At 42.1% G+C, this 66,680-nt stretch overlaps 2 protein-coding genes across 4 annotated transcripts; one reads left to right on the top strand and one right to left on the bottom strand.

Annotated features, from left to right (window-relative positions):
* Nucleotides 1-8,547: 8,547 nt before the first annotated feature.
* Nucleotides 8,548-20,757, bottom strand: METTL6 (methyltransferase like 6). Of its 3 annotated transcripts, XM_019536606.1 has the most exons (6): nt 20,586-20,757; nt 19,579-19,960; nt 18,618-18,752; nt 15,887-16,057; nt 14,268-14,409; nt 8,548-9,455 (listed from the first exon to the last, which is right to left on the bottom strand). In XM_019536606.1, exons 2-6 carry the CDS (start codon nt 19,873-19,875, stop codon nt 9,295-9,297), a joined length of 906 nt encoding a protein of 301 aa, XP_019392151.1. In that variant the 5' UTR covers nt 19,876-19,960; nt 20,586-20,757; the 3' UTR covers nt 8,548-9,294. The 3 variants fall into 3 exon arrangements, with proteins under 3 accessions (XP_019392151.1, XP_019392171.1, XP_019392160.1); XM_019536626.1 differs by lacking the exon at nt 15,887-16,057; XM_019536615.1 differs by lacking the exon at nt 18,618-18,752.
* A 324-nt stretch (nt 20,758-21,081) lies between these two features.
* Nucleotides 21,082-45,392, top strand: EAF1 (ELL associated factor 1). The gene is made up of 6 exons (XM_019536638.1): nt 21,082-21,229; nt 26,366-26,460; nt 32,115-32,251; nt 34,142-34,308; nt 39,916-40,146; nt 44,514-45,392. Exons 1-6 carry the CDS (start codon nt 21,127-21,129, stop codon nt 44,558-44,560), a joined length of 780 nt encoding a protein of 259 aa, XP_019392183.1. The 5' UTR covers nt 21,082-21,126; the 3' UTR covers nt 44,561-45,392.
* The last annotated feature ends 21,288 nt before the right edge of the window (nt 45,393-66,680 follow it).

Raw genomic sequence — 66,680 nt, 5'->3', positions numbered from 1 at the left:
GATTAGGTCATCCCCTGTAGCCAGTACCAGGTCGAGCAGTGCTTTGCCTCTCGTTGGCCCATAGACTTCTTGAGTCAGGTAGAGGTCATCCATGCATGAGAGGAAGCTTTGCAACTGTTCGGATTTTGATGAGTGATCCTCCCACGAGATATCCGGGTAATTGAAGTCACCCATGACAACCATGGTCCTGGAGCATGCGGCCTCAGCCAGCTCACGGTCAAGCACAGGAATTTGAGTGGGAGGTCTGTAGTGGACTCCCACTGTTGTATCCCCTGTGCCATGTTCCCCATGGATTTTAACCCAGAGGGTCTCTAGCTGTCCACCCTAGTCACTGATATCAGCCTGCAGGGTCATGTAGCTTTCCTTCACATAGAGAGCCCCTTTTATCTACATGATCCCTCCTGTACAGGGCATAGCCATCTATACCCGTGGTCCAGTCATGGGTAGAGTCCCACCAGGTCTCCGTTATCCCAGCAACATCATAATTATTTGCGTTGAGCAGGAGGACGAGCTCCTCCTGCTTGTTGCCCAGGCTCCTGACATTAGTGTACAGGCAGGCAAGTGTCCCCTTGGGGGCTCTTGCCTTGCCCACAGATTGTACCAGGGTTGGGGCAAGGGTGGGCTCCCTTAAGTGCCTTGGCCTGCTGGTTTTGCAAGGGTTGCTCAGTGGGCCAGCAGTGGCAGTAGTCCCCCCATCCCCCAGCGGGCTTAGTTTACAGCCTGGTAGAGCAGGTCAGCCAGTCTGGCTGAGAAAAGCCTCCTCCCCAGGAGGCACTGCCTCTCAGAGCCCATCCCTCACTAATTATTAATTGTAGAGACTCACTTTGGCATACAGACTATCTTCACAAATGACTGAAATCAAGTGCCTTAGTGATTTTTAGTTTTCAGGTAAGACCACTTACATCCATGTGCTAGCTCACTGTGTACCTGCACAGCTAGAAAGTCCCTCTCAACACAATGCTGTTATTACTTTGAAAAGCCACATTAAAAATATGGTCAGCTACATGAAGAAGCATACCGTGGTATACCATTACAAACATAACAATCTTTTCATTAAAATCTTACCAGATAGATTATTTACCAACAACGTAACTAGGGCAGGGCAAATGGTGCAACTGCCTTGGGTGCTGACTTAAGTGGTGGCATGGAGGCAGTGGGGAAGAGGAGCGAGAGGGTGAAACAAAGCAGCCACTGCTGGTAGCTGTGCAACTCCAATAGTGTTCACAGCAACTGGAAGTCACTAGGCACCCAGCTGCATCCCTATGCTGCTGCTATTTACAATATCAACAATAGGTATACCAATTTTTTTAGTGAATGAAGTATTAGTTGACCAGACCCAAATAATGAATAGATCAGTAAGTGATACATCTATCATGCATTTCACTTGCTGTTTTTCTGATGCTACTAAAGTACTGGCAACACAAGAAGAAGTTACAACTATTGCAATAAGGAGCTTATTTATCTCAGTTTCCACATTCTAAAGACAGACAGCTGATAGTGTAAAATGTGTTGAACTGCTACAACATCCCAAATGAAAAACTTGAGTTTAAAGTGAGGATACCAGCAACTAATGATTGTTTTTTTCAATATCCAGAAATCCATTTATAAACAGATGGAGCTTGCAATCTGCTCCCTCTTCCCTCTATACATTTTATTTCAGATTCAAATTCATCCTTCTTTGTTGTTAGGTTTTGCTAGCTTTAATAACAAAAGCTAAAAAAGAAAAAGCCAAAGATTTACTGAGTTTGGCTGTCCCTTGGAATTTTCCCTCCACAGACAGGACCTCTCCATTTTTGCCTACACTTCCTTCTGCCTCAGAAGCTCTGTCTTCTATATGCCTGGGTTGGGTTGAATGGGATCCACCTGGCTTCCTAAACTGGGGCAACTCAGACAAAATGTTCTGTAGAAAAATATTTCATGCTAACTCATAGTTTCATAGTTAGTAGGGTTGGAAGAGACCTGAGCAGATCATAAAGTCCGACCCCCTGCCATGGCAGGAAAGAGTACTGGGGTCAAATGACCCCAGCAAGGTGACTGTCAAGCCTTGTCTTAAAGACCCCTAGGGTAGGAGCCAGCACCACTTCGCTTGGAAGTTGGTTCCAGATCCTAGCCGCCCTGACAGTGAAGTAGTGCCTCCTGATGTCTAATCTGAATTTACCCTCTGCCAGCTTGTGACTTATTTCTAGTCATTCCAGGTAGCGCTTGGGGAAACAGGGACCCCCCCCAATGCCTGCTGGGTCACATAGGTCCTTCACAAAGTCCCAAACAACATCTTTTTTAACCAAGTATCCTATTATGTTTGTATCTTTGGCCTATATTTTCTGGATGACCAAAAGGTTTGGGCATGTACTCAGATTAAGACACTATCACGTTTTTCAGTTTTCTGAAGACAAAAGTCCAGTGCTACCTGGGAATCAAAGAAGAGGATACTTTTAGGTTGGTGAATTCTTGGTGTTGATGTTCCCAGTTACTTGAAAAATCTTGCCAATTCTACTTCTGTCTTTGACTTTGCTCAGTTTCAGACTGACAGTGCTCAGGGATTCTCACTGCTGCATTCATAACTACTAGTATTAGTATGAAATATTTTGTTGAAAGCCACTAAATTATGTACTTTGCCTCTGAAAATAATGCTTTTGTGTCCCTAAACAGTAAAGGCTCACTGCCTACCTTTGTTTTAACAAGTGCACTAATTTTAGAAAGGGAGAGTGAAAATATATTTGTCAAGGGGTGGGGCGCAGGGGCGGCTGTGATCCCTCTGGCACCCCTATCGTGCCAAGTAGGGCGACTCAGCACCCTCCGTCTCGCCCGCCATGTCTTTGATGGTATCTGGTTCTCTATGGGAGGCTGCCTAATTGTCCCCTTGGACACGGTGCCCAAGTATATCCCGTCCCCTATTCTGGGTATACTGACCTGGTGCACCCCAGCCTTCTGGGCCGCGCATGCCTCCAACCTCCCCTTTAGCACGCCCCAAGCCTCGCAGCTGTACCAGACGTTCTTGTGTTGTATACTCACCCCTCCCAGGCTTCTGTTCACCCTCTCGCCCTTTTCTGGGCTTTTAATCGCACGCTCGGTCCTTCCTGACTTCTAAGCACATGCCCGGCTCTGTCGAGCTCCCATTGGTCCGGCCCCTATCCGCACGTCCGCCCCTCTCCAGGCTTATTCTCGCGCACCTGCCCCTTTCTGGGACTTCCACCACGTGCCTGACCTTCTCCAGGGCTGAGTGTCAATAGGGTGCCAGTTGCTCATCCTGGAGCCTCTTATTTTAACCTGCCGTCTGGGCTTGTCCTCGCATGCCAGCCTCTCTCCAGGACTTTTACCGCACGCTCCCCCTGGCGTCCTGTTCCCGTGTGTCTGCCCTCTCTGGGGCCTATGCTGTGCTGCCCGCACTCTTTGCCCGCACTTGGGCTTCCCGTGGTTGGGGCTCAGGCAGCCTTAGCCTTACCTGGCCCCCAGGCCCACCTTCTTGGGCCTAGCTCACGCGCTTCCCATGCTTGGGGCTCAGGTGGCCCGTAGCCGTGCCTGGCCCCTGACCCTTCTTCTGGGTCGTATACCCCGCTGGGCAGAGTACCGTCCGTCACGGGGCTGGGGTTACACCCCCACAACGTCGCTCCACTCTCTGGCACTCACTCGGAGTGCCAGCTCAGGCACCAATCACTGTGCCGCCCTGGCACTGCTTGCTGTGCCCTTACTGGGCACCAGGAACCCCCAGATTATTTCTCCCGTGAGGCCTCCTCGCACCCCTACAGCCTCACCCGGTCCTCTGGTATTCACACAAACAGCTCTACTGCAAAGCAAACTACTAGCCAACCGGCTCTAACTCAAAATAAGCCTACTGGCTATAACATAAGGGTCCAGGCCCAAACTGGCCCTCTTGCAGAAGCAGCTCCGTCAGGAATCTCTCTGCCCTCACCATGCTGCGGCCCCTTGGGTGCTCAGGCTGTACTACTCGTCTCTGCTCTACTGGGCTCTTCTGCAGAGCTCCTGCACCTCCGGCTGCTAGAAGAGAACTAGCTCTGGCCTCAGCCTGGTTGCTTATAAAGGCCAGGCCCTGCCCCCTTCTAGCCAGCTGACCAACATTAGTTGCCCCGGCAACCCTCACCTGTGCTGCCCTTATTACTATTCCTAGTAGCAAGCACCCTAGTGCCCTGCTACAATAGTCATGCCTTGAACCAACTGTACCTTTGAGAGGCCAAGATCTTTTTGCAGAATGCAAACTGTGATGCTGTTGCACTCGAGTGCTTGAAATGGCTCATAGTTCTTCATAATGACAAGCAAAATCAGACAGCTCATTTACTGGAAAACCTATCATGCAAGTGTAGCTGTACCAGAAGAGAAAGAAAAGGGTCCATGTAAAATTCTGCTTTCTAGAATGCTTTGCACATATTAGCAATAATATCATTTGTATTTAAGACTGTGTCATCCTCCATGCCTGCAGCATTTTTAAGTCAGTCCAATTTTAGAACCTGGACAGATTTCTTCAAAATGTTCACCATGAAGGATAATTTATTCATGTATGTTTTCTAGTGGTTTGTAAGAACTCAGAATAGATTCAGTGGGTTTTTTTCTTGAACTCCACAGCTGTCAAAATGGTCAGGAATAACTCTTCCAGTAAACTATTTCCTAGCTGGTATCTTGCCACTTTTATATGCTCAAATGGATGAATTTCACATCCAAACAACAGAAAAAGGCTGTCAGATCTAAAGAAAACATATCCTTAATCCATGGTGAACATGTGTAGTTTGGTTATTGTAAGACCAAGCCTGTTTCTTGCCCCCACACTGCTGCAGGGGTTGCTGACATTTGTAAAGGTACACAACTTTGAGTCAATGACATTTTCAGGGCTGACTTTCATAGCTTTAGGTCATTTCTGTTCAAGATGTGTTTATTCAGTAGGGAATTTAACATAAAGATAATAGCTTAACATTGAAGAACTGCTGTGCCTGGAACTCTAGGGCCTCAGACACAGGAACCCAATTCAAAATTGATTAGTACAAGGCTGTTTAATGCTCAAAGCCAAAAAGCAAACCTCCTTTCTCCTATACATTTAGGCTTTTTTTCTAATGGTTTTCTTTCTAAATCTTCCTTGAATAGCTTAGTATGGAGCACCTTATTGGCTAAATGTAAGCAAACTAGATAAAACAGTCAGTAGCACTAAATGGGGCAAAGAGGAAGTTATCTACAGATAATTAACTCAGCTAAACAGGATTCCTGACTGATTGACAAGGACTTAAGTAATAGAACATTTAAAATATTCATTACAATGACCGTATAGTGTGAAAGTGGAATAGATGACTGCATATATTTTAAAGTCCTGTTATACTAGCTATTATTTGTTCCCAGGGACCATTCTTAAAATAAGATAGGATTCTTGGGGCCATGGTCTCCTCAGCATCCAAAGGGCTGTGTAAGAGCTCTGGTGAATTTAAGTTACTATTGTTATAATTATAAAGACATCTAACAGCCTGAGCTTCAGAGAAGCATTCCACTAGCAAGGTCCCCTGATGAACTTTCCTTAAGTGGCCTCTTCCCTACAAAAAGGAACTCTTCCCCTGCACATTTTCTGAAGGGAGAGTGGGTGGAGAGGGGGGCATTGGTTTATTATCCATCTCCATCATCTAAGCATGGAAAGCTGGTCTGTCTGCAGGTGTGGCATGTAGAAGGAACTTCTCCTTTTTCTTCCTTTTGGGGAGAATTGGGTATAGGATTTTCTCCTCTATTTTCACCAATGGAACCACTCATTTTTTCCTCGTCTCTCACCTGTACACAGAAGGATTTCCTCCATCTTCCCTTGCACCTCACTGCAGTACTGGTCAAAGTAAGAGTTGACAATGATTTCTTCTTACCTTAACTCTGCTGAAGGCAGATGTATCATGCTACACAAAGAAGCAAAGACTAAACTAGGTAAAAACCTCCTTCCTGTTTTGGAACAAACAGAACAGGCATGTCTCCATGTGCAATTTGCAGCGATAAACTCTGGTACATCTTGTGCTAGAGTTTATTGCTCTCAGGTGCTGCATTTGAACTTGCTCCCTAAACCACAGCATGTTGAACCAGGTCAGGGCATCCTTGGCTGGCAGGGTCCCAGGGTTAGCCTTTCAGCCTGGGGCTGCTCCAACCCAGCTCAATGTGCTGCAGAGGAGCTGGCTAGCCAGCACACAGCCCCAAACTGAAGCACCCTCATGACATTGCACGTATCCATGCTGATGGGGCTGGCTTTGCTATGCACAAAAAAATTCTGCAGCAGGATACTACTTGCATTTACAAGTACACCTGCTCCAGAGTTTATAAGTTTCCTTTGACCTAATAGGACTACATGTGTAGATGCCAAGGTGTTTACTGCAGAGCTAATTAGGCAACTGCAGTGTAATTAGGCAACATCTTGTATAGATGCACCCAGCCACAATGCTACTGGCATTCAGAGCTGAGCCAAGAGCCTTATGTATCAATCTCTCCTTCCCAAGTCCATCAGCACAACTCTATGGAAAAAGGTGTACCACAAGGTAGGGGTGGAGCCAGGGCTAAAAGTAACCCTTTCTTCCCTTCCTTCATCTGAAAGACATAAAACTGCTGTGATACTTTACCCAGGAACTAAACCCATAATACTGAACAGGCATCTCAAATAGTAAAGTAAAATTTCAGAAGAGTCCTAACTCCAAATAGAGATTATAAACTTATGTAAACCTCAAAATATGCAGAATTAGTTAACTATGTACCTCCTTTAACAAGGTGGCTTATTCAGGCACTTATCAAATAAGACCCAGGAAACTATTCAAAAGATTCATACGGTACCTTTGTGTTTTAAGTGAATTCCAACCCATCACACTAAACAAGGTATAGAAAAAGGTAAGGAGTTGATAAGCAAATACTGAATTTTTAGATGGGGGAGGTTCAAAAACGTTTAATCAGGAAAATGTACCTGATCCCCTTTCAAAAATCATAGGGACTCTGAAACATTCCAAAGGCCTTTTAGAGTAGTTGAGGCATGTGACTCTTGCCTCCTTCACTCACAAAGAGCAATGAAAACTTATTCAGAGAAAAGCACAGAGGCCTCTGTCACCTAGTTCCTTCTCCAGTCTTAAGTAGTGGCCAAATATTTGTCTGCAAAAGACTTGAACTGCTTTGATCCACTGCAGGACTAAGAGAGAAGCTGAGGTTAAGGGCATCTGAAGAAACAAAAAATGTGTTTTGTCATGTCAGTCACTCTTGAAACATTCTGTGAAGTGGTCACAAGTGTTCACACTCTACACATATGCCAACGTAATATTAAATAGCCTAACTTAACTGCCCTGCCAGGCTGTCAAGAGCATCAATAAGGAAGTCTTCAGGCTCAAATGTTAACTAGCCTAACTTTTGTGTTCAGTTGGGTTGGCAAGTATATCACCAACATGGCTATCGAAGTTATCAGTTACTCACATGAGGCAGTACTTTTTATCATCTGTAATGACTTTTAAAATCCTTGAGCTTAAGGCGACTGGACTGCATGCCTACCAAAAGTCAGTGAGGCTGAGCCTATATGCGATAGGTTTCAGGAATGAAGCCATGGACATTTAAATTAGCCAATGGTAACCATCACAACCTGGAAGGTCACTCAGGTCATAATGATGCTATTGTACCCAATTTTAATAAGTTACTTTGTAGTAAATTTCTTTTAAATGCTTATTATTCTTATGACAAGAAGTGCTATGTTAGGGATTAATGACAGTTAAACCCCCAGGATAAAATTCTTCATAAAAAAGGAAGATGTCACTCAATAAATTACCTTTAGGAAAATTGTACAGCTTAATCTCTTCTCCATCTGAGCCAGAGTAGAGTTTCCCTAACGATAGGCTGTGGCAGTTACAAGACAGTCATGAGCCATACAGAGCCTCCAATTCCCACTATGGGCAAACAATTAGCAAAGGGTACGAACTGACTGTGGCTTTGTAGTAACTGTCCTTGTTTTGTGCCCATCATTACCCCATGGTAAATAAAGCCTAAATTGGGGTAGCATACCTTGTTTCATGTGGAGGAAAACTGCGCCAATTTAACTCTCTCTGTGAGGTAACAGCAGGGCACCAGGAGTGTCTGTGACATAAGGTAACAAAAAAATATCCATCTGTAAGAGGAATTGTGACAACAAAAAATTTGGGACAAGACTTTTCTGAACTTCTTGTGTTGAATCTTTACCCAAACCATAACACTGTAGGGAAAACTTGATCTAAGAGTTTACCAGGTATAAAGAGCAGAGACTGATGAAGGAAATGGCCAGGAGTGAATTTAAGCAATTACATCAGTTTGATATTTAAGAAAATCCAGGTAGGGATAAAGGCAGCTACTTCTTGGGACTGGGCATCAGTGTCTTACCTGAGATTAATGTAAAACAGCATTATTACTCCTTCTGTTTGAGGAAGAGGATTTAGGCACATTCTGCAATTAAATGCATCACACAAATAAAATATCTGACTCCTGGTTACTGATTTTGGCTCCAAATGGGAAAACTGGCTTGGCCCCAAAATCCCTGCTCAGCAAGCAGCAATGTATGAATAAAATGACAGGTAAAAATAGCTGGATTATTTAAGTAATTTGGGTTTATTTTTAGAATCTTAAGATGTATGAGCATATCCTAATGCTGACAATCTTAGGCATAAGAAAAAAAAAAAAAGTCACAGCATTTATTGCTAAAAGGTTGCTAGAACTTTGAGAATTCCTCAAACACTGACAGAGCTCACTTCTCTTCTTGAATCTTAACATTTATGGGTAGAAGGCCTATATCCATTCACAGAAGAATAAACCAAAATTTCAATGTCTTATCATAAAAATAAATATTAAAAAGACACTTATAGAATAGTTTTAATGTGAAAAAGGGACATAAAACTAATCCATTCTTGTGACTAGTAAAAACAGCTGTTTAACAAGACAGTCCATCAATGCTCAATAGTTAAACTTCTCTTAAAGGAAATTTAAAATCTTACGTAGCATAACTGCAGAACGCCTTTTAAAAGAATAAAGGTGTTAAACCACTTTCATTTTAAAAACAATGTGTGATCCTACAACAATGTTGAACAGGATTCATTTTGGAAACAGAAATGCAGGAAGCCTGGCAAGTTGCCTGTATTCATAAACACATTTATACACCATCTTCAAATTGTATTCTCATAGTCACTTTCATATGCAAGGAACAAAGCCAGCAAAAGGTTCAAGAAAACATGATTCCATCTTTCTGGTTTACCAAACTCCTGGACAGTCCAGCCAAATCCTATAATTTTATAAGAACTCACTCAAACTGCTTGTTTACAGAAGCAGTCCTGCTGCTGATTAGCAAAAACTCATGGCTTGCTTAAGAGGTTTTCGAAATTTACTTTGAAGAAAAATTCTTGGTACACACAGGCCTTCTTTCCTATTCACTGTTTCCCGCAGCACATACTCATTGACCACTTGCTCATATCCTTCAGCCATAAAAAGCTGGGACAAGAACTCTGCAAGATAAGAAAGATCAATAAATTCAGGATGTTTTAAAACACCAATTAGCATGCAGCTGTTATTTAATACTGTATTTGCTTGCTTACAACATTCACCTTTTTCAAAAGAAGGAAAAAAGGAAAACAACTCCTAGAAACTGGGGAGCACATTATAAATGAAGAAATACAGTAACAGCAGTTTCTGCCACTTAGGTTTCTTTTGGGCAAAAGCAAAAGTAACTCTGCACACAATCTGCAGGGAACAAAACAGTGAGCCCAGCTGCTGCTACTCTGTTACTTAATATGTGTAAAGATATTTTTAAAATTTTTTCTGCCTTTCAGAAACAAGCTGTTGAAGTTTGATTAAAACAAAAGGCCTCAAAGTCAGTTCCAGAGCGACTCCAGACTGAACCTCTGCAGATGTGACAACCAACTTGGTAGCAAAGTAAAGGAAGGAATCAATGGGCATTTTATACAGGTGCTCCGGGAGTGTAAGTTGGGGGGAGCTGCTCTAATTAAAGCGCCTGGAGTGTCTCGAGTATCAGTGTCCCCCCTACTGAAAAATGGCAGTGAAGGCATTTTAACTAAAGCTCATTGAACAAACTTTAGTGAAAGCGCCCCTGCCGCCATTTTTCAGCACAGGGATGCAAATAAATGAGATGCTGGAGTCTGCTGGAGCACGGTAATTACCATGCTCTAGCAGACTCCATTAACTGAGTCTGTTCCAACACGCTGTAATTATAGTGTGTCAGAGCAGCCTTGCTGCATGTGTATAGGCACCCAATATGTCCAGCTAAACCCATAACGAGATCCAATTAAACCAAGCACAAGGCTTGAAAGGAGATCCTATAAAGTAAGACCTTAAATTAAATAAGCCAAGTATATTATATCATAACTTTATCTTAAAATGTAGCAGCAGTGATTGATGTAACCAAATGTATTAGATGCTTTTTCACTATAATAGATATATTTTTGTTAAGATCCTTGAATAAACTGTAAAAACAAAGCAGCTTTGTCAGTGAAGACAGTATACTAAGGAGAAGAGAAAACATGATGGTGGCAAGCAGCAGCATTCCATAGTGGTGAAGGAAGGGGATGCAAGACATTCCCTTTTCCTTTCCCAAGGACATAAATCCAAACTCACTGATACCTTCCAAGTGAAAGAGAGATCAGTCCCCAAAGTTTCAGTTAAATAAGCACTGGTTCCATGGGCAGGGACATGCAGGTTGCAGATCACAGATCAGCTCTTCCTTGGGCCCCAGCCCCATGCTGTTGTTGTCGTCCAGCATACTGGAGTCTCCATGGAGACCAATTGGGACCCAGGTAGGCAGGCCACGTGGCAGGATAGATGGGATGGGGCCATGGGCAGGCAGGGAGCTGCATCCAAAAGTGGGATAGACAGGCAGAGCCAGATTCAGGATCTTGTAGTGGTGACAGCGCACGGCCAGAGTTGCGATCTGCTCCCTGCATGCCCCATCCATAGAAATGGCAGCCTTTGCAGGGATATGCAGGCAAAGGATTGTGACTCTACCCTCGGCCCTGGCCCCATGCTGCCACCTCCCTGTGTTCCTGGCCCAGGGCCAGTGGCCCTGCCTGCCCATCCTGTTCCCGGATGCTGCTACCCACCTGGCCATGCACCCTGCCTGTTTGAGTCCTGACCCTGGCAACAGGTTCAGGCAGATGGGCTGGGTTCAGTGGCAGCTGGAAGGACCTGCTGCCAATAAGTGAGTTCAACCATGGCGCCGCGCCGCACCGCACCATACCACCCCACCTCTGCTGTGTGCCTGGGGGCAGTGGGACCAGCCGTATGCACCACAGCCTGGGCTGTGCCCCACACCTGGGTCAGGTAGAACTAAGGGAGGCCAGACAAAATCCCTTGGTGGGCTCGATCTGGCCCATGGGCCATACTTTGCTCAATCATGGGGTATAAGCTACACGGAAATTTGGAGAGCCGAGCAAATTCAAGAAGACCTGCTGCCAATCTGCATGCCAACCTCCTCTTCCCTCTCCAGTTTCCCCTGCCAGTATAGGTGAGAATCTATGTTGTGCTGTCACAGGTAGCCATTGGAATAAATGCCTGTTTTAGTGTTTTGGAAGGTAAACAATAGAAGTTTGGGCTGAATACCCGTCTCTTGCCTCTTTTATGAGAAGCCAACCTGTGAGTTTGTGTGTAAACCACGTAAGATGACACAGGCCTCAGGCTGGCTCTATCAACCTAAGTTTTCAAGTCTGAATGCATGCTAGATAAACAAAAAGGGAACGATGTGGCAAATGAGACACACGTCTCCACAGACTGAACTTATACCTAGTAACAAGCATAGGAACCCTCAGCAGTCTCTCTCCCCCCAGAAGAGACAGAAACACCCAACAGACAGGGCACCAGACAGGGAGTCGACAGAGGCTCTGTTATTAGCTCTGCAATTGATCTGTTGTGCGATCCTAAACAAAGTCATATGCTCACTCTGTGTCTCTGCTTTTCCTTTTAGATCCTTATTTAGGAAGTAGATTTAGGAACTGATGAGTAATGTGTTTTTACAGAAAAAGAAATACAAATAAATGCTACAGCAATCGAACAATTTCAACTGAAATTGAATCTCCTTGTGAGTGCTACCCAAGCAATGTTCAGTACATAAAGATATACATTCCTTTGCCAGTTAAGGGAGGAAAAAAAAAAAAAAATCAATTAAGAAAAAACAAACAAAACCTGATTCCTTAAGTCAGTGAAATGGACAAGACCCAGTTGATTCCCAGCACTGTCCAAAAAGTATCACTCAGCTTTCCCACATAGCAACTACTTGTTCTCCTCCCCGCCCCGCCTGTCACGGGAAATCATCTCATAAGCCAAAGTATTGCTTGTATCAAACACTGCAATCATTATATGATGGGGAAAAGCTCCCAAACTTTTTAAAAAATATATTTAAGTGGATTGTGTCTTAACAGACTGATTATATAAGTCCATAAGACAGTCACATAATGCCCTCTTGTGCCCAAGTCAGCTGAATGTATAATGCAAGTGTTCATGTATTTTTAGCAGACTGTTTTGCCTTTTTTCATAAGTGATATTCACTCTGTCTACATTTGCTTTTCCTTTTATCCCTCTCCCTGATCTGTTTTGTTTCTTTCAGCTGGAAAGGAGGAAGAAAGCCAGCTTCATGTGACCAGCCAGCTTCATGGACTACTACCAAGTAGCTCATAAAGCACATTTCAGAAACCTCTGAACTAGACATATGTTAAAACCATCAGAATTTTGGAAAACAGACTTACTAAACCACACCTAAACCCAAAAGGAACATACATGGATAAATACTGTATAGATACTTGCTATAACAGAAGAGTTTATAGGTTGTTTTCACATAACTATAAAAAACAGGCAGCAGATAGTAGCACATCTTCAACATTCAAAAACTACACTTGGCAAGAACCAAAATATTTGATTATGATATCTTAAGTTTCAAAAAGCCAAAAGGGGACTCGATTCAAAATTCCTTCAAAAAAACCGAGACTGGTTCTTTGTTCCCATTTTCCAACAGCAGAGTTCAGCTTGTTCAAGTTAATAGTTTAAGTAGAACAAAAACTATTAACAGTAAAAGGACCCTAAATGTACTTAAGTGAAATTACATTATTAAATTTCACCAGAAACTTATGAAGAATGGAAATGGCTTGGGAATTATTAGTTAATATAGTTTTGTTTTAAAAGGGAATGTGATTTGGTAGTATACTACGTCATCAAATATCAAGATTTAGTTGACTACTAATTGACCTCTTGAGTGGCTGAATATTTCTTCCAAGGGAAAAAATATTTATTCCACAAAGTCCTAAACTCGCCTTTGTGGAAGTATTTTTGCAGTAACCAACTAGAACAGCAGTTCTCAACCTCGGTAGACTCAAAGCATCTTTTGGAAAATGTCAGCTTAGTTTTCACTTACTTTTTTTTTTTTTTGACCACAGAAAAACAATGGAGCAGTTTTTTTTCTTTTGCAAAGAACTCAGAAAGACCACAACAGATTGGAATATTTTTGACACTATGGATTCCTGTTTGAAAATTCATCTTGTGAATCATGTTTTAGCCTAACACCTAACCATGCTATCACTGCGTGGCACTCTGTGGCACCCCTGAAAGGATCTCAAGGCACTCCAGAGTGCTGCAACACCCTGGCTGAAAAATCACTGCACTAGGAAATATGAAAACAGAGTTATAGTACAAATGCTGTACCAGACTGTGGGCAATCTGCTTAACTGTGGGAGGCTTCACGTTCTTCATTTGCAAAATGCAGACAATGTTCTTTTTCAGAAAGACCTTTAAGCACTGAAAGAAAATCTATATAAATATTGTGAATATCATAATAAAATGTTTTACTAAAATCTTTAACTAACACATAGAAGTACATTGGCTTTGGATCACGCCTCATATATATTATATGAAAGAAAGTTGCAGAAAGATGGTCATAGGATAACTGCATCCCTTGCGTGATGAAACAGGAGACCAAGCCTTTTCTTAAATGCTCAAAATGAAAGAGAGGAATATGCTTATCTGAATGAGGCCCCTGTAACTAAAAAGTTCAAACTTACGCTGCTCTTGTGTTACAATGGCACAATCTATGAAACAAATCAAATTGCTGCCTAGCTTGGTTTCAAAGCTAGGGGTTGGAAAAGCTCTCCTCACAGGATTTAAATGCTTACTGTACCACCCACGTCAGTCCTGCCAGTTGAAAAATGATGGCAAAGGAATTACAGTAAAATTTTATAAATAAACCCTATAGGCACAATAGGAATTTAAACATTTAATGAAAAAAAGACTTAGAGAGAGGAAAGAACTTGTAAATGTCTTACCATGAGTAAAAAAATATGATCGTGTTCCATCTTGTCTAACATAAAAGTTGTCTCCAAGCTTGCTGCCAGATTTAAACCTGAGCATTGAATGATCATAAAGCCCATAGTCTCTAAACAAGATGCATTTGCCTGGTTTTAATACCTGTTAGATAAAATATGCACACATCATTAAAGTATGTGGACTTAGCAAAAAAAATATTCACATACAGAAACACACATTTATCATTCCATGCCATCTTAAAACATTATTACAGTTAAATAAAGAAATCATGTCATTTAGTTTGATTTTGCTGAAAACAAGGTTGAGCAAGACATTCTGCCTCCACACCACTTCTGTGAAAACAGAAAACTACAACAATGACTGCTGGAAATGGCATGATTTTTCAGTAACCATTTTCCCAAAAAAATCCAAACTACCGGTAAAACTAACTATTGATTTTATGTTACTAAATATAATAAATAATCATGTTGCTTTCAAATAATTCATGTATGTAACTTTCACAGTTCCACAAATGGTAGTTGCACCTTTAAAACAGAGGAGGGGGAGCAACCTTGTTTGGCAAGAATGTCACAAATTAGCCTTGTACCCTCTTCATGTGCTTCTCCAGTCCTCTGCCTACTCTGCTCCCTGCCCAATCTCTTCTGTTTTCTGCTTCCTTCCCTGTGCCCCATGCCTAATCTCCCCTCCATGGTCTACCATATGCCATACACAGAGGCTGCCCATGCCATGTGTGGCACTCATGTAGCAGGCTGGGCACTCCTGCCTGAAAAGAGATTTGTGGCTTGTACATTTCTGCAGAAATTTACAAACAGGTTAAAGGAGTCAACCACCTTCACAAGCAAAACGGTGATTGGGTTTTCAGCCTTGTTCAAACTTAAGAACTATTCCCTTTATAGAAAGCAACCCTAAAAGTATGCCAAAACCCAAGGTTCCTTTTTCAAACTGTAACTGATATGCTACACAGAATATCCTGTAATATACAAGGATAATGAATTCTGTAAAATGCATTATACTATTTTTTCCTGGAAAATGTTGCAAACAAGAAAAAAAATGTTATCAGCACAACATTTGAATCTCTTTCCAACAACTGGCTGAAATTTTTGGATTACAGTACTACCTACAGTGCACTAACTGCTTTGCATTTATCAGCTCTTCGTTACAGGAACACTCCTGCAGGATACTGAGCACTTTTAACTAGAGTCAGAAAAACTTATCACTTTGTTGAATGATGTTCTATTGATCCTCCTTTATTTCTCATATAAGATCTAAGGATATGATCCATCCAAAGGCTTACATACATACTTAACACACTGTCGGGTGTGAGCAATCCCATTGTTTTACATTACATTTCAGTGGGAGTACTCAGTCTACAACATTAAGTTCATAAATTATTGCAGGATCAGACCCTCAGTCATTGTCAACACACACAGCCACTCTCTCAGATTTATTAAGTGAAAAATGTAGTGCAAAATTATTTTAGTCCCTACAGAAAGCAAATATAATTACATTCAAAGAGTGTTACATAAAGGATGCCATCATCTCACAGGACCTTTTCAGAATAGAACAGCTCTTTCAAACCAGAAACAAAAAGAAAATGTTAAAATCATACTTAATTTACCTTGTAAATATTTTGCAAGACCAGATGCATTTTGTCAGGGTGAATGGCAGAAAGCACAAATATTAATAAGACAACATCCACAGAATCTTCTGGTATATTTTCTAGAAGGTCATCTTTGGTAAGATCACACTGGAAGACTTTACACCTCTCAATATTATATGAAGGGTTTTTCTAGGAAGTGAAAATATTCTGCTGTAACCATAATTGAAAAGAGCAGCATTTATTATAAAGATAGAAAAAAATTTAAATTGATTTTTTTCTTTTAAAGGAGAACAACAAAAGGAATGTGACTGCAAAAGTAAATTAAAATTTTCTGGTAGGAAAACTTTCTGGTTGAGATGAGGTACACACAGATCTTTTGCCTAAAACTGGCAATACAATCCATTCTCAGTGATTTGGGAAGTAAAAGAAATAAGAAAGAAGAGATGGACAACAGGACAATTTATGGGTCTTACAGGTACCTCTAACCTACCAACCTTATTCTAAATTAAAATGGAATTCAGAGTATTTGGAACAATTTTGCAAACTATAGTCCTGTAAGTCAGATAGCATACAACCAAATTCAATTTTTAATTTCTTTACTGACTGGTCCTTTGAAGATATATAAAAGTATATATAAATCAATTTATAGATGTAAATATATATTTTCACATTTGAAATTTATAGAAAAATCAAGAGAATCTTAAAGGCCCAATGTCTCTTTAAATCTTTACAAAAAAATTATTATAATGTATCGTCACAGAGTGGGGCCTAGGAGCGGTTCTGATCCCTCTAGCACCCCCTACCGTGTCAAGTAGGCGATCCAGCACCCTCTTTTCTTGCCCACCATGTCTTGTTGGTATATATAGGTTTCTATGGGATGCTGCCTTTGATCCCTTTGTACACGGTGTTATGCTGATACTATCCCCTGTTCCGTATGGAGCAACCCGGTGCACCACAGCCTTATGGGTTATGCATGCCTCCTACCTCCCCTTTAGCACGCCCCAAGCCTCACAGCTCTTCCGGATGTTATCAGGTCCTTTTTCTTTCCGCGCCCTGCCTAGCGCCCCTGGGCTCGTCACGCAACCGGCGCCCCTGGGCTCGTCACGCAACCGGCGCCCCTCTTTTCATTAGCCCTCTCAGGCTTACTAGCAGTACTCTTCCCAGTTGGGCTCAGGCGGCCTGAGCCTTACCTGGCCCCTTTTGACCCTTCGGGGTCCCCAACACTGGGAGCCCCTCTGAGACTCTTCCCAGTTGGGCTCAGGCAGCCTGAGCCTCACCTGGCCCCTTTGACCCTTTGGGGTCCCCACCACTGGGGAGCCCCTCTGGGATCCTTCTCAGTCCGCACCCCTCCTGGGGCTTCTATCAATAGTATACACCCACTCCTGGGGCTTCGCTCAATACCTGCCCTCACCGGGGTTTCTCTCTGTACACGCCCTCTCGTGGGGCTTCCCTCAAGTATGTGCCCGCTCCTGGGGCTTCTCTCTGCCCTCTCCAGGCTCTCTGTAATCATGGACTCGCCCTCTCCAGGCTCATCTCTCTCGTAGCACCCACCCTGGGCTTCTCTTCATGTGGTTCTCCCCTTGGAGCCTAACACAAGCCCCTGCAGGCTTCTCACTGGTGCTCCTTGCCAGTGGGGCTCAGGCGGCCTCAGCCATGCCTGGCCCCAAATCCTCTTTGCCTCTCTCAGGGCTGGGGTCTTGCACCCCAACTACGGTGCCCTCACTGGCACTGTGCCCCTCCCCAGGGCTGGGGTAGTACACCCCGCAATGTAGCACCACACTCCAGCACTAGGAGCACCCCCACTCTACTGGGGCACTCTTAAATGAGGCCTCCTCCCTCCCTTTATAGCCTTACCCGGTCCTCCGGTGTAACAGTAACGAAACAGAGCCATAAGCCAAACAGCTGTAACACAACAAGCCTCCTGGCTATAACATGGGATTTAAGCTCACTTGACTCTCTTGCAATGACCTCCCCATCAGGGTTCTTTCCACCCTTACCATGCTGTAGCCGCTTGGGTGGTCAGGCTGCAACAATTGGTTCTGCTCTACTGCAGAGCTCCCACACCTCAGGCTACCAGAAGGGAACTGCTAACTAGGCTCCGGCCTGGGCTGTTTATAAAGGCCGGGCCCAGCCCCTTTCTGCTCACGTGACCAGCCTAGTTGCCCTGGCAACTAACACCTGTGCTGTTTTCAGGAGTTTCAGCTACCCTCATTCCTTCATAGGCACAGGGCACCTGCGTGACCCTGTGACATGTATATAATTAATAATGAATAAATATAAATAGTATTGCTCTTTCTAGTTGATCTTCAGATTTCTTTGAAAATAACCTCCATGTCACTGCTTCCACAATCACCTTCATCCACTACCTCACAAAAAAATTAAAGTATCATTTATGAACATATATCCTAAAACAAATTTCGCTTGTACTTTGAAATGTGTGGTATGCATTGAAACAGTACTAGTCCCAATGTAACTTTTAAGAACTACCTAAGCAGAACAGCTACTCACACTTACTACTACAGAAACGCAGCTTATTGCTAGATAAAATAGGTTCTAGGTAATGATTCAATTTCTTGTATACAGTATTAAGCTCCAGTGTGTCCATTTCAAATTTCCATACCTTACAATTTACCATCTCTATAGAAGAAAAGGAACCAAGCAATGCAATTCTATCATTCCTGTAATGTGGAGTTTTACAGAGCCCAACTTTTTGAAGCAGCACTAAAAAAAACAGACATAGCACACCAACCTTCACATATTCAACAGCTCTTGGTGAGAAGTCACAGGCGTAAGCAAAGATACTGAAGTCCTCTTCTAAAAGTGGAAACAAGCAGTTCCCAACCCCACAGCCTGCTTCAAGAATAGTCAGTTTCTGATTTTTAAACTAGAGGTGAAAAAGAAGTCAATGACATACCGTATCACTTTTGTTTCATTCTCAAAATGTAAAGATATTGATTATCACATTTTATAGTTACTATCAGTTTCACTTATCATCAGTTCAAAATCTGAAAAATCCTTCCACTCGCAATTTGACATAGGAAATACAGTCTTTATTTTGTGCTATATTATGCATCTTTACAGAACCATTAATATGCCGTTATTCATCTATCCATTTTGGTAATAAGCAAGCTACTGTATCTACTTTACCTCATCTCTGATTTAATAAGGTGAACAAAGGATACACCTCAATGCTTTTTTTTACATTCATATTTTAATATACCAACAGCTCTAGGCTTCATAAAGTGAAGTAACTTTTTTAAATTTCTGAAGCCTTCGAGTAGGCAATAGTCATGGAGGTACTGAAAGTGCAACTGAATGCATGATGCAGCATGAAAGACTTGAAGTATAACAGTAGAAGTCACTGTCACCGCTTATCTGGTCTGTAAGGGGGACTTGAAATCATCTGAAGATGACTGGAAGGCAAGGATTTTTTTAGGGCAGTATCTTTTATTGGACCAACTGCATAGTTAGGATGAGTTAGATAAGCCTTTGAATGCAAGGCATTTTTCATTAGATGTCTTACACTGGAAAATTTATCCAACTCCATCCCAACTATGCAGCTGATCCAATAAAAGATATCGCCCAAAAATATATCTTTGCCACCCATCTGGACCATCATAGCCACAACATCACTCTAGCACTACCATAACACTTGAAAATAATTAGTAACATCTGCTTTTTTATTTGTAGAACTAGTGCACATAGCTCACCTCACGGCATGCTTTTAATTCTTCAAACTCTCTGGTTGTCCAATGTCTGTCTTTGAAGAAGTTGGTGCTATTCCTTTTGTAAAACAGATCCCAGTTCTTCTGGGCCTCTTTCTCCAGTTTTGATTGTTTGAAGTCAGATATTAAAGTTTGATCTCTTGCAAGTTTCTCAGCTTCTTCAGCACTAAGAGTCCTTATGCTGTGCACTTTCTTCTGGAAAGCGCTGCCTTCACAAGTTGGGGCTATTACATTTGGGTGATTGGCAAACACGTCTTCCTGGGACATTACGGATTCATCCATATGAATGTCAACACGGCAGATTTAGAGTGGTTTTCTTCCTTAGCTGTGTATTTCTGTTTCAGATAAGGCAGCCTAGGCCCTACAACTGTCAGAAGGAATGAAAAAGAGATTATTATTGTCTTCACATCTTGGGAGGGGTTCTGCTCTAAATGCCAAGCTGAGAGAGTACCAAGCCTGCAACGCTGACACTTCCACAAAAGTTCAGAAATATCCAACGTGAAAAAACCAAACCACATTCCAATCTTTTCTGCGCCTCACTTAGAAGCTATTAAAAAGCAAAGGGGCCATAATCCCAATTTTATTTTCCTTTATGCTTTTGGTCAAAATGTGTCAAATGGGGCTCTCTTTCTTGGTAGTGCCAATTAGCATCACACAAGGAAATTCAGGACAGGAAACAGGGGGAGGGTTTAAACTGAAAGTTTAACTGCATCCACGTCAACCTTTTCATCCCTGGTTTCCCCTGCTCAGAGCTCCATGCGTGGTAGCAACAACGGAGGCACTAGCGCTTAATGAAAACGGTCTCAAATTCGCTCACAACTTCATTTTCCTAAGAAAATGAAGCAGCGTGTATGCTGAGACCAGAAGAGAATGTTTGTAAAAATGGTACTATCCTCCACATCAAAGTCACAATCTCAGTTTATTGCCTGTATGACAAAACAGCTGAAACACCAGCAGGCAGTCCACACTAGTGCTCCTTTTGTGACCCCTACCTGTGAGGTAGCGACCTGTTTGGGAAGAAAACGGTGACCTGTTTGGGAAGAAAAGGCTGGTGTGAAAGGCTGTGGAAAATATGAGAATAATCTGGGGAGTGGGAATCCCACTTCCAGAATCGGGGAAAGAGCAGAGGTCCCAATGCCCCAACCTTTGCTGGCCCAGCCTGATCTGTCACCCCTGGCTTCACGAGTTACTAGGCCCCTTCACATCGCAGAACCGAGGAACGAGCCGTCGGCAGCCAGAATTCCTCCCGCCACGCGACAAGGGCGTCTTCGCTTCCCCCCAGTCAGTTACGGCGGCAGGCAAAGGAGAGGGACCACAGCTGAGAAACTAGGGGCGTCGCGGTAGGAGCCAGCTGGGCAGCCAAGGCCCAGCGCCGCTGCTCGAGACCTGCCCAGGCTGCAGAGAGCCACTTCCTGACTCCAGGCCTACACCGCCGCGCCGGTCCGGACCGCTTTACCAGCTGCACTCGCCGCCCGGAAGGAAGGAGGGAGGGGAGCGACGAGGCGAGGCGGGGCTGGGCCGAGGGATCAGGGCATGAACGGCGCTGCCAACCCGCTGCTGGACCGGGAGGAACACGGGCTGCAGCTGGGCGAGAGCTTCGAGCGGCGGCCCAAGGCCTCCTTCCACACCATCCGCTGTGAGTGCGGCCGCCCCGGCCTCGCGCGGCCCCGCAGCTCCGAGGGGCCCCCGCGCTGCGTGGGGGAGGCGGCCCGTGCCCATCTCCCCCCAGCCCGAGGCCGTCCGGGGCAGGCTGGTGCCCCGTGAGCTGCCTCAGCTGCAGGGCCTGGCTGCTTGGGCATCGGTGGAGGGGCTGAGGGCTGGGTGCTGTTAATGGGGTTGCCCTAGGGCAGGGTTGAGCCTGGGGTAGGGATGAGCCCGCCTCAGACAGGTGGTTGGACTTGTCCGGCGGTTCTCAACCTTGTTTTTGTACCAGGGCCCCTTTGTAAAGCTTGGTGCCCTGTCCTGACCCAGTGCATTCACTCCTGTGTGGGGCAGGGGGTGGGCTCATGGAGGTATTTTGTGGGGCGGGGAGGGCAAGCAGCCCTTGGCAGCGTGCGAAGAAAAAGACATGGTTTCCCACACATTAAAGTTCGTTTGCAGCTGTTTCATATATCCTTGACACCGAATTTTGGGTCGTGACCCACGGGTTGAGAAGCACTGGACTAGATGACCTCTGGAGGCCCCTTCCAGCCTGACTTGTCCAGGATGCTGTCATCATCCTGCCCTTAAAACCTGCTGGAGGCACAGGTGGGAAGGGGGGTGTGACTGGAAGAGGCTTTTCAACCTTAGCAAATCCTTAAGGGGTTTCATGAGAAGTAGAAGAAAAAATGCTGAACGTGTTCTGGGCAAATTGAATTGAATGGAAGTGTATGAACCAGTAATTCAGATTTCCTTTCCGAGTGAAAAAATTAGAGGCTTCTGAAATGATCACTGTAAAGAAACAGGGAAATCAAGAAAACTAAGATGGGGATCGTTGGAAAATTAGGAATAGGTGAGTTGAGTACTTGCATGAGATGGTTTGGAAAAGCAGAATCCTGCCTAGCAGGACTAGGTGATCTCTGGAGGTCTGGTCCAACCCAACTTCAGTGTGATTCTAGGACTGAGCACGTGTGTTTGGGTTCTCACCACTACTTAATACTATCGGTTATCAGAAAGAAAACACAAAAGTTGTTACTGACCAGATTTGCAGATAAAATGGGAATAGATCACTAAACTGCTTCTTCATTTGTATCTCTCTAGCGTAACCAGCTAATTTCCTGTCCTTACAGCAGCACGACATTGACAGTGCCCTTGTCCTCCTGCTTTACCTGTGGGAATTTAAGGAGTTTGTTATTTTGGGGCATTCTGCCTAGTAGTTGCGTGAGAGGGCTGTTCATGCATTTTTACAAATAGGTTAGACAAACACTTGTATAGGATGGTTTAGGTAGAGGTGACCCTGCCTGGAACAGGGAGCTGGACTAGATGACCTCCTGAGGTCCCTTCCAGGTCTACTTTTCTATGATTGTATGTATACTTTCCCTGAAGGGCACCTCATCTGGGTGCTTCCAGGAAAACCAGGGGAGTTTCTAGCTCCACCTGTGGAAAGCTGGATAAAAAATAGAAAACACTCTGGAGTTCAGTGGGAAAAGACCCATGATTTTATCTACGTGGACGTAAAGCTAGTGTGTTCATAGCTAAACTGACAAGGGGCATAAAGACCAATAAACTCTCCAAGTGAGAAGTGCTTGTGAGACAAATACTTGCTCTACCAGGCATCGCTAGGAAAGAAGCCTGGTAGTGAAATCTTTTGTCAGTCACCCTTGCTCCTACCATTTCCCCCCGTAAGAGCAGGGAGCTTCATAGATTTCATAGATTTTGGGGCTGGAAAGGACCTCGGAAGATCATCGAGTCCAGTCCCCTGCCCAAAGGGCAGGAAGTCAGCTGGGGTCATAGGATCCCAGCAAGATAAGCATCCAGTGTGCTCTTGGAGGTGTTCAATGTAGGTGCTTGAACCACCTCCAATGGCAGGCTGTTCCACACATTGGGGGCTTGGACAGTAAAGAAATTCTTCCTTATGTCCAGCCTGAAACGGTCTCACAGTAGTTTATGACTGTTCGACCTCATCATCCTTTGGGGGGCTCTGGTGAACAAACGTTCCCCCAGATCCTGATGAGAACCCCTGATAAACTTATAGGTGGCCATCAGATTGCCCCTGAGCCTGTGCTTTTCCAGGCTAAAGAGTCCCGTGGCTCTCAGCCTGTCATCGTAAGATCTGTTTTCCTGACCTCTGATCATGCGCATGGCTCTCCTCTGCACTCTCTCAAGCTTCTCCACATCCTTTTTGAATTGTGGAGCCCAAAACTGGACGCAGTACTCCAGCTGCGGCCTCACCAAGGCCGAGTACAAGGGGAGAATGACGTCCCGGGATTTGCTTGAGAAGCATCTATGGATGCAAGCCAGCATTTTGGTTGCTTTACTAGCCGCAGCATCTCATTGCAGGCTCATGTTCATCTTGTGGTCAATGATGACCCCCAAGTGTCTTTCTTCCATAGTGCTAGCCAGCATAGCAGTGCCAAGCCTATAAGGATGCTACAGGGTTTTTTTCCTCAAGGTGGAGAACCTTGCATTTTTTGGTGTTAAACACCATCAGGTTCTCATCTGCCCTTTCGCTGAGCCTATCCACGTCAGCCTGGATTGCCCTCCTGTCTTCTGGCATGGATGCTTTGCCCCAAAGTTTGATGTAATCAGCGAACTTGTCCAGTCTGCTTCTGACTCCAATGTCCACATCATTCATGAAGATGTTGAAACAATATGGGTCCAAGGACAGAGCCTTGGGTGACCCCACTGGTCACAGGACACCATGATGAGTGACTTCCATCAATTACTACCCTCTGGGTCTGACCATGGAGCCAGTTTTCCAGCCAGTGGATCGTGGTGGACCCAAGGCCACAATTGGCCAGTTTTGCCAAGACGTGATCATGGGATACCAGATTGATGTCATATATCTTGACTTCAAAAAAGCCTTCCATTTCTTTTCCCTTGTCCAGGTGATAGGTCACCTGTTCATAGAAGGAAATGAGATTGGTCAAGCAAGACCTACCCACAACAAACCCATGCTGGCTATCCCTTAGGATGTTGGCATTGGCCAGTCCATTAAGGATGGCCTCTTTAATAAACTTTTCTAAGATCTTCCCTGGGATAGCTGATGGGCCTATAGTTATCCAGATCCAAAGTCAGAGAACTCCAATAAAGGATCAGAAATGCACTTCTCACTCAAAGATAAGTTTCGTTAGACTGCCCATGCTGAACGGCTATCTTCTTTCTTTTGGCACACAGACCATATTGGGAGTTGGGGGGAAGAGGCTGGTTGATTTTCTGTGGCTACTTTTGTGTTCCACACAGTAAATCTGTAAAGCTACATTAGGGGAAAACAGCCACTAGTTTTAGACTACAAGGTTCCTTGGATAAACCTGACGACATAATTTGGTCTTTGGATGAAAAGAGTAGGAACACAAGTTAAATCTAGTTGCCGTTTCAACTTGTTGGGAGTGCTGAAAAGGTATAGAACAATTAAGCTTTTTGTCATTAAAGTCAACAGCTTTTATTCAAAGTGAGTATCTCTTTAGAAGAAGCTTGTTTGTTTTGGGTTTTTTGCAAGCCTACCTTTTGTGTAAAGTTGCATTTTACATATCTCCATGAAATTGATGTTTTAACGGCACATGCAATAATTAGAGACTTCTTGGCTGCACAGTTTTGTATGCTGAGACCAAAAGTAAAAATATGCTTGTAAAAATGGTAGTATCCTCCACATCTAGGTCATGATCTAATTGTTCTATAGGAGCTTAAACCATTTTTCAAAATTTTAAATGTTGTGGTTATCTGTTTATTCTTTATCTTCATATCTCAGTAGCGTGGTTGAATAACTAACTGAAAATCTCTTTTGAGATTACGTTTATTTGAATTAAATGTTTTGCATTAGCAAAAGTTCCTAGGGTCTTACACTAGTTCAGAACAACAAAGTATGCTCTGTTCAGTCAAACTAAAACCCTTTTTGAGCTAAGGCCACTTTTAGGCAACTGGGGACTCTAATATGTCATGACACAAAACCTGTGGTGCCATCAGCCCCACTTTGGTATCTTGCTTGTTCCCCACCCCCAACCTGGACCTGCCTTTCTGCTCTCCCCACAAGTGTCCATCCTCCTGCCTGAGGCGGGGAAGGGGAGCACAGAAGGGTGCTAGGCAATACTAACCACAGCAATCACGGAGTATCTTCATAATAATCTGAACTGACTGAAGTTGTCTTTTGTCACACTCAAGAGTCCTCTGGGGTGTTGTTGACAGGGCCCCTAAATTTACTGTGTTTTGGAGTTAACACCCTGCTAAGAGATGTAGAGCAGTTCTGTGCTTGATTCAGACCACCTGCAAACTCAGATGTCACTGTGCCTATTTAAGCTTCTCATAGTTACCTTTTCATATGTACCTATTTAAGCAGCCACAGGGTCTAGACACTAAGTTTGTGTCATCTTAAATATATGCGCATGCTTCCAAACCAGGGGCTAGTTAGCCTGGGCACAGTACTGCATGAACACAACTATTGTCTCTTATTCTACAGCTGTCTTGGGTATCTCTGTCTAGCCCCACAGGTTGATATTCACAAAGGAATTTAGGTACCTAAATTCTCTGTACTATTAACAGGGAGAGTTAAGCATCCAGGATTATGATTCACAACAGCTAGCAGAGTGAGGATGATTGCACTTATCATTAGGAAACACTGAAGAGGGGAATATAGCCAAAATTCTGCCTGGACCTACACTGTAATTAGAGGCCTATGCATTGCTAGGATTCACAGGGTAAGACTGCTGCTTAGACTTATAGTCTACCATCCCTTTGGTGCTTGGCTCACTTTTTTTTTTAAGGCATGGTCAGAGGAAAGGTAATGTTTTTGGCACCTGTAGCAACCTTTTATGTAATAGACTGGCACTCACCCAGGAAGTGGGTGGTCTGGCTTTTAAGCCTGGCTCTGGAGGAGAGCCTCTCTCCACATCTCTCATGTCTCAGGAGAATTCCCTAACCAGAGCACAGGTGGGCTGGGGGCACTCTCTGTTGTTGTGCCTATGTGTTAATCTTTTCCTGTTTCTAATAGCTGTCTTAGCCCACCTTTTTACTTTCCATGTAATAAAGATAAATTAGGGGATATTTTTTTCTGGAGAGAGAGAAATCATGAAGAGCCCAGATATGGTTTAGAAACAGAGTGCCTTTGTTACCAGTTATTTTTATTTTCTTTTTTCTTTAGATGATTTTAAGCCAGCATCCATAGACACATCTTGTGAAGGGGAGCTCCAAGTTGGTAAAGGAGATGAAGTAACAATAACATTGCCGCATATTCCAGTAAGTTTATTGTATGTTACAGTGCAGTTTTACTTTTCAGCTTTGTAGCAAATTCATTGTTTTTTTTTTCTTGCTGACTGCTGTTCAGGTTTATATTGCTTTAGATGTATTTAATGTGTTGTTTTTACCTTTGATCACAAAACTAAAGCAAAACATTTCAATGTTTGACTATATCAACATATCGTTGTAAAATGGAGTCTGTAAAAGTCTAGTTTTTGCTTACAGTTAATCTTTCTTGGGGTTTCTTGGGGGTCCTAGCTGGAGTTCCAATCCACTTTTTATTAGAGGTGCACAGATAGATCAGTCCATATCGTATCAGCACCAGTAAAAGGAAAACAGACATTATCAGCACTCTGCTTTTTTTGTCTGATGTGGCTGATAACGCCACAGATAAATGCCGCATGCATGCACGCAGCTGCAATGCAGCATGCAAACAGACAGCCTGGCAGCTTGGAGAGCAGTGTCCAGCTGAAAAGTTTGTTGGGCTGGGGAGAGGGAAGGAGCATGGGAGGGGTGCAGACTGAGGCCCCTGCGGTGAGGGAAGGAGTGGGGCTGGGGTAGGGGCAGGAGCTGCCCAGCTGGGGTAGAGCATGGGACAGAGCCACTGGGTGGGAGGGGGCAGATTCAACTGTAGCACACACCCCTGGGGGAGGCATGGGGGGCATGTGCCCCCTGGATCCGTGCATGGGGAGAAGGTGGACTGCTGCTGCGGACTGGGGTCGGAGGCTGTGCTGGGCTCTTCCCGGTGGGGGGCTGGGTCAGGGCTGTGCTTGATGTGACAGCAGCACTGGGAGGAGGGGCTATGGTGAATTTTGGGGTGGTTGTAGTCCCCATGCACCCTCCCCAACCCCAGGGCCACCACTGTCTGGCCCGAGCACAGCCTCCAGCCCCAGCCCACAGTGGCAGCCCACGCTCACCCTGTTCACAAATCTGGGGGGCATACACCCCCCCATGACTTCCCTGGGGGTGTGCACAGTGGCAGGATCCACCCCCCACCCCCCAAATCCCCTGGACAGGCCACTCCTTGCTCCATCCTTTACCCCACCTTGGCTGGGCAGTGCCTGCCCTTGCCCGAGCCCCACTCTCTCCCTCACTGCCTCAATCTGCCTCCCACCCACCCCTTCCCTCTCCCTACCCCTTCCCCCACAACAGACTTACCAGCCAGACGCATGCTCTCCAAGCTGCCAGGCTGAATATTGGCAATTGGATCAGAATTGGCGGATATGGCTGGTTAATCATTGGCTGTCGGTATCAGCCCAAAAAATCTTTATTGGTGCACCCTTACTTTTTATTATATTTAGTTCTCTAACTAGGATAAGTAGTTGTTTAGGGGGTCTTTGCTTTATTTTGATGTTCTGATTCCCTTTTAAGTTGTTTTGGTCTTCTTTTCACTTTCCTGTTCTTAAGTTATTCTGTTTTCTTACTGTAAGCCACCCTGAATCTTTGTTGGGAAGCGTGGCATATACATTGAATAAATAAATACATAAATAGTTTAAGTATGGATCAAGGTACAACTTTAAGAAGGCTAAACATAGACCTTTTAATGTGGTTTTTGGTTACTGAAGGTTATGCAAACAACATGTACTGTGTACCCCATCCTCCCCATCCTGTACCTCAACTTCATAGGAGGTTGGAAGGTACTTCTGGTCAGATGCAATGAACTTAAGTCCCAGTTCTTTCACAAGTTATACAATAAAGATCTGTTATGCCAAGATGATAGTCAAGTGACAATAAAGAATATGGCCAAACCTTTGTAAATGGTTATGTTTTGTAATAAAGAGCTTGGGAATTCCTCAGTGAAACAAATCCTGCACCTGTGTTGTATAAGTGGATTTGTGTGTTGGCTCAGGCTAATATTATCAGTCTAAAATACTTGAACAACATGAATAGGTTTAAAATGGCTGGGTAACATTCCTTTCCTTTTCCTTTGATCAACAATCATATTGTTCCCTTATTTTATATTCGTGAATCAAAATTGGTTGCCCTACACTCTTCCAGATGCCTGTTCTGATTAAAAAATATTTTAATTTCACTCTGGTAAGAACAGAAAATTTTGTTTTGATTTGATTCATCCTCTGATTTAAAAAAAAAATCCCCAATTTTTGGATGAAAAAAGTAACCCAAAATCCACATTGTTCCTTGATTAAAATGAAATGCCACTGTAGATAGGTAGATATTAATGGAAATGCAAAACTATAACTCTTGGTTCAGAGATGATACCAGAAATATCTTTTTTTGCAAGCTTTCAAGCATACATGCCCTTCCTCAGGCTCAGGGAAAATTAAAGATGGTGAAAAGTCCCTGTAGGTAGAAAATGGACTTCATTTTGTAGAGAGGAAGCTGGAGGTAGAAGTCTGTTCCTCTGGGTCCATGAAAGTGTCTTTGTGAGTTGCTTTTTGATGTGCTGATAAGGCAGGATTACTTTCCTGGTAGTGTCAGATGGCAAGCAGGGAGGTGTAGAAATCTTTCTTGTTGTTCAGCAACGAAGTTTAAATCCTAAATTGGCTAAAATTCGGCATCTTCCATGTTTTAGAGATGTATTTGGTAGCCATGTTCGTCTAACACGGCTACCAGGTACATCTCTATATATTAATGATATTTCATTTTAATCATGAAAAAAATGTGGATTTGGGGCTACATTTTTTAATGCAAAAATTGGGAATTTTTTTTATCAGAGGAAACTAGGATACCTGCTGATAAAGAATGTGATGATACCAAGACTTCCCACACTCACATGCTGATAAAAAAACCAAGGGGGTTTCCTGATCTCCTAGATCCTGTTCTTCTATTGTAACAAACAGTTTTTACCAGATCCCTGGGAATTGGATGGGTTACCAATTCTAGTTTCACGTTTACATTTGCCCTATCCCTGCGCTTTATCACTTTGGTAGTTCAAAGTTGTATTTAAAGAGCTATGGTTCCCTTTAAAAGCAGGGAAGCCCAAAGAGACTGTGTTTTTGCATACTGTTCTTGATTAAGAGGCTTCCCAAGAATATTGATTGGCGAAGGTGCTCTCAGATCTCTGAAGCACAGCCTTCTGCTTGTTCAGTTGTAAATAAACCTCATTATTCTTTCTCCTTTGCTCTACAGCTATTGCATGTATACAATATGACTGGGTTTCATAGTGGAGGATATACATTTACATACCCCTCAGACAAACTGTCAGGTTTTTGATTAACACTTTTGTTCTTCTATATGCGTCTCAGTGCGGTATAAAATCCCAGCATTGAAGGGACCTCAGAGATCATCTAGTTCAATTCCCTGCACAGATACAGAATTTACTGTTCCTAAACCATCCCTGGCAGAGGCCTGTTGCAGCCTCTTAATTGAAAACCTCTAGAGAAGGAGATTCCACAACTTTCCGTCTAGGCAGCTTGTCTCATTGTCCTGCTGTTCTTACAGCTAGGAGGCTTTTCCTGAGACTTAATCTAAATATGCTCTTTTGCAGTTTAAACCCATTTCCTCTTGCCCTTCCTTCTGTGGCAGGGTACAATAATTTGTATCCCTTTTTACTGAAGCCATTCAAATATTTGAAGACTAATACTATGTACTCCCCTACCCCCCACACTTTCCTTTTCTCCAAACCTAGCATACTTAGTTCCTTCAACATTTCCTCATACAGCCTTCATTCCCAACCCCTTTAACATCCTTGTTGTTTATCTCTGGTTCTTCTGTGGCTTTTCTGCATCCTTCTTAAACTGCGGTGCTTGGAACATTACTCCAGCTGAAACCTAACCAGCACTGAGAGTTGTGCTATCATCTCTTGGGTCTTACATACTGTGTCTAATGCCACTCAAAACTGCATGTTCTCCACCATAAGCCCCAAATCCTTCTTAGTAATCCTATTTTGTATTTATATTTTTTCTTCCCTTTGGGTAGAACCTTTTGGTAGTCTTTGTTGAACTTCACTGATGTCCAAAGATGACTGCTTCAATTACTGAGGTTCCCTCTAAGTTTTAATCCTATCCTCTGAAGTATTTGTCAACTGCAGATTTGATCAATATATTATCTATCCTTGCATCCAGGTCATTAATAAAAACGTTAAAGTACCATTGGCTCCAGAAGAGCCTGTCAACCCCCTAAAACCGCTGTTAACCTGAAATTGATCCATTGATATTTACTCTTTGCTTGTTACACAAGTGATTTATAATGGTCACAGTATCATTGTAATTCTGTCGAGTCCACATATCTCTGGCTTCCCTATGAGAGTGGCACGTTAGACTCTGTTTAACTCCAGGTATATTATGTCCACTTTATACTGCTTATGGACCAAACCTGCTTTCCTGTCAGAGAAGGAGATCAAGTTGGTTTGGCATGATTTGTTCTTAATAAATCCATGTTGGCAACAAGCAATCACACCGTCATCATCTAGATGTTTACAAACTGAATGTTTTATAATTTGCTCTAATAACTTCCCAGATATCAAAATCAAGCTGCCTATTCTGTAATTTCCAGAGCCCTCCTTTTTAAATATGGGCACATTTTCCAGTCCTCTGGAACTTCACTTGTCCTTCATGAATTTCAAATGTTATTTTTGCCAGTTCTTTGAGGTTTCTTCAGCCACTTCTTTCCATATCTCAGGGCGATTTTCCATCAGGTCATGCTAACTTTAATTTTTACTATTATAAGGTGGGTTGTTTTTTTTTTTTTGATTCCGTTCCTTTGCTTATCAGGAACTACATTTTTTTTTTTTCTTTTTCATTCTTTCTTTAAATAAATTTTGCTACTTGTCTAACTGAAGTTCTGATTTGTGAAGACTGGAGCAAAGTAGGTGTTCAGCTTTGCCTTCTTTGTGTCTACTGCTAATAGTTCACCTTCTCTGAGCAACAGACCCACAGTTTCCTTGATCTTTTTTTTTTTTTTTGACCTGCTTATAGAACCCTCTTGCTGTTGCCCTTAACATCTCTTGTCATTTATTTGCCATTTAGGTACTTCTCTTTAGCTTTCCTTATTGTCCCTAAATATTTTTGTTGTTCCTTTGTAAACTTTTTAGTGACATGCCTGCCCTTCTGTTTCCTGCATGTATCGTTTCATTTTTCAGATACCTAAAAACCTCCTTGATGCAGATGTGACTCAATTCTGCTTATTTGATCTACATTTAAATATAATATCTGATATTTGCATTCATAACATAGTACAGAGGTACTGTTTTTTATTTAGATTAAATACCAAGGCAGTTTAAATGATGTATCGACTACACACAGACAGACACACACACTCTCTCTCTCTTCCTTAAATGGCTGTTCTACTGCATGCATAATTGGAACTGTATTTTGTATGCAAACCTAAGGTTTTCTGAGCTCATAAAAATTTAGGGAGGTTCCTAACAGTTGTCAGTGTGTACTATGAAAATTCAGTAACCATATTTGAAAGGAGAATTATAAATAATAGTTGCCAAAGAATGGACACGTTTGTCACTACAAAGCTACTTAAAAGGATTACAGGTATGATACTGCTGTGGTGTTGAAGAAAAGTCTGATCTAATCCATATCAATGTATTCATCCCCTTTAAAATTAACAAGTGTTTTGAATAAAAATTAAATAATTTCTTGGTCTTAAGTCAGAGAAATCCCTATATTTGTTAGAGTTACATTTTATGAGTGGTTTATATGCTGTGGGCATAGTCAAATGAATGTGTACGTCTTAAATACTAGGGCTCAACTCCTCCAATGACCGTTTTCAAAGGAAATAAAAGGCCATACCAGAAGGACTGTGTACTTATTATCAATCATGACACTGGAGAATATGTGCTTGAAAAACTTAGTAGCAGCATTCAAGTCAAGAAAACAAGGTAAAACTGGGGACACATATGAATCTATATAATTAATTTTTGCCAGAGCTTAATGTTAATAGTGTTCTTTTGGGAGATGGCTTTGATTTCTTGTGGCTTTTTGTATAACATTAAATCATATGGACCTAGTGTGACCAATCATGCCTTAACAAGTAAATCTCTATTGTATTTGTATATCTAGGCGTAAGTAGTGGAATGCCCATTACTGAAAAGAGATCATTATAATTAATTATTGGCCGGTAATATCTGATATTTTAAAAGTTTGCAAGCTTACCAAAAGGTTGAGTGACTTTCAGGCATCTCTAGTAAAGCTGTAAGTGCCAACCCAGCAAATGGCCAGTTAGATTTGTAAGTAACAGACCTGAAGACTTTCTGTAGAAGTCATAAGCCTCTAGCTGTTTATACTAATTAAACTGGGAGAAACACATGCCTGCATAGAGTAGATAAATATACAAAACAGAGCAAAAGGCCAAAACTTAAAGATGCAAGGCTTGAAAAATAATGGATGTATAATTATTTGTTGTAGGTTCTTGCCTAAAAGAATTGCTGAGGTCAGAACTTCTGCCAAATCTGAAATTCATACCTCAGTGCACAGATTACACTCCACAAAGTATACAGATGAAATATATTTCAAAGTAGTCATGCTGATAGCTAGGCACCTGAAGTCTGTGAATTGAGTTCTTTAGGCACCGCTGAACACAGTTCCGTTGAATTCTAAGGAGCGTGCGGTTATTTAAATATCTCATGCATAAGTAATTTTTAAGTAGCTTAAAATGTGAAATGTTAAAAATGCATCACTGCAATCATTGAACCATTGGCTGAGGGCCTCCCAAAACTTTTTAGAGATGCAAATTGGGACCAGGATGGTTGTTGGCTGGGAGACCCCCTAGAAACACTCATGATTCTCTCTGAGTCAGTGTATCAGCATGCTGCTTCAGGACCCTGGACTTTGGGAGTCATTCATGTTTTTTTTTTAAATGAGATGTAAAACTGTGGTCATGACCACTTACATCTTTAAAGATCACTTGGCATTCTTTACAATGGAGGAGTTTTAGACCCAGCTTCCTCACCAGATTCAAAGCTGCATATCAATGACAGAAAAATTGGTCTTTATGTATTTAATTTCTGTGGGTCTATCAGCACTGCAGGCCCCAGTGTAGTGTAGAGATATTATTGAGTGAGCTGTTAGTTTGCTTCTGGTACCTGATGTTGTTCACTAATTGGCAGAGTAAATTAGCAGCCATGGATACTGCTTCCCAATATCCAGCTCAGGTATCTGGATGCTACACTGCAGCTTTAGATGTACACTGACTGGCAACCTTTTCAAGCTGCAGGCTGGAATGACCCACTCTTGGTCAGAGGTAGGCAGGAGGGCAAGTGCTAGGCCACTGCCACTGGTAGCACTCATCCCCTGCAGTGGTACAGGGAATGAACCCACCATCAAAGTCCCACATTTGTGGGCTGGATCCAAAGTTTTCACAGGCCATAGGTTGCTGACCCTTGTCTTTACCAACTTAAGATGATTCAGGATGAAAGATGCTATCTATATCTAATTTGTTTTTAAAAGGACAAATATTCATTGGCAAATTAAAATCTTTTGTATACAGAATCTCACATAGACTTAAAATACATTTAATAAGGATGCAACCCTGCAGTCTTTTTACATGCAGACTTCCTGTTAAACAGCAGTAATGTCATGTGCTAAAAGAGAACAGTTTTTGGCACTGTAGCACTTATAATATGTAATTTGCAGTGAAGGTCCACAAGATGCAAAGTAAATAGGCATTCACACTTAAATCATTAAATAGATTTGGAACATGAATCTGACTAGGAAAAATTAATACAGTTCTGTGGCACCACCAATATTCCAATATTATGCATGTGTTTCAGAGCTGAGGGCAGCAGTAAGATTCAGGCCCGAATAGAACAACAGTCTGCCCGAGCCTCACAGCCTTCATCACAGTTCAGAGCTGCAACCAAGCCAGCAGCTGGACCTAAAACCTCCCCTGTGAAAGACAACCCTTCACCTGAACCTCAGCTGGATGATATTAAGAGAGGTAAAGAAGGTTTTTTGTTCTGTTACATGATTATATATTTATAAAGACTTAAAAGCATCAACTGTTGGTACTTGACTGCTAGTCTGTGTTCTCTGTCACTCGTTCTAAGGGTTCTTAGTGAATTAGTTATTCTCTTCTGTCAATCTAGGCATTTATATGTTGCTCATCTCTCTGTTTTATGAAGATCATTTGCTGATAATTTTAATCTCTTTCAAAAAATTCCTTGTGTAAAAACAGAACTCAAAACTTGAACACTGTAACAGTTGGATACTATGGGAGTTGGTTGCCAGCAGAAGAAGTTCCAGTCCTGTATGCATGTAACTTTGATAGTGATTAGGTGTGTACAGTATGAATCATATGCCCATATAATTGCTGTATTATTCAAGTTTTTAAGGGTGCAAGATAGTAAATATTAGTTTCTTAACTAAACATACCTGCTTAACCAGCTATGTGGCCACAATTTAGGCCTTTGTGGCCTTCGATCAGCACAATCTCTGCCCCCAAGATGGTGTTGTGCATGGTTTTACTGTGACTAGTGCAGTTGGAGCAAGATGCTTTCTGAATATAGATTTTATCTAGGTCTCTTGGGTTTCTTGGCTTGGACTAGAATTTACTTTTTTTGGGGGGGTGGTCTTTAAGACCATGCTGTTCCTTTCTTTTTCTATTTTAGAATTTTTCTCTGCCCCACATAGCTGTTTTTTTCCTGTACACTTAGCGTTTTATTAATTACCCTACATTATTCAGCAAAATGTTCTTCAACTTATACTAGGCACTAGAAGAAATTTTCACTTTTCAAGCACCCAAATGTTGCCTGGAGCACATTGTTTACTCCTTGCATAAAATTTGAAGTATGTTGGTCAAAAGACAATACTGAAGTCTATGGGTTTGTGAATTTTGATGCTTTTAGCATCTCACTGTTTTATACCTTTTTAATTTTGACTTTTCAAATATGTGAAGTTAGTTAAGGGAAGAAACTACAGAGAGATCATTTTAATAACTGGGAAGGTTAAGTGTAAAAGGTTAGCGTATGGTCATTTCTCTGTTTTTGGAACAGCCTATATTGGAGAGAACCTCAAAGTAACATCTGTCCTTTGCATACTTAGACATAAGGGCATCTGGCTGGCACAAAAAGGAGAAAGATCAAGGTTGTATTTCACAGAGAGGATATTTCATAAACAATCCCAGTAAGAAAGGGAATGGATCTATTGGCAGAATAGTTCTTACTGATAGAACAATTGTACTTGCCTTCAGGAGCACAACACAGAATGTAATGTCCAGGGGATAGATGGTCCAAAGAGAATCTGTACCACCTTTGCATCCTTCTGGGATGACATAATTATGTTGCTAAGTGACTGGACAGGCCCCTGAGCTTGTCTTAAGTAAAAACCACTTCCCCACTTTAGGATGTGGGCTGCTGTACCTTGCAGAATCTCTGCAGTCAGTCACACCTCTGACATACCCCAATTGTCCTTGATATATTCCCTAGGGTAGGGTTTAGAAGCCAGCCTCATGGCCATCTTCACAGTGCCTATACCAAATAAATCCTTTCCCTGCTGGTTGTGAAACCTTTTGTGAACCTTTTGCCTCTTGGTGTAACAGAAAGGAGCCAAAATAACATGAGGATTTTGCCAATTATGAATACTTAGCTGCATCTGACTACACTTCATTGAGCAATGAAAATAAATGACCAGATTGTGGTGTGTATGGGGGGAGGGAGTAGAGGATTGCTGACATGAATAAAGCATATTTGAACACAGCAGATGCATTTGTGGCCATGTTGACATAATTAAGATGTACAATATGCAGAAAAAAATGCGTGTGTTTGTCTGTGTGTATATATGTATGTATTTTGCTTGAAAACTATGAATTCATTGCTTAAAAGTTGAGTAGCTCTATATACGTAAATTGGGGTTGTACTTTTAAAATTTAACTTTTTATAAAAATGACAGCATAGAATTGCATAGTGTGTGTCAGGGATATCTGTGAATCAAAGTTATTGAGTTTCACTGTACAATGTTGGTTTTTCTAGCTTCTCCACAAACTCACAATACCAAATCAAATTGTTTTCTTCATCTTGCATAACCTTTCTTCTACCCTATATTCTGCTTTGGATGCATGGCCTTATAGTTGCACCTGTTAGGCATCAACAATGTGTTGTAGCTTTGGTAGTACTTTTAGATACTAGTACTAGTAGTTTTAGACACTCAGTGGCCACATCTGCACAAGACGCTGACACTTGCACAAGTAGTTAATGACTGAGCAGTGACCGGCATTGCTATGCAGTAGTGTCCCCAAACAGTTTTTTGATGATGCTGAGTGAGCAGTAGCTCATTACTACTTCGCAGTAGTATTGCATTGCATGTCGTGCCATGCGATGCTACTGTGCTGTAGTAACGAGCTACCACACAGTCGGCATCTTGTGTAGATGCAGCCAGCACTTCCGAGAATCAGGGCTAGTCAAAGACTTTGTAGATCGGAAGGTGCATGAACTTGAATAAAAATGCAATTCATCTTTTGATAGGTGAAAACAGCAGCCTTGGTCTTAGTTGCTGAAGTAAGTAGATTTGATATAGATTGAATATATACCAGAAGCAGAACTGTTGGAGAAGGAAGGAGCTGTCTTTGTTAATGATTCCTAACCTTCATTTTCTTTTAATCTAGAAATGTCTGATGTTGACTATTCTGTGTAGAATTGCAAGATTGTTTCACTTTAAAAAAAAGAGAAGTGGAGAAATCAGATGTTTAAAACAAAAATGTTAAAAATTCCCACAGCAGTATCAACTTTACTAGACAGCATGTACTCATTAAAGCAGACTTATGTCAAAAAGCTCTATATAAAGTATATAGTAATACCAGCTACTCCATTTCTTGACTCTTGTGGTCTTTTCAACTTAATTTGGATGGACTTGGTGTGTTGACCTTAAGGAACAAAAGGTATGTTGATAAGTATCTGATTGTTCAGGGTTAAATTGGTATATTGACTGTGCAGTATAATCATCATGCCTTTACAGAAAAAAAGACCAGAATTTCAATGCGTCTGTACTGATGACTATAAAAAGAAGTCAGCATAACAGATGAATAGGAAAAATGTAAAATCTGACATAAAGGAAGCAGCCTTGCTTTTCCTTTAGGACCTTGGTATTGCTGTTGACTCAGCTACCACCTTTGACATGCTAAGACAACTGGGATTGAACTGACTTCCCTGAAAATCCTGTGGAAGCTCTGCAGGATATGTTTTTAATGATACAGAGCAGCTGTGGCACCAGTGAAGACAAAAATTTCTTGGCCTCACTGGTAAATGATTTGAAATATTATGTGTGGTACTGAGAGACAAGACTAGAAAGCTCCTGAAGGAAACTGCAAGCCCTTGAGGCAGCAGCTGATTGGAAAAGGGCCTAAATTTTGCTAGTTGCTGATGATAAGCAATTTTCCAGCCCAGTTCCTTGTGCTCAATATTTGTGTTACTTTGTTATTCCTGTCTCTGCTTTTCTCCACACTTCCAGTCTGGCACCATATCTTGCCACCAGGTTCTCCAAGATGTTTTTCCTTTCCCTGCTGCTCAATGAATCTTTTGTTCCTATGGGTTTACTGCTTGTCTCTTCCAGCATAGTGTCTCTCTCTTCCCCACCCCACCTCTTCCACCCCATTCTGTCTTTTGTATTCTAATTTTACTCTCTTTGCACTTTTGCTGTATGTGCTATATCACACACTTTTATAAGGTGCAAATCTACCCTGCCTTCTGGATGAGCAGTGGAAGAAAAGGATGTTGAAAACTGCAAGCAGGGGTTCTACAAATGTGTCAGATGCAAAAGAAAGATCAGGGAAAGCATTCAGTTGAGAAGGTGAGAGATCCCAGAGGACACAAAAAAGGCAGAGGTAATAAATACCTAATTTGCTTTGGTCTTTACCAAAGAAAAAAGGCCTTCAGAAGATTATCAGCATTGATATAAACAAGGGATGTGGAAAAAGTATAAAATTAAGTTAGTGAGGAAAGATATTCAAATCCGGGGGTTTTCACTTGGGAAAGAGGGGCTAGGTCCAGTTTACCTTGTGCTTGGTTTTTCCAAATTGCTTATTTTAGTCCTGAGTGAGTGTATTTCATCCTTGAAAGTTACTGTAAAATCCTGGAAATACATCAGCGGGGAATGCATTGAAAGCAGTGGCTGGGGAGTGCTCTTCATGCATCTTAAAATCCAGATATGAAACAGAATTTTAAAAACTGCAAGACTGAGGTGGGAAAGGAGAGAGAGAGAGAGAGAGATAAATTGCCTTAGAAGCTTACAAAGTCTTATTCCCTCCCATAGGCCCAATCATGTAAATCCAAAAAGAATCTTTTTTCAGTCAAAAAGAATAAAAATAGTTATATTGCATATAGAGGAACTTCAGGTGACAACCAGTCTGTTCAGGGACTGCTGAAAAGGAAACATTTTTTTCTAATCCAGTGTGTAATTAGCCAGAAGAAGTCACTGCCACTCCCAAATACTAAGGAGACCAAGATTTAGTAGGGTTCTTCAGTTTCATCTCTTGTCCCCAGTGGTGCTGGAAAGGGGGCAGGGTTCCAGCTGCTTTGTCTGGTATGACAAATAGTTATGCTCTTAGGAGGGCTCAAAGTAATGGTCATCTTTATGACTTTTTTATGCCTAGAAAGGTTCTATTTTAGGTTATTTTGAAGATACTTTACACAGGAAGAATGGTCTTGTGATTTATGGGATAGAAGAGATACTTGGGGAAATCTGAGTCAGATCCCTGATTCCATCATTGACTTCCTGAGTGACCTGATCTCTTAGCCTTAGTTCTGCAACTGTAAAACAGGGATGTTTATACCTACCATCTCCCATGCTCTCTGTCTTGTCCATTGAGACTGTAAGTTCATTAGAGCATGGACTCATTTCTTACTGTGTGGGGGTACAGTCTCTAGCACAGTGGGGCTTGAACTCCTAAGGACTTCACATGCACATAGAGTATAAAAAGCCCTAGTTTTAAAGTTATTTTCCATCTGATCCCTGAATGTTTGGACTTTTTGGCTGGAGGGATTAAAGAAATAGTTCTACCAAAATGTTCTAAAGCGTCTTAAGCAGTTTTTTTTTTCATAGCATGTGGCATATTCAAAATACACAGTGGCAGTGTGTGGTTTGGGTATTTTGTCTTAGTTAGAACTGGTTAGCGATGTGGCTAAGATCTTGTCAATACAACTGCCATATTACGCTTGTATATGGTTACTGGAACTTCTAATGCATGGGTCCTCATTATGTTAACTGTTTACACAAACTCTTTGGAGAAGAGACTGTTTTGTCTGTAAAGGGCATAGTACTCTGGGTAATGAAGAATAATAATAATAGCATGGGAAGAAATGCTTTTAGATTCATGAAACTTATGTATCTAAAATATATGGGAGTTATAACCTTGCTTCTTTGGAGTCTGCTACAGTCTTCGGACAGTTCCAAGTGTTTTGTCTTCCCTCACCTGTTCTTTATTTAAGTAAGTTTAAGTATGTTGGGCTTCTGAAACTGTTTGACAAAGCTACTGAAGCTGAATATTCTTGTTTTCCCCCCCATAACTCATGGTGCCCCTCAGTGTTTCAACTTACCCAGTTTCATTTTATTCCAGAGCTGAGAGCAGAGGTGGAGATCATTGAACAGATGAGTAGCAGCAGCGGTAGTAGCTCATCTGATTCGGAGAGCTCCTCTGGGAGTGATGATGAAAGCTCTAGCAGCGGTGGTGAAGAGTCTGCACACATTTCCCCTTCTCAGCCATCCCACCAGCAGTACAACAACAGAAACCCTGTTGCTAATGGTACCAGCAGGCCACAAGGAAGCAATCAGCTCATGAATACTCTCAGTAAGTAAAGGTTTGTGCCTTCTCAGTGCGGAAAGCTGTGTGTGGCTGCTGGTTTTCTAAGGAAGCAAACGTATGTCTGTAGAATGTAATTTACCCAATAGTTATCCCAAGCAGTTACATGCACACAGGCTTAAATATCTGGACAACACATCTTATAGCCAAAAGGTCGAATTTATCTGAACGTGTAGAGGCTCCTTGGTTTTGAAGCAGGCCCCCTGTGTGACTGGGCAGCAAAGCCCCATGGAGTAGGGGAGGGGAGGGAGTGAGGCATTTTGAGTGAAAGAGGAAGGAATTGTTGGTGTTCTTTTTTAATTTAAAATAAAAGACAAAAATCTGAACTTCCAAAAATGTGGATTGGACAGTCAAGTTGTGAAGTTGCCATTTGTGTGTCAGCTTGTTGAAGGCTGATGCTGTTCTTGGCACCCGTTGACCTCTGGATCATGGTGTATGCAGAAAAGGTCTGTGTGACCATCACACTAAGAGCTTCAGTGTGTAAACCTAGGCAAGAATATGAAGGAGTGAGTCTGCCCAAGACCTATTGTGTTCCCTATACTCACCTTACTCCGGAGGTTGCAATATTTGTGGTATTTTATAGGAGCTACCCTGTCACGAGTAGCCCCACCAGTGTTGCCACCAAGCCCTCCAGTTGGATGCAGTTTATGGTCATACCCAGGCTGACGATGTAGGGGTGTAAAAATATGAACCTGGCTTACAAAAACAAAGGCTTTGCTTTACCTGGCTGGGAGCCAAGAAATGTAACAGACTCTTTACAAAGTCTCCCTCTGACCACCTGCGTTGAATTCAGTTAAATAACTTGCTGCCCTCAGGTCCTTACTATGAGCAAGGACCTACTGAAATTGCAGTTTCTCAAATTCTGTGAAATCTGGCATTGCCCACAAAATCTGAGGGGTACTTGCTGAAAAGAAAATGCTGGCTCCCCAAAGGGAGGGGGAGAGGGGTGTCTGCCTGTTCCTGGCAAGATGGCTACTGTCCCCGCCCCTCCCCACTGATTGGCTGCAAAGGTACCTGTCATATGGCCCTGCCCCTCCACTAATCAGCGGAGAGGGGTAGAGCCATATGACAGGCCGTCCTTGCAGCTGGTCAGCGATGAACGATGGGGCCATTAGGGCCCTTTAGCTAATCAGAGCTCTGTCTGCAAAAGGGCTGCCAGGTCCCATGTTCTGCCTGCAAAATCGGGGGTAGCCACCCTGAATTCGGTAGGTCCCTACTAATGGGAGCACTGTTTGCAAAGATCTGACTGACAGATGCCCTGTTTTGGGTCCTGGGAAAGTTAGGCTTTCCCAAGCTTTTGGAGGGATGATAAGTTTTAGATAAGCTAGGTATGTGTGCATTTCTTTTGTTGTTTTAAAATCCTTTCACTTATGCTTTGCTTTGTTCACTTACGCTTTGCTTTGTTTCTTTGCTTGCTTTGTTAAGACCTTGGTTTAAAAAGCTGTGCCTTAAGCACTGGCAACAGCTTGTGAAGGACTGGCAGGTCCTGAACCCAGTTAGGCCTGCTGAGAAATCACAGTTGCTATTTGTCATGGCATGGTCTGAGCCCAGGTCTGAGATTAAGGGAATCATGGGACTGTGCCCAGAGAGCGGTGCAAACATTAGGTCAGAGAAAGAAACACTTGAACAGAAAAGAGGATGGAGAAGAAATGCAGCTCACCCTGTAACCTTGATAAAGAGTACAGAACTGAACTTAGTGCAGATTTAGAGACTTCTGCTGTTTTTAGATTCCCGGATTGCTGCAGAGTTTGTAAATTTGCCAGAAGAGGGTGAGGAGCATTTAGCCTGAGCCTAGAATTAATGGATTAAACACAGCAAACTCCCTAAACTGTGTATCATTGGGGTTTTTATCCCTCCCTTTTCTTGAATGCTTCAGAGACTAAATGTAAATATTTATTAATGTTGTATTAAGGTTGACACATCAAGCACTCCAAAACCAGGATGTCTCAGAAACAAAGGTTGTTCCTACAACATTAATTTAGCCATGCTGTTTACACAGCACTTTTCTCCTGCTTTTTCTTTTCGGCGTACTTTTTTCTGTCTACCAGAAACCTGCAACCTCACATTTAGTATAGTGCAGGTTAGCTCAGGGGTGGGCAAAATGCAGCCCAGGGGCCGGATGCAGCCTGCCAGGCCATTCTATCTGGCCTGCGGGGGCCCTAAAAAATTTAGAAAATTAATATTAATCTGCCCTGGGCTGCCTGTCATGTGGCCATCGATGGCTTGCCAAAACTCAGTAAGTGGCCCTCTGCCCAAAATAATTGCTCGCCCCTGGGTTAGCTAAACTATGCAATCCTGTCCCCTCAAATGTCTTCTCTTCTTGCCCTGACCACACTGTAGGAGATGGAAAAGGGGTGAGGAAACTACATGGCTGGTCAAAAGACATGGGTTTCCTGTCTATTTCCCCCACATTGTCTAACAAACTAAACTTAAAAGTTGTGACAACGCCTGTGGCTTCTGTAACAGATTCAAGCAAACTAAATATGAAAATGACTGCATGGTTCGTTTTTCAGTCTCACATTTCTTGTGTTACTTAACTTGCACTGAATTCAGTTAAATAACTTGCTGCCCTCAGGTTTTCAGTGGTCTGCAGATTTGGTAACTGAAAATAACTTTGTAGAAATTTTCAGGATGCAGATGAGGGTTTTGGCACTCAAGAAGGTGTGAGGGATGAGGTAGTTTGGACTTGTTATTGAGGAAGAACTGTATCTTTTCTTTCCTGCCATGCTTTGGAAGGGATGATGGGGATAGAATAGCAGGGCTTTTAAAATCTCCATTTTTATAAAGAACAGTCAACTATTACAACTAACTGATTTATCCTTGGGGAAAAATCTTAATCAGTTTTCAGTACAGTGTTTACAAAAAGGCAGGACTGGGTTTCATAAAGAATTCTCAATTTTGCCTGTGGCAGTCTTGAGTACGTTTCTTGATGCCCTGCAAGTGGTTAATTGGGGGTCTTTGTATGCAAATAAAAATATAGGATTTACATGTTCAAATGGATATCACATACTGTCAGTGCAGTGTTGGAATGCACTGACTAAATAGTGCATCCTAACCATTCATAATGAGTCCAGTACCTATGGAAAACCATTAATATTGTTAATTAGTATTCAGTTCTTCTTGTAGGACAAGAGCTAAAGCCTACTAGAGTCTGAGAGAGACTTTCCATTGACTTAGTAGACTTTGACTAGGCTTTAGTTCAGGGTATGGCCACACAATAAAGTTTCCATGAGGCAAGCCAGGGAGTGATCTTAAAATACATCAATGGCCTGTGTGTACACTTCCCTCTGTAAACAGGAGGGATTTTACCCCAGTGAAAATGGGACAATCTAATGTTCAGCTGTGGTGGCATACAAGTTTGCACACTAGCAAATATCTCAAAGTAACTAACACACTAAGTTCTCACTAGCTTACTATGCAGTAACTTGTGTATGTTCATGTTCCTGCGCCCAAAGGAGGGCAGTTTTGCCATGCTTGGAATATGCTTATATTCCAGAGACTTAATCCAGCATATATCCGTGATCCAAGTCACTGATACCTATCTGTCACATGAACACCATCCACCTTGGGGAAGGTGGTGTACCATGGAAAACCCAACATTAGTTCTGAGAGAGACTTTGGGGAGAAGAAATCTAGGAACAGTATCTGTTGAGTAGGTCTTCTGGAGCAGACCTGCATTTGAAGCAGGGGTGCAAAGGGAGATGGGCATATTGAAAAAGACAGGCTTACAAACATGTAAATGACTAAGAGCGGGGCAGGTGCTATTTATTTATAATGAGTATGCTGTGAGGTCCTGAGCCTCTGAACCACTGGGTGTGCCCTTCCTGGTTGACTTGTAAAAAGGAGTGCCATGTGAGGTCAGCCCAGTTCTCTTGAGCACTGCCACTTTCAGATTCTTTCCTACTGATCACTACTTACTGATTCTGTCTTTGTTACCAAAACTACCATTAAAGAAAAAAAATCTATTTGAGTAGTGTAGATGGAGCCAGGAAATTTCCCAACGTCCTGTCCCAAAGCCGTATATGGCAGTGCGGCTGGGAGGAAGCTGTGGAATTCATTCCAACGCTGCTAGAGAAGGAAAGGCTTCTTGCTGAATAGGGAGTAGCCTCTCTGGCTGTGGAGCCAAGGAGATTCAACTGTGCCTGAATCAGCCTGTACAGAAACTCTGCAAGTGTTAATGTTCTTGCATCCAGAAAGTGATTATATTAGATAAGCTTCTGAGATGCCATTCATGTTCATGCCTGTGTAATTGTTGTTTAAATCTCCTACAGTTTAAATGCAATAATTCTTCAATTTGAATATAATCAAAGTATGAATTAACTTCTAGCCCCTGTGTTTTGTTGTTTTTTTAATAGGAAATGACTTGCAGTTGAGCGAGTCTGGGAGTGACAGTGATGACTAGAACCTGAGTTTTCAGTGTTTCTGCTGCGTAGATATGAAGAACTAATTTACTTTGCAGTGAGCCTGTTGCTGATGAAGGAGCTGGTATAAAGATGGCTTCATGTGTGGAATTTTAGTAGAAGCAATGCATAACTCTATAAAATATCCAATGTTATGTTAAACAGAAGACAAGGATGGTTTTACTTTGTGTATGAAGTGTATATTTTGTGTATATTCTATTCTTTTAAAGTTTTAAATAGACATGTATAGTCAATAAACCAATCTGTGTTCCAGACTGTTAACCATCTGTAAGGCATAATCTATTATCTCTTGATGGAACCTAAATATTTCCTGTTGACAGGAGATGTTCAGTACAGCTGTACTTTAGAAGTAAGAACGGTGTATAGGATAGACAAGAGCCAGCAATTAGTTAAAATAATAATAAAAAAAACCAACAGAGTAGGGACTGGAGTGTATATTCAAGTGAGAGCATTGTAAGTTAAATTTCAACATTAGATTGGTTAATTCTGTTTGAGACTTTTCTAATGCCTTCTTTTTTTACTGTTTTGACTTAACATGATGGAAATACATTAGACCATTGTAAAAGAGGTCCTGAACACACGTCTTAATTGCTAACCTTGTTGCACCAGTGCCTTACAGGATAATTTTTAACTAAAACTTCAGTTGCTACCACCATTTTCACAGAGAATAATTTTAAATTATGTTCCATTCCTGTTTATAAACAACCCCTGCAGAGCAGTGTAAATGCATGCCATCTTATGTATAATAATGGGCAATGAAGACATTGACTCTCTCACAACAAAGTATGTAGTTAAAACTTCAAAGTTAGAAACTAACTGTTGTCTCGTGTATGAACCAAGACATCTTTCTTTAATACACTTCAGTGTCTCATTTAACTCCCATTTCAATGGGTTAGCTGCCTAAATACCTCGGTCTCTACCTGTAATATCTTAAATGCTGAATGTTGACACTGTTTAAATTACTCCAGCGTAATCCACTGGGAACTGTAGAGAAAATCCAATTAAAGTGCCTGCAGCATCTGGCGTATCAGCACCGCTGTGCTTCAGAATAGTGGGAGGGACGCTTTAACTAAAGCTCATTGAACAAGCTTTAGTTAAAGCACCTTCACCACCATTTTGAAGCACAGGGATGCTGATACATGAATTGCAGAGGCTGACTGGAGTGTGCTAATTAGCACACTGTAGCAGACTTGATAATCGAGTCTGCTCCGATGCACTGTAATTCCAGCACATGAAAAATGTCTCCTGGCACGTCTACCGGCACCCATAGGTACAATTTTGAAATGAGTACTCCAAAGAGCTGAATAAACAACTCCCATCAAAAACAGCAAGGAAAGCCAAAGGGTACCTGTAGACATGCGGGATGCCTGCTCCAAAGTGCTGTAATTACAGCATATCAGAGCAGACTCAGTTAATCTTGTCTGCTGGAGCAGGATAATTAGCACACTCCAGCAACTTTGGTGTCCTGTGTATTCAGCATCCCTGTGCTTCAAAATGATGGCAAGGACGCTTTAACTAAAGCTTATGAATGAGCTTTAGTTAAAGCACCCATACTGTCATTTTGAAGCATGGGATGCTGAATACACAAGACACTTTAATTAAAGCACCTCTGTGCCCCTGGAGCACATGTAAAGAAGCCCAAGTTCTCCACAGTATCTCACGTGGCATTTTCCCCAGATTGTTTCTTGTTGGGATCTCTGTGAGTTCCCAAACAACATCCTCACAACAAGAAATACTTCCTTGTTTAAGGTAAAATTCACCTTTTAATTTTTTTTAATAGTTGCATGGAAAATAAATGTCGTGCAGATGTCATGCTGCCTCTTCAACACAGGGCTTATAATAATATGTAACCCATGGTGAAGGTCAAGTGGCACTATATTTCTAATGTAAACTAAGAAATACAAAGCTGAAGTGGACACCCCCTCCATCTTTAGTTCTCAATATTAACTTCTTTGGTGATGTCTTAGTCTGCTGTTATGTATATGTTTTATCTGCTGTTTGTTAGTTTTTTGCTTTAAAAAATGTTTTGGAGATCTAGGAGACTTTGAAGGAAGACTATAAATAAACCAGATTTTTCTGCATTAGATACATATTTAGGTAGGCATCTTTTTACATTCTTGTACATATTTTCATTTTTTTTAAATATTTGTTTTTAAAAGTGTTTTATGATGTGGATACATATTTTACAAGCAATTATTAAATATAGTTTCTGGTTTATAACCAACAGTTATTTGATTCTTCCCCCCAGCCTCCAGTAAGCAAAAGGAATACAGGTGTTTTCTTCTTACCATTCTGTAAAAGCTTTTTATTTTATTTTTTAAAAAACTTGATATAGCATTATTTTAATTTAATGTTAGTTTGCAGCCTAATCAGTGATTATGCTATTCCTGACTTTCCACTAACTTACAGTTCAGATAAGCAGAGAAGTATTTACCTATTATTAGTTCCCTACTATTGGAGCACAAGTTGGCATTCTGTTTACAATATCATTTTACTTTTAAATGAAAATGCAGCAATGCAATACTTGCATTATAAATCACTTGTGGCATGAGCTCTCTAAAATGTGGGCATAGGAAGTTTGTTGATCATTCAAAGAAAACTTTACAGTTTAAAAGGGGAAAAGACAACATCAGGGTAGACTAATTTCAGTCATAATATAAATTAGCAGGATGGAAACCTTAATTTAAATCAATTTTTATCTTGCTTTGCATTTATTCTTTAAGGCTTTTTTCATATAGAAAGGTAGAAAGGCTGTTCCTGCACTCCCACCCCGGATAGTTACCATTAAAATGTGTTGATTTGCAGCTAAATATACAGTGTATGGTGTACGCTATATTTGGCACTTCTTTTTCTGACCCAGGAGGATATACCATATCTATACACATCTCTAGATGTGTATAGCTTAACTTGCATTTATTCAAATTCTTATTTTTTCCATTTTTATCAGGTTTGGACATGTTAATGATTCATTTCTTTTTTATTAGATTATTAATATTTTATTCATAATTTGTGTCAACCTCTATTTTAATAGAAACTGGAATTTTAATTAAAATAGGTAAAACAGCCATTTACATACAGCCATTTACATTTTTATTAGTTAAATACAAGAGTTAAATGTGCTGAATACATAAGAAAAATATTGAAACACATTTCACAATATCAATATTTTAAATAAAGAAGTGTTAGCTGTAGTTGGTGAATTTGTTAACTATAGTTATGAATTGAGCTGATTGGGTGCCTATACACATGCATAGAGACTACTCCAATGCACTGTAATTACAGTGTATTGGAGCAAACTTGATTAATTGAGTCTGCTGGAGCATGGTAATTAGTGCATTTGTGTCCTCATGCTGAAAAATGATGGCGGAACACTTTAACTAAAGCTTATCGAACATGGGGATGCTGATGCATGTGATGCTCCGGGTTCTTTAATTAGAGCAGCTCTCAGAACTGCTCCAATTAAAGCATCCTCCTCCCTCCCCCAACCTGGAGCACATCTATAAATGACCATTGTTTCTGGTCACTGTGCCCTGTTAGTAAAACAAGCAGATTTTCTCTCAGATCTAGCTTTTATTGAAGAGGAATACAAAATGTCCTCCTGTGCAATCGGCTCAGCTTCATATGGATTGAACTAACTGAAGAAAATATCCTCTCTGTGCCTGCAGAAGAAGCAACTGTTGTTAAAAGCTGGTTTAGCATTTCAGCTAACACTGGTCGTTCTGGGTGCTTAGCAGATGACATCTACCACTCCAGGGATTTTCTTTAATACGTCAGCAGCAAATATGTATGGCTTAATATTTTCATTTATTTTACATTATTTTAGACTTTAATGTAGGTTGCCCATCTTCAAATTTAATTATAAAGATTTATTTTTTTTTAAAAGAAAAATGTATCATATTTAAAATGGGAAAGATTCAATTTAAATACAAATCAATGCTTTTCATTTTTTTTTTTAATAATTGAATTGTATCCATTCTGAACAACTTAATAAGGAATTTAATATATGCCCCAGAACATAGTAAAAAATCCAATTGTTGATAGAATTTTTTGTCCCCCACTTCTGCATTTATTCCAACCACTAAGTTCTGGTGAACTAGACAGACACTAAACAAACTACCCGAACTAAAACAGGTACACATAAGGTGCACATTTATCCTACTCCCTCAAAGCCATATGGTCTACTCTGTGTATGTGCTGTACAAATTAATAGTCCATCGTCCAAAAAATTTAGAACACCCAATGCTCTCAAGCCTGGTGTTAATAGATTAAAATTAAGGTGAAAGACCAATAAGAAATTGTGGTGGTGTGTTTTTTCCAGTGCCAGAGAGATGGGTACTCAGTTAGGAATAACTCAAACTTGAATGAAGTATAGTACAACAATTTAAAGATACTGTGCCTAAAGTTTATTTGCATAGTTGGCTTTATTATAGGCTAGATGGATGTGTGTTTACACTTATATCAACAAAAAAAACACAGCAAAAGCTTTATAATTTCTTTCAAATTCAATTTATTTAAATAAAAAATGAAGTTCAGCAATCTAAGTGTGTGTGTGCATGGTTTTTTTTTTTCTTTTTTAACTGGGAAACTAATTAGTGGAATTGTACCATGGAGGACACTTACTTACAGTAGCACTTCAGACTTTATTGTTCAGTGTGTTATGCATCTGCTGCTAGTAGATGATCCACAGAGGGCATAAATCTACTACAGCTGTCAGGTAATGGAGTTATTCCTTTTCTTCAAGTAGTCACGGATCATTCTAATGGCACTGAAGATCTCAGGGTTCAATTCCCAGTAATGAATCGTGACTTGTTAAAACTTCATTTGGTTACAGAATATAAAGGGGAAATTTTGAAGTTGAACCTCAGCAAAAACCTTTAAGTGAGATGATAGACTGTGGAAGTAGTGTCACTGCAACCTCCATTGTCTGGAGAATTTAGATTGGAGAAAGCAGTATAGCCTTTGTTGTAGGGAAGAAATCCTTATTCATAATGGGTCTCTTATGCTTACTTTTCCAAGAAATCATACTGCATAAAAGCCAAGGACTTATTTAGGGGCTTCTTTCCATCACTCGCGTATGATCCTTGCCACCAATCTAAGAAGTCCTTCTTTTCTCTCCTTTATATTTCTATTATGCAAGTATATGTGAATCCTGAATTGTCAATGCCACAATATAGGGGAAATTAAAATGTTATGAACAAAGTTATGTTTACACCCCCTTACTGTGTTTGGTGGTAAATGACCAGAATAGCGGTCGATTGGGCCCACAGGATTCTTTGTTCTCTGTACTGGAATTTTCAAAGCGTTTAGATTTTGAGCTGACTAAAGAGAACTAGATTCCAACTTGGCCAGTTTATTGTTTTCCTAAACTAACATTTCCTTTTATGAGTAGAATTTGAGAGGCTCTATTTTACCAAGCAAGCTAGCATGAACAAACATCAAACCTTCAAATCCTAAACTATATATAAGGATTTATACCTTGATTTTTAGCAAGGCTTTTGATACGTTCTCCTGCAACATTCTTGCAAGCAAGCTAAGGAAATAGAGGTTGGATGAATGGACCGTAAGGTGGATAAAAAACCTGCTGGATCTTTGAGCTCAAAGGGTACTAATCAGTGTTTTGATGTCTAGTTGGCAGCTGGTCTCAAGTGGAGTGCCCCTGCAGTCGGTTCTGGGGCTGGTTTCATTCAATATCTTCATCAATGACCTGGAAGATGGGATGGATCACATCATCAGCAAGTTTCTGGATGACACTAAGCTGGGGGAAGTAGTAAATATGCTGGACAGTAGGGCTAGGATTTGGAGAGACTGTGACAAATTAGAGGATTGGACCAAAAGAAATCTTGTGAGTTCAGTAAGGACAAGTAAAGGGTTCTGCACTTAGGATGGAACAATGCCATGCACTGGTTCAGGCTGAGGACTGACTGGCTAAGCAGCAGCTCTGCAGAAAAGGACTTGGGGGTAACAGTGGACAATAAGCGGAATATGAGTCAACAGTGTGCCCTCATTGCGAAGAATGCTAATGGCATACTGGGCTGCATTAGGAGTGTCGCCAACAGATCAAGGGAAGTGATTCTTCCCCTCTATTTGGCACAGGTAAGACCACATCTGGAGTACTGTGTCCAGTTTTGGGCCCTCACTACAGAAAGGATGTGGACTAATTGGAGAGAGTCCAGCGGAGGGCAACGAAACTAATGCTACGGCACATGACTTATGAAGAGAGGCTGGGAGAACTGGGCTTATTTTATTCTGCAGAAGAGAAGACGGAGGGGATTTAGTAGCAACCTTCAGCTACCTGAAGGGGGGTTCCCAAGAGGACTGTTCTCAGTGGTGATAGATGATATAACAAGGGGCAATGGTCTCAAGTTGCAGCAAGGAAAGTTTAGGTTAGATATTAGGAAAAACTTTTTCACTAAGAGGGTAGTAAAGCACTGGCACAGATTACCCAGAGAGGTGGTAGAATCTCCATCCTTGGAAGTTTTTAAGACCTGGCTACACAGAGCCTTGGCCAGAATGATCTAGTTGGGGATGGTCCTGCTCTGAACACAGCGTTGGATTAGATGACCTCCTAAGGTCCCTTCCAACACTAATTTTCTATGATTTCATCATTGCTTCTATTCCCTCATTGCAGAGGCAGAAAATGAGTTACGGGCTTTGACAATGTACTTTTTCTCTTACTGCAAGGCATCTGAATGAGAATTTCCACGTGGAATCTGCCATGCTGATCTGTGATGTCTGCTGTTCAGAACTGCAAGAATCGAGTGCAGGTTTTATTTTTATCTGTCATTGAATTCCTGTGCAATTGTGGCACGGTTTCTCTTTTGGTGATATCTTTTATTGGACCAAGTGTATAGTTGGGAGAGATGTTAGACCAGCGTTTGGGCATAAAGTGCTCTTCCTCAGGGCTGGGAAAGAGGCAAATGGATCTTAATGTTAGGTTGGTATTTAATTTTATAGCAAGTTGATACATCACCAAAACCTCCTTTGGCCTCATACATTTCCACCCCTACTCAAAGTGCTGCTGTCCTGGGTGCACATGTAGATGCTGCATGCAGGAGCAGTTAACTGTGGTGTAAACTGGTCTGGAGTTTATTGCATCACATTACTTTCATGTATTGATGTACCCAGGGAGAAACAGGGACCAGAACAATGCTAGTAACGGTGCTTCTTCCATGCTTCTCAACTTCAGTCTAAAAATGTATTTTAGGGTAAACACTTCAGAAACAGCACTGGCTTGATATGGCAAGGAAATTGTAGGATAGATGGAAGAAATCATTGGACGCTAATGAAGTCACAGAATTCCAGTAGTTTTGGTAGGTGTCCCAAAAATCAGCCACAATAAGCAATAGAAAAATCAAACCCTGCAATCCCTGCCCCCAAATACAGTACATACAGTTTGAAAATGTGCACTGTTGCATAGATACTGTGATTCACAAGGGAAGTAGCTTTAGCTGCTTTAGGCAAAGCAGCGATGATGAACTCTTTTAGTTTAGTTTTAGCCATATAATTCTAAATATTCCTGCGAAGATTCTATTTTCCAGCAGTGAGATTTGTAATTTTTCAAGTAATTTTTGAAAATGTTTCAAAGGTTTTAAGCCACAGATGCTTTTGAAAATGTTGCATTTGTGTTAAGTTGTAATCCTCACATTCACCATCTGTAACACCAGCTACCTTAGAAGTTCTGTTGTTCCCTGGTCCCCTGAAGGAAGCCTTTCTCCATAGCTCTAATACTTTCATAAATCTTTATTAATATCTTGGCTGCTGCCAGACATAATTACCAAAAAAAATAATGAAGCATCTGTTCAGGGAAACAACTATTCAATATTACAGTGAGCAGCATGATTTTTATTTTCAGGTTCCAAACAAGCTTCAGAATAATTATTGCTCTCTTGAGAACCTAAAATGAGTTTTCAGTTTTTGGATGACCTAGATCAGGGGTGGGCAATTATTTCTGCTTAACAAGTTTCCATGAGCTGTTGAGGGCTGCAAGGTAGCCCTGCCCCTTGACAGGTATCCTGCCCCTTAGTCACCATCTTGGGACTGGAAGTCCCACCTCCACCCCTAACCTTTGCCACTGGAAGTCCCTCCCCTCACTTTGGAAGTACTCCATTTGAGAAGGGGGTTTGCCATCTTGGAACTGAAAAAATAACAAATTATATGCTTAAAAAAAAAAAAAAAAATCAAGCATCCACCATAAAATTTTGATTTTATTTAAAGATATATATTTTGTCCTAATTTGTTGCATAATAGCTCAAAATGAAATCCTACTCTTGTATATTGCAGGGGTGTGGTGGGTACATGTGGGTGGGTAAGGAGTTTGTGGAGGGGTGTGTGGGAATGTGTGGGTGGGTTTGTGGAGTGGGAGGGTGGCTGAGGGTGTGGGGCGTGCATAGGGTTTGTGGAGTGGGAGGGTGGCTGAGGGTGTGGGGTGTGCATGGGAGGGTGTGCACGCATAGCAGTGATTTGGGCTTCCCCCAGAGGTGTGTGTCGGGGGAAGGTTGTGGGGTGTGTGATTGTGTGTGGGGGCAGGTGTGGTTGTGGAGTTTACAGGGGAAAATTTGTGGGGATGGTGGGGTGTGCATGGGAGCCAGTCAGAACCCACCCCTGCAACAGCCTGGAGTCCGCGTGCCCTGCAGCACCTCCCCACCACCACCCAGCCCCAGCCCTGCTGTAGACTCACCTCTACCAGAGCGGATCAGCTGGAACCCAGGCACAGCCCCAACCTGGTGTGCCCTGTGCCTGCTCCAGACTCACTTGCTCACACTAAAGTGGCAGCAGCAGTGCCATCTTGCTCAGCACAGGGCAGAAACTTGCTTAGCACATGGTAAGCACAGCCCCTTACCACTGCCCAGTGCACCCTGCTACAGCTGTCTCAAGCCTGCACCCAGGCTGCCCTATGGCTCCTCTGCACTGCCACTGCTGCCCTGCAGGTCAGCCCGGAGGCAGTGGTGATGGCAGCAGAGCCACAGGGCAGCCTGGCACAGGCTTCAGGCAGCACCGAACAATGGTGAGGGTGAGGGGCCAATTTTCCCCATGCTAAGCAACAGTTTCTGCCTGGCCAGTGCTGCTGCTGCTGCTGCTATTTAGCATGAGCAGGCAAGTTCAGAGCATGTGCAGGGCATGCCAGGTCAGGGCTGTGGCATGGGTCCCCACCAGGACTATGGCACTGGAGCCAGCAGCAGCAGCCTAGAAAGGCACTCCAGCCCCAGAACCACCCCAGCCTCACTGTGTGCCCAGGGGGCGGCAGGACATGCCACAGCAGGACAGTGCCTGGGCTAGGTGGACCTGCCATGGACCAGACAAAGCACCTCCGCAGGTCAGATTTGGCCCTCAGACTGTATTTTGCCCACCCCAGATCTAGATGTATTAGAACTCAGGGTTGCAGAAAGACTTTGCCACTATAGATGTAATGTATTTAGAAGCTGCAAAATCTAGCAACCGGGCTGGGAATCCAGGTAGTTGTGTCTGGATAGCAAAGGCAATGGGAAAGGTTTTGGATTGACACTGCTCACTGCAATGTCTCTTTGTCCCTTTTTCAAGGTGGAATGGTGGCTTGTACCCCAAGGGAGGTTGCTATTATGCACAGGGAAAGAAATGCTGATACAAGGTCCCTAAAAGTAAACAGTCACATGCTGAAAGCCAGCACTGCAGCGACCCAGTCTTATAACAAATTACTTTGGTTAGTGTTGTGCAAATGAAGCTGGTCCATTTTCCCTAAAGCTAAAAGGTATGAGACCTGTCCCACACTAAAGTCAGCCAATTGTAAATTCACTGGGAAAAAAAAAAAAAAAAATTATGTTAGTATAATCCAGGGAAAAGCCAAGTCCTGTCCATACACCCACACCAAACAGCTGATCAGGCTACCAGGCTCAGGACCCAATGGGATATCTACATGAGATGCCACATGTGCAGTAGATTAATTCTACTGTGCATTAGCACAGCAGGCAAAAACTGTGCTAATTCACCAATACACAGTAGAATTAGTCTACTGCGCATTAGCATCACCTAGAATGTGTGTGCCAGCACTGCTATGCAGTAGCACTGGTTATTACAGGTACGAACTAAATGCGCAATAACAGGTGCATTAATGCACATGTAGACTTGTCCACTGGCACACAAATGAGCGATGTAGTTAGCAACATATCTGGCCACATATGAGTGAATTAGGGCACCCTTTAGCATGAGCCCAAAATAGGTGAGCTCAAACTTCTACCACTGCATCCACGGTGAGACAAAAGAATCACTCTGTCACTACACTCTGGCATAAACCTGGTATAAACAGAAAGTGCTCAGCTCCATAATATAACATCACTGCAAATACCAAATTTGGTGGTTAGTTAATCTAATTACTCAGCAGTTGCTTCCTAGTTTCCAGAAACAGATTTCAAGGTATGCTAAGCATGTTTTGTAGACTGGCTCCATTTTTGCCTCCCCCTCCTGCACACACGCTGCGATACAAAAACTATTTGCTGGATCCTCCGTGTCATATCAAACCTTGATAGACAGTCCCCTTATGGCATTAATGCATGAATCACACTGAACAGTCACACACAAGAAAACAGTTGACATATCTATAGCATCATCTGTCAAAGAATCTCACAAACCTTAATACATTTCAGTGAGCTAATGAATGTCCTTGTGTAGTAGGTAAAAAATCATCCCCTCCATTTTACAGATGGAGAAACCAAGGCAGAGACGGGTTAAATTATTTGCCCATATCATAAAGAAAAGCAGTAGCTTATCCAGGAATAGAACACAGATCTCCAGATCTAGCATTAATAAAAAGTTTAACCCCCCCGCCCATCCTAAGTGCACACGGGGTTTTTCTACAGGGAAAGTTACACTGATACAGTTAAACCCTGATACATGTCTAAGTCTCTGGATAGACATTTCTCCTGCAAAATAAGAGTGTTTTTTCCACTTTAGTTTAAACCACTTTCAGGGCCATGTTCTCTGAACTGGGGGAAGGCACTCTAATTCCCCATTAAGAGTATCTAAGTGAGGATTTATACTGGTATAATTTAAATTATCACCAGGATAGCCTTTGCAGGACAAGCCTTTAGTCATTTATCCAGTACTTCTATCAGCCTCTGTAAGGGAAACAAAAATCAATTTATCTAAAATCACAAGTTGTGGAAAAAACGGCACCAGGGCTTGCTTGCAGTTCAAGAAGTGGCATCTATTTCATTAAATTTACATATTTAATGTGTTAAGAGTGAGGAATCAATTTACATATATTTAAAACAGTAAAGCATTAAAAAAAAAAAATATATATATATATATATATATATGAATGACTTTCCAAATCAGTTGATTGCTTGGAACTTTTATGAAAATATCGTTTATATTAGCAGAGTTACCAGTCCAAGAAAAAGGCTAGTTAATGCCCGTGTGCAGTTATTCTATTAATGTAGTAAAGGTATAACAAATTTAACAGGAAAATATATGATCTGATTGCCTGGGGAGATCATAGACCTTTAAGATAAAGACATCTTTAGTGAAATCCAAGACCTTAAAGCAAGGAAAACTCTATCCAACACAGCCTGAAATTCCTAGCAGTCTAGGCAAAGTTCACAACTTGGCATTTAACACCATCAAAATGCCCAACTTAAATGTAACATGAAAGTAACATAACAAAAATTCCATTTTTCTAAAAGACATCAAATCTGAAAAATTGTACACAATTCATCTTCTTTCAGAATGTTCCAAGAAAATTCAACTTATTTTACAACAGTCAGTAGTTCATTATGTTTTGCATCTTAATGACAGACTGGAGACTGCTTGCTGGGCTTTGATGGGAAAGTTAAAGAAGCAATGAATGGAGGGATTCTCAGAGCTTCAGCTGACTAAAAGCAGAATGAACAAATTCATACCTGTTGCAACTCCACTGATGCCAACAGAAATACTCAAGGATAAATGCAGCCTGCTGTGTTGTGTCAGTATACCTTCTAACTTTACTGGGTAGATCAAACATCACCACTATCTTTCAATACCCCACTCTCAAAGATAAGTACATTGTCAGAGCACTTAACAAGTAATGCATAAATAATACAACCTACTTTTTAAATGCTTGCTGGAGTGGATTGCAGTGCCCATATCATAAAGCAAAAATCACACTAAACTCCCAACCAGAAAGTAAATGATATTACTTGCTGCTGTTTAGTAAAGCTATAAGCAGCACTGGAACTGTACGTCTGCAAAGCCAGGAAAGTAATACTGCATCAAGTTATGTTCCATTCACATTTAGAAGGTGATCTGTACAGCCATGAAGATTAGAAACTTAGAGGGGTTTGGTTTTTTTTTTTTTTAAATTAAAACTTAAATTCTGCAGAAAGTTTTGTCTCATCAGGGAAAGCTCTACAGTAGCAAGTGAATTTTTCATGCTCTGATTATCTTCACTTTTATGCGTGTGCCTGATATTTCACCATTAAAGTCCATGAGGAGTTTTGCAATTGATTTTAATAGGAGCTGTATTGAGGTTTACAGGAGGTTTATTGTGTTTAGATTTTAATCTAGCAAAAAGGCGTTCAACTAAAGACACATATGAGAAATAAGATGTTACTGAGCCACACTCACTCCACAGTATCTTTCCCTTAGGTGGTATCACTTTTGCTTCCTTTGTCTTGTACCATCTTTCATCTGCCCTGGTAAAATACCAGACTCAATATTAAAAGAAGAGATCAGTTACAAATCATTTTCTATACTTCAGAAAAGTTGAATAGAAGTGACGAGCAGTTAAAATAATCAAGGATGACTGTCACAGAGTGGGGCCTGCGAGCAGCCGTGAGCTCGCTAGCACCCCCTGCCGTGTCAATTAAGGTGTTCCAGCATCCTCTACTCACCCACCATGTCTTTGATCTTAAGTTCAGTTATGGGAGGCTGCCTACTTCCACCTTGGAACAGAGGTAATACCAGTGAGGTGTCAAGTGGGGTGCTCCAACACCCCCAGCCTTATGGGCAATGTGTGCCTCCTACCTCCCCTTCAGCACGCCCCAAGCCTCGCAGCTGTTCCTGGACGTTGTTCTGCTCTTGCCCTCCGGTGCCCTTTCCGGTGCCCCTTGGGCTCATCCTGCCCTGGTGCCCCTCTCTGGCACCCCCAGGCCTGTCACCCACCTGGCGCCCCTGGGGCTTGTCACGCCCCGGCACCCGTCTCCAAACCTCCTGGGCCTATCACGCCTCTGGACCCCTTTACTGGAGCCCCTGGGTTGGTCACGCGCCTGTCGCCCCTTTACCAGCACCTCTGGGCCGGTTAAACAACCTGCACCCTGTTATCGGCGCCCCTGGACCGCTGCTGCAACCTATGCTCCGCTACTGGCACCTCTAGGCTTGCCGTGCCCAGGCCTCGCCCCCACTGGGCCCGTCTTGCGGTTTTTTCCCCCGCTCCTCGCCCTCTGGAGCCTCTCACCTCTTTCTAGGGCCTTTTTGCCACACCCCCCCACGCTTCTCACCCCCTCTCAGGCCTTTTGCCGCGCTCCCCACAGCTGGGGCTACAACCCCCACACACCAAGCACCTCTCCGGCATTCATCTCGCTGTGCCCACTGTGGCACTACTCACTGTGCCCCTGCTGGGCACCGGGAACCCCCAAGCTACTGGGGAGCCCCCGTGAGGCCTCCTCACACCCCTACAGCCTCACCCAGTCCTCCGGTATAACCATAACAAAACCATGAGCCAAGCAGCTGCAACATAAACAAGAAGCCTACCAGCTTATAACCCAAAGCTTGCACTCCCTAGACTCTTCAGTCATGGCCTCTTCTAGCGTTCTCTCTCCCCTGCATCATTGCAGCCAGTCTGCATGGTCAGGCAGCAACCATCCCCCAAGCCTGGGCCTGTCTGGAGGGAACTACTACTCTGGCACCAGCCTGGGCAGTTTATAAAAGCCCGGCCCTGCCCCTTCTGGTCACCTGACCTGTCTGGTTGCTGCGGCAACCAGCACCTGAGCTGCCCCTGGTGATTGGCAGCTCCTTAACCCTATATTAGTCACAGGATACCTCCTTCATCCTGTGACAATGACCTAGGGTCCTGGACACAAATTGCGGAAGGCCACATCTTTGACCAGGGTGATTTATCCAAACTGTTGATTGAAAATGTGCTGTTTGGGCCACTAGGTGTGATTCTTTGGTTGCCTGTTGGTGACCTGCTGGTTGAGAATTGTCCTGCTAGTCAGCTAGTGGATACTTAAGTACCTAGAAGATTCAATATGCTTTATCAAAATAGTAGAATGACTTGCAGAACCCAATGCCAACAACAAAGACACAGTAAGGGACTGATCTCACTGAATCCAGTGGCAGAAGTCTTACAGGTCTTACTTACAGTAGGGGACATTTTCCAAACATTTATTACTATTGCTAACATCAGTTCATCAGTAGTTAGAGTTCTAGTATAGATGGGCTTCTGAAGATGGTGCCTTTTTTTACGCCTTGTCTTTTTTACTTGCTGTAAGATGCTCTGACAGACATAGGGCACACCTATATGTCGCCATACAGGAACATAGCGATGTGCTACAGCGACGTAGCAATCACGTGGGTCTACATGTGATTGGTAGTTATGTCACCGTAGTGGTGCACCACTCCTTTTTAGTGCTCAGCTATAGTGATATAGCAGCAAAATCTAACTGTGCACCACACACGGTGCAATATGGGCAGTTGCTGCGCTATGCTTTAGTACTTCTAAAAGGAAGTACTAAAGCACAGTGCCATAGGATTGTCGCCGTATGGTGACGTGTAGACACGCCCATGGTGTTCAGAGCAGCTGCAGCTACAAAAGCCTGTCTACGCCTTTATTAGTTTTGCTTGATGGCAAACACATTGTAGAGTCAAAGCTACCAATCCATCATCAACTGGCCAAAATGCCCTAATAGCATAAGGTCCTTTAACCACTATGTGTTTGCAACAATCTGGCACAGTGCAGCAATTAAGGCTATATCTCTAATAATTTACTGAAGTTCATACTAATGACCTGTCTGTATTTAGAACTGCAGGAAGTGTGCATAATGAGGACCATGGGAGGACAATTTAGTTCTTACAGCCGGTCAAGCAAATTAATGTGAATTACTTGGCAATTCATCAAAACACACCAGAGGAAAAAAAAGTCCTGAAGGCAGCAGGCCCCTGAACTAGATTTTTCAGACTTCTCTGAACAGTTTAATGGAGAACGCTTGCTCCATGTTCCAGAGAGATGCAGCAAATGTAGCAGGCAAACTGTCTTATGCCTATGGCCAAGTTTGACTTCTAGGAAACTTTCTGACATGTACCTCACCCTGACTTTCTACCCTGTTATGAAGAAGCCAGCATCAAGCCAACTAATACCTGCAGAACCCTGGATGGTAGGAAGATCGTAGTAAACATTTAATCAGAAGTCCTTCTCTTTCTCTCTGCTCTGTAGATATTTTCTTTTCCTAGGCATAAAACAACAGTGGGTCTGTGGGTCCCATTTTAGCTTCCTAGATTGTGTTTCTTAGACTGCATTCATCGCCAAAGTATCCTAGGTCAAGATATTTTTAAAGGTAGGTGCTTAAAAACCTTTTAAAAACCTTGTTCTGTGCATCTTTAGTTGTATGAACACTAGTAAGTTGGTTTATCTGATAGAAGGTGTTAATGTGTGTGCATCTTTCTTTCTGCCCGTGTCTATAGAGTGCATTTTCTATGCCTGGCAACAGCATCCTCAATCACACTTTGCTGCTCTGTGTGGGCTGCCTTCTAAAGCAGATGCAATGTAGTTGCTTCTGTGTGTGGCTAAGCAGGTGAGCTAATTTGCTTGGGGCAGGCTACGTTGTGCTGTCACATATCTGTGCTAAGTGACCTGAAGCACTTTGGGGATGCAGCTACACTGCTTCCAGTTTAGGAAGCAGACTGCCTGGTACAGCACAGTTCTTGTGGGCACCTCCACTGGGTAAACAGTAAGTCTATTATGTCAGCTTTGTCAAAGGCAATTTCATTATTGCCATCTGGGAAGATAGAAATCCTGTATGGTGAAGATCACATTTAAAATGTTGATATTTACCCTTTGAATTCAATTATTTAACACATAATTGAATTCAATGAACTTTATCCTGTAGTAATACTGATGATCTTCAATGAGTAAACAGCTCTGTTTTTAATGGGCAACTACTGTATGCGGGAACATATTGCTAAAATGGTACAACACATTTTACTCCAAATGCTAGAACAGAAACTGTCATAATATGAATGATAAAAAGTATGCTAAAAAATAAGTATTTCCCCTGCATTGTGGAGAAAACCCTTTTGTATTCCTTATTTGGTATGGCAGATAAAGCTTCATAGTTTCTTAGTTGGTAGGGTCGGAAGGGACCTGAGCAGATCATCAAGTCCAACCCCCTGCCATGGGCAGAAAAGCATACTGGGGTCAAACAACCCTGGCTAGGTTATTATCAAGCCTCCTTTTGAAGATCCCCAGGGTAGGAGCAAGTACCACAGGGAAGGCTTGTCCTTGGGAAGTGAAATAAGGAACAGGGGAAAAAGGCTTGCCCTATCTCACAAAGTCACCTTGCCTTTGCTGCTCAGATGGCTGCTCCCGTTTAGAGTTTTCAAAGTAAGTCATAAGCAAAATCGTGTGCAGTGATTTATTATGATCTGTTAGAAAAGCCTAGACAGAGTTCATAATTGCTGACCATCTACTTGTCTACTTGAATGAGCAGTAATTGTTTCTGCTTAAGAAATATCTATTTTTATTTGTTTTCTTAAAGGCAAAAATCCAAACTCTGCTGGCCAAAATTCCAAATGGCGTTGTAACCATCTCAGAACGCTGCATCCTTTTATCCGGAGAAGTCTGGCTACATCACAAATACACTAGTGAATTTATATCTTAGAATGACTCAAGCCAAAAAAGGCTTGCTTACTCAGAAAGAAGGACTTCTTAATTTGTTGTTATTCTTCTAGGCAGTTATTAATGTAGCCATTTGTTATAAAACACTGTACACGATGTATATGAAGGACAAAGGCACCTTCTGTCAAATAAAAATACAATCTGAAGTAGATAGATACAATATAGGATATGATGATAAAGGCTTTTGCTGTGTGTGCTGCAATAAGACATTTACAAATCTCATTCAAAATCTGTCTCCAGTTCCTTACCTATCCAGTGGAGATAACAAACAATATTTGCAGCAGAGGGAAAGTTGTAAGGATTCAATAGATGTTCACATAATGCTTTGAAATTATACATAAATCATGAGCGTTAACTTTATTTGAAATCTCATTTATTTTAAACTACCACAGCCTGAGAGACTCAGCCTAGACTGCTCCTTGCTGCCAGGAGCCAGGCCCAGTCAGTCAGAATACCCTAGCAATCCACCTAGAGGCACAACACACAGAGCACACAAGACAGCACAGGCCTCTGTTGGCAATCAAGGAGGAGAGGGAATGCCAAACCATCAGCTTGAATTATGAAGTCAGTGGGCAAAAATGCATGCACTGAAACTGCCATTTATGCAGCCATCTCATTGCCAAATATTGTTCCCTATCTGGAGGGGGAAGCATGAAATGGCTGGGTCTTAGAGACTGTAAGGAAGAAGAATGGCAGGATTTGGATGCAGGTTGGAGGCTGCCCCTTACGCATGCAATGCCCAGTTTAGGCTCATCTGCAAAGTCTTACCTTTCTTTCTTCAAGGACTTTCTGAAGATCCTACTCCATCATGTTTTTTGTGGGTAACATGCTAACTGGCAAGATCCTGTTTAAAAAGAAATCTGTGTATTATGGATGTGTTCTATATTTATGCTAAACACCATGACACTTTAAAAACTACAATTAAAGGAGTATTAAGACTGCAAAATCAGTCATTCAGAAGTTGAAAAATATGAAAATTAATATGACATACAAATTTTTATTTTCCTCCAACTGTGTATATGTATTAAAACAGCCTTTAATTACATGTTTATATGTATACTATTTTTTTCCCTGGGACATCTTATTCAGTGACTCAAAAGATATTCAATATTTCTTGTTATCCTTCACATTTGGCATATGGTCCCAAACCTTATTTATTGCATGGTATTCAAACCCTGCATATAAAATGATTCATCTCCTCCTGGCTTTTTCTAGTGTTCTGAGAGTTTCACAAATGTAAAGGAGTTTACTTTGACTTGATCCTGGTGAGGAGAGATGGTATTTCTAGGCTCTGTTTACACTTGGAGAACTGAGGCACAAAAGGAAGGAGGCCAAAATAGTCAGATGTGCACCTCTAATTTGAGTGTCCACTTGAGGTACACACGCTGACATTTGCAGACTACTTGGCATTCTTATAGCTCTTTATATATCATAGGATTGTAGGATCACAGGAAAGTAGGGTTGGAAGGGACCTCATCTTGTTCAGCTCCCTGCTCAAGGCAAGATCATCAAGGACTAAACCATTCCATCCAAGTGTGTCTGTCTAACCTGCTTTTGAAAGTTTCCAAGGGTGGAGATTCCACAATTAGGGAGCCTCTGAGTGCCCTGTTCCAATGCTTGACCATCCTCATAATCAGAAAGTGCTTCTAATCCCCAGCCTAAATCTCCCCTGCTGCAATTTGAGGCCATTCTCCTAGTCCTGTCCCCTACAGGCACAGAGAAAAGCCCATCTCTATTCCCTTCATAATCTCCCATCAGGTTTTTTAATACTGTTTTCAAAACCCCTCTCAGTCTTCTCTTCTTCTGGCTAAATAACCTTAATTCTTTCAGCCTTTCCTCGTAAGTCTTGTATCCCAGGCCCCTGATCATGTTTGTTCTGGGCACTGCACTTCAATAAGGACAGGCAAAAACTTGAGAGGGTCCAGAAAAGAGCCACCCATATGATCAGGGACTTGCAAGGCAAGCCATACAAGGAAAGGCTGAGGGACCTGGGCCTCTTCAGCCTACAGAAGAGAAGGTGGAGAGGGGACTTGATAGAGGCTTACTGCTATATCAGAGTGTATCAGGAGCTCGGTGAACAACTGTTCTCTAGGGCACCCCTGGGGAAGACCAGGACCAATGGATATAAATTCCTAGATGGCTGCTTCAGGTTTAATACCAGGAAAAACTCCTTCACAGTCAGGGTGTCCAGACTGGAATAAACTCCCTCCAGAGGTGGTGCAGTCACCTACCCTGGAGGTTTTCAAGAGGAGACTAGACAGTCACATTGCTGGGGACACCTAACCCCAGTTGTCTTCCTGCTTAAAGTGTGGGGGCTGGACCCAATCATCTGCAAGGTCCCTTCCTATGAATTTCCCTTGATCGTTGAGTCTTCTGTTCATACAACCCAGGATGCTGTTGGCTTTTTGCAATAAGAGCATGCTGTTGGCTGATATTTAGCTAATGGTTTCCGCCATACCCCTGAGGTCAGTGCAAAACACAAGGCTAAGCAACTTCATTTGCAGCCAGGAGCACTCACCACTTCTTCAAATAGAACTGCAGGATCCATGGTGGGTACCCAGGAGATTAAAAACACACAATAGCATCCAAACTGAATACAATAAAAGCTGCTTTAACTGGCACCTTACAAGCTGGTACGCTCTATTAACTGGCACACCGGCTTGTAAGGTAAAAGCGAAACCAGAAGTGCCCACCATGACACTTCCGGTTTCGCCAAGCCCCCATGGCCCCGGGCATAGTAGGCTGTGTGGGGCCCACCTCCCTATCCCTCAGGGCCCACGGGGGGTGGGGGGAGTAGCGATGCAATGGGAGGGGCGGCGATGCAGTGGGAGAAGCGGCGAGCCAAACAGGCAAAGATACCTGTTCAGGCCTCTCAGTTAACTGGCATATTTTGTTATCCGGCACCCCCCATTGCCCATGGGTGCTGGATAAAAAAGCTTTTGCTGTATTTGGTTTAATTAACTTGTGGGAACTCTGTAGCAGAGACGGGGATAGAATCCAATTCTCCAGATCAGTATTCCAACTGCCTTAGCCAGGAGGGTGGCTGTGCCTTGACTCATTCACTACATATCTTCAGACTTGGGCAACAAAAGAAGCAGTCTTCCTTTAGTTCAATCCCTATATAGCCTTGGATCATTTTTAGAGCACTACCAGTTCTATGCATTTAATGAGCAGGGGTTCAGTTGAGAAAAAAAACAGAATGCGACCCTGTCATTAAAAACAGTGTCATAATATATACAAAAAGGGGGGCCAGATTAAGGTTACATGTTACATTCTGGTGCTTGACTTTGAAATCTGGCTATATGTATATACTTTAATTTTTCCTTCTTTCTGTCTGTAGATTATGAGAATCTCTGGGACTGGGATCCTGTCTTTGTCTATGTTTGGAAAGTACCAAGCACAAGATGAACAATACCAGAACAAATAAAAACCAATAATAATACATTTGCTTGGTCTGTTCCTATAATTACCATCCCCAACAATTGCTCCCTTGCTGTGACTCTCCTCATACCTCCTCACCCTTCACCCTTCTTTTCTGTGCAAGAGCTCATCAATTACTTGCTGGCAAAGGCATGATTATGTGTCAGCCAGCTAATACTATGGATTGAAGCATGCAATGCCTTGAATGCATTACTTCAACCATGCATTCAGGACTCCTTTTCAGATAACTAGCAGCTGAAGCTCTTGGGTGGACGTGAAGCTTTTATAGAAACTGAAATGTTGGTCCATAGAGAAGTACCAATTAGCTGACATTGTTTAGAGACTGCTAAGAGACAGTAGCCATAATGAAGCAAACACTGGGTATAGTATTATTTATGATGGGAGCTCTGCATCATGAGAGCCACTATTTGAAATCAGTTTCTTAGGTTGGCAATCAAAGCAATCTTTTCTTCTTCTTTTTATGCTGCTGCTGCTACCAGTGAGCGTACAGGAAATTTTCAGAATTAGCGTGTCAGGTACCATCTCTCATATGACTTTAGTCACATACATCATCATGTTAAAAACATTGAAAACTGATCAGTTAAAACAGTGATGCTCAGCCCCTGGCAGACCTTACATTTAAGACATGATTAGTAGTAACTAGGCCACGCATTAGTGCAAGTATTGGCTCAGTAAAACAAGGAATAAGCCACGAAGTTATTACACAGGATGTGTGTAATAACTTTGTGGCTGGTTCCCACTATGCCTTAAATAACACATGTGGCCAGGTACCAGCTGATCAGGGCTCCTAGTTTCTGGAGCTCATGGGAACCCTTGACGCCAATATGCTCCTAAGGCTGGTGGCACTGATCTCCTGACCAGCCATCCTACTCACCAGTGCAGGGAAAGCCTGGGATCATGATCCTGGGCTCTCTCTGAACCAGCAAAAAGATGTGATGGGGATTTGATCCCTGATTCCACAATCCCACCTCCTGCTCTGCACAGGTAGCGTGGCAGGAGGTGTGATTGTTGGAATTGTGTATAAGATCTCATGGTGCCTTCAACTGAATGTCTACGAGAAGCCTCAGCCCTGACTGAGAAGCCACAATCTACAAGAGAAATCAGTGTTAACTAAAGAGTAATAACACCACATAGATGAACTGTGGCAAATACATTCCAGTTCAAAATAAAACACAAAAAACAGCAATGGGTGAGATTATGGCAAATTTCCAATATAGCAGGACTAGTATATGGTTTTATGGATGTACTTTATACAATGAAATGCATATAGAAGAAAGAAAAAATAAAGTATTCAATTTCTATCTTCTGTAAAGAGCCACAGATTTTAAACTAAAGAGCCATAGGAGCCCTGTGTGGCTCTCGAGCTACCATTTTGGTATAACTGAGCTAAAACTACATGTAATCTGCACCCAGTTTGGCTCACTGTAAACTATCAACCCCATTTATTGCCTATAGAATTACAATGTTACAGCATGAAATTTGTCTGCATTTAGAAAGATAAAGACATCACCTCTGAATTAAGGTGGCTTCATTGAAACAGTGCAATGGATACAGTTATTTTGTGTGAAAGAATCAAATTATTTCTTTTCTATGTAAGAGAGGGTAAATTCCAGAAAAAAATAGGCTTGTTCTTGATTGGAACTGGTTCACTTTTGGGTTTCACTGGAATCCACTGTCATTAAATTTTTGAAAAATAGGAGCAGGCACAAGAGGGTACCTCAGCAAGAATACTTTTTTGGTGCTTGAGACCCAAAATTGGCAGCAACTGGGAGGCTCCTATTATGTATTTTTTCATCACAATTGCAACTAAAATAAAATGG

The sequence above is a fragment of the Crocodylus porosus genome, unplaced genomic scaffold (genome assembly GCF_001723895.1).
Source record: "Crocodylus porosus isolate Cpor-Errol unplaced genomic scaffold, CroPor_comp1, whole genome shotgun sequence".
Lineage (NCBI taxonomy): Eukaryota > Metazoa > Chordata > Crocodylia > Crocodylidae > Crocodylus > Crocodylus porosus.
Note: the sequence above shows the minus strand (reverse complement) of the source record. Positions and strands in the feature narration are given on the sequence as shown.

Bases quoted from the DNA above. Each gene is read 5' to 3' on its own strand.
- METTL6 (XM_019536606.1), bottom strand. From the start codon at position 19,875: ATGGATGAATCCGTAATGTCCCAGGAAGACGTGTTTGCCAATCACCCA. The intron at 18,753-19,578 runs GTGAGCTATGTG...TTTCACCTCTAG, and splicing joins AATTAAAAGCATGCCGTGAG to TTTAAAAATCAGAAACTGAC. The intron at 16,058-18,617 runs GTTGGTGTGCTA...TTCACTTCCTAG, and splicing joins GAGCTGTTGAATATGTGAAG to AAAAACCCTTCATATAATAT.
- EAF1 (XM_019536638.1), top strand. From the start codon at position 21,127: ATGAACGGCGCTGCCAACCCGCTGCTGGACCGGGAGGAACACGGGCTG. The intron at 32,252-34,141 runs GTAAAACTGGGG...CATGTGTTTCAG, and splicing joins ATTCAAGTCAAGAAAACAAG to AGCTGAGGGCAGCAGTAAGA. The intron at 34,309-39,915 runs GTAAAGAAGGTT...ATTTTATTCCAG, and splicing joins GCTGGATGATATTAAGAGAG to AGCTGAGAGCAGAGGTGGAG.